General features: G+C 34.5%; 2 protein-coding genes, 1 long non-coding RNA gene and 1 pseudogene across 3 annotated transcripts; 2 read left to right on the forward strand and 2 right to left on the reverse strand.

The window, feature by feature from the left end:
* Positions 1–485: 485 nt before the first annotated feature.
* On the reverse strand, positions 486–3,839 carry LOC134243545 (putative nuclease HARBI1; the record flags this gene model as incomplete). The annotated part of the gene is made up of 4 exons (XM_062725800.1): positions 3,565–3,839; positions 2,118–2,268; positions 1,270–1,450; positions 486–575 (listed from the first exon to the last, which is right to left on the reverse strand). Coding segments are annotated over exons 1-4 (653 nt in total), but the record flags the coding sequence as incomplete, so codon positions are not given.
* A 10,846-nt stretch (positions 3,840–14,685) lies between these two features.
* Positions 14,686–20,616, forward strand: LOC134243542 (uncharacterized; the record flags this gene model as incomplete). Its single annotated transcript, XM_062725799.1, has 2 exons — positions 14,686–16,061; positions 19,399–20,616. A coding segment is annotated over one exon (1,356 nt), but the record flags the coding sequence as incomplete, so codon positions are not given.
* A 607-nt stretch (positions 20,617–21,223) lies between these two features.
* Positions 21,224–23,388, reverse strand: LOC134243543 (uncharacterized; annotated as a pseudogene).
* An 8,768-nt stretch (positions 23,389–32,156) lies between these two features.
* Positions 32,157–34,964, forward strand: LOC134243544 (uncharacterized). Its single transcript, XR_009987057.1, has 3 exons — positions 32,157–32,284; positions 33,220–33,350; positions 34,228–34,964. It is a non-coding gene; the product is annotated as an uncharacterized LOC134243544 (long non-coding RNA).
* Positions 34,965–65,863: the final 30,899 nt, after the last annotated feature.

A 65,863-nucleotide genomic window follows, 5' to 3' on the forward strand; every position in this document is an offset into this window, starting at 1 on the left:
CCGGGACAACGCTTAGCGGTGAAGAAGAAACGAGAGTATTCCTATCAAGCGTGAATGAGGCCCTGAAAATCATGCAGAGCGCTTGGAGTGATATTACCAACTTAAGCAGTGGTGGGGCATTTCCTTATTTCAATAATTGCAGCTTTTCATTTTATTAGAAACTTTTGTACAAGTATACAATTGTCCAAGATGGGTGTAATTTGAATATTTTTTTATTTGAAAGGAACTTTCAAATTGATATTTTTTTCTTTTTCATACCTATAATAATTAAAAAAAAAACTGTTTTGTACATTTTCAAAAATGTTACTAGAATAACGTATGATGCAATGTTTGTTTTTCACTGGAACGTGAAAGAAGTACAATAAATTATTTACACAGCACAGTTTTGCTGTATAATGAGCTCCACCCCCTGCTGGTGTATCTCCAGTTATTGTACGGGGAATTTCAAAGGAAAAGTGCCGCAACCATGATACAATTTCTGTTACCGTGTTTCCATGTGGTCTTTTAGTTCAGAATTGGCAAAGATGAAGGCATCATGTACCGAACCCGGCCACTTACATACAATGTTCGTGAACCTAAAAATTATAAGAAATTGGTATCGTAATCATGTACCAACGATTTATGTATATAATACAAATATTCGACTTAATGAAATAAATCGTAAAATGTATACAATGAAGCGCTTTGAATGGGTAAAATTTTCTGCTTGGATGGAACGGGTTGATCTTCCGACACACCCATTTCTTTAGAAAAGAAAAATCGGTCAAATGATTTAATCGAATACCTGTAAAATAGGTATTTTATAAATATAATAGCCAATGAAATTGACGGTCTGCAAAAACACCGAGTAAGCACGTGTTCGACTGATACATGTCCTATGCTAACTCCAATAAACATGATAAAATCATAAAAATGTACAAAATCGTTGCAATGCGTGTTTTACATAAGCAGAAACTCTATACATCGTTCTTTCTTATTCAAATATCTTCATTTCAGTGTAAATCATGTTGCTTATTGCGAAAAGTGTAGTCTCCTAAAACCTTCGAAGAATATTCCTTTCTTATTTATAAAGAAAGGGCGTGTCGTTATGTTATAATTGACGTTCAAAACATGACTCAGAACGTTTCGTCCAAATGGAAAATTTTACCAATTCAATTCGCTTCATTGTATGATCTGTTTCACTCGAATGACTCGATTTATGCAAGAGAAGTGCTATTTAGATGGATCTTATACATTTAAGTACAATTGTAGTATTCTTCTTGTGCGAACCTTAGAGAGGCATCCGCCACCACCTGAACATTCATAGCATGAAAACCCTTTCTGCAAACATATTCTGGCTCATTTTCTTTGGGGGCCATTATAGGTATGAGGGTGCCATCGATGGCCCCAATAACATTGGGAAACCCCGCTATTTGGTAGAAATGGTGCTTGGTAACTAAAGCATCATTCTCTGAAATGTAAGTTTGAAATTCTATGAATAGAAATGTATTGAAAGTATGTATAAGAAATTTCTTTTTCATGCATGAAAATCGGACCTATATAATTAAAAAAAAACATCTTATATCAGTTTCTTATCATTGTTTCATTTAATGTATTAAAATTTGCGGGATACTTTTAATTTTATATACTGCCAGTAGCACAAGTACATCAAAGAGGGAGGGGGGGGGGGTCTTTGAGAAAATTGCCTTGAACATTATTAAAGTACGGGAATTTCCTTAAGAGGCTGTCTACACTTATTATTTTAGATTGATGAATTAAAAATAAGTTTAAAGGCTTTGACGCTCAATTTCAATACGTTTTTCTATTTCATTACATATTTTTATCGATTTGAATGTCGAAGTAAATGTGGTATCTCATGAAGTACTTTTTCCTACCCCCCCCCCCCCCCCTGAAAAATTTATAGAAACTATGGCCTTCTCATCATTACATATGTTGAATAAAAAAAAATCCAGAGAGGTCAATGTGTCGGGCTTTATTATGTACATTATATAGCCTAATTGTTTTCATGCCCCTTGGGCGGAACGTTAAATACATGTACTTGTTTGTACAATGAATCTATTTCATACATTGTAAAAATTAAGGATTTTAAGAATTATATAGAAGTTTTTTTTACAAACCTGATGGGAAATGAATGTTATCTAGCTCATTACAAATTGATCTGGTGACACGATCAATAGCCCTAGACACGCTTGATCGTGAGATGCCATGCAGGTCACCACACTCAGAAAAAAAGGAGGCCTTGGCAAGGTATCTTATGGTCACCAGCACCTAAAAGTTTCGTAACAGTGTTTTCAAACTTTTCACACGAAAATCTTCCATGGATAACATTTATAATATGTCGGGAACTGAGAGAGAGAGAGAGAGAGAGAGAGAGAGAGAGAGAGAGAGAGAGAGAGAGAGAGAAAGAGTTATCTGAGATGCTCATTTATCTGTTTTTATTGTCCATCGAGTGGTCATGTAACTAGAAACGTATACAGAACATGTATAATTATTTAACTCACGGCTCGTAGGAAGCAATTTCAGTTGTGTGTGTGTGTGGGGGGGTTATATCAACTAATAAAATATCGGCAAAATTATGGGACACATTCGGTTACTGCGACTATGCAACCAAAACATAGTAGTATAACTTCTAAATGTATTTCTTTATTTCTTTTTTAAGTTGTGGCAAAGTCATATTTATTTAGAATATTTTTTTTATCTTTTTGAATAACTTACTGAGCTATAAGTTACTTTATGTCATATCTGGTAGTAGTCTCCATCCATGAATTCTACTCACAAAATCTCATTGGCCTGTAAATGTGTACCCCCTTGTTTAACCGTTTTTTTTTTTTGCTATATATACTGAGGCATGGGTCCATCCCTGTTAGTGTGGGAAATTTAACTTACCTATTACCAGCTGCCCGTTGTCACCACTTGAAAGGTAATTTTCTTAGTCTATTTAATTTTTGTATTTCAATTATTAAGTCAAAGTTACAATTTCAAGTATTTTTCATATTTTTGAGAGAAAGGTTTTTTTAAACTAGGAAATTGACCTTTTGGGCTTAGTAAACATAAATTTTCTTATTTTTGAAGTGAATAGGAGATAAAAGTATTTTGTCTCAGTGTCCATGTGTATTATGATATTGTATATATGTTTTTGTAATAGTAGATCTGCCATTGTTTTTTTATTTCCAAAATAAATTCATTTAAACTGAACCTGCATTTTCCATCTCCGCTTGGTTACAAAGTGATCAACCTCTACATAGGATTTAACATTTTTATGAATTGAAAATAAAAAGAATATACACAATGCTACAGAAAAAGTTGATCATGTTTTATACTTTATAATCTATAACAGACACATTATCTGACGCTACTTATTTTTCTTTTAATGAAAAAAATACATCATCTATTATAGGTACGGGTATGTTATTTTTATTAAAAGAAAAATAGGTAACGCTGTGTGCCTGTGATCATAAAATAGCCTCTCTCTCTTTATCTCTCTCTCGCAAAGAGAGATAACTCTAAGTTGTGTGCTGGGACTGCAAAGGGTAAATAACTCAAGGGTATAAACAAACATATGACCTGTGTGTATGCAGGCAGAGAGTGGCTTCTGTTTGTTGGCCTCTCAACGTCCCCTCTTACCAACTCTACCAAACGATAGAGGAAATGACGAGGAAGACGATATCTTTCAATAACTTCCTCATCATTCAGAAAATCAAGCGGATTTGTCCTGTCCCGAAAAACACGAGGTCTAGGCAGTTTTCTCCCATTTGAAGGTAAGTGTTCGTCTGCTATTAATAATAGTGACGCCATATTGTTTGTAGTTACGAGTACGCGAGGTTATCTACGAGAGCATAGGACCACTCGTAGAGTTACGATTAAGTTTAGTCGTAACTCGCAAGTCGTAACTCTTAGTGAAACGCACTTACGTGCTACGTTCACGTTTACGTCTACGTTTACGAGCTACGACCTGTTAGTGAAACGGTCGCCAGATCTAACGGAGAAATTTCCACTGGACAGGGAAATGTCTTAGTGTGTGGGGACGAATGTAAACCTATAGGGTTTAGCAGAGACATATTGTGTGAACATTTTAAACTTAGACAATATTAATAACATAATCATTTTTAGTTTTTAGCAGTTAAAATAAAATGAGATAAAGGTTTATTAAATCAGAATGGATATATTATTAGTGACGCATATTTGGTGACTTTATAATTGGAAAGAGAACTTTATTTTGTAAACAATTATTATCTTGTCAAAACAAATTGGATTTTGGTGTTGTTCAAATACACTATAATTTGTAAGATCATTTTGTAATGAAATTGATCTGAATAGACCAATCAAGCCCATCGATAGTAAGTAATAAATGTGAACAGAAATTCAATGGTATAATTAAGAGTTTTGACTAAGAGCAATAAAATTGGGAACTTTGAAGTAAATAAGTAAAAGAGCTTAAGGCTATAACTCCTGTGGTGCAGAGATGGGGACTGAGCCCATAAATATTAGTAACATGTATTTACCTACATTTTAGGGTGGTGCCATGTTGGGGTTCATAGGTCAACGGACAGACCTACGGACAAAGCGTAGGTGGTTGGTGATGGTAAATTATCCAATGAAATGCATTTTTATATCCGGGACCATGGATACCCACTGAGCACAAAATACCCTGTTTTAGTCAGAAAAGAATATTCCCGGTTTTATTCTCAAATCATTACATCTCTTTGGTATTTATTATTTTGGGAATCATTCTTTTGGACTTTTGTTTATCTATTTATTTGGAGTTCGGTCTTAAACTCTTTATATTTTGGACGGACCCTTTGGACGGTTATATAATCAAAGTACTGAGAGTACTGATAGGCGGAAGCATGTTTGCAGGTTCTAGTGTGCAAAACTTTAATGACACATATTTGAAGCATAATCTTTTTCAAAGGAGGGGGTGATAAATATTTTGATGGATTGCAGTATTAAAACAGTATTTAAACAGTATTAAAACCAAGGAACAAAAATAAACATGTCTCGGTTTGATGAGGATACATGAGAATAAGTCATATCAATAGCAATATGAACATTTTAACATTTATTATACCCCCGCTTGAAAAGAGGGAGGGTATACTGTAATTGGTATGTCCGTCCGTACGTACGTCTAGCTGTCTGCATTTCCTCTTATTTTAATAAAACCTTCACAGAATCTTTACATATTGCCATTTTGCATCTCCTCTTTTACTTTTTGATCTGACACATATTTTAGGTTTCCCGACCACAGCAAAACATGGACCTTTCCATCATAATCATATGGGAGGCGGGGGTATCATTTAGTCAGTTCATTGCTCACAGTACCTCTTGTTTTTGTCAAGTATATCAAGTTAAAATTGAAATCCAAGTTGCAATACATAAAATATGTAAGATATGGTTTTGGGGAACAAGAAATGGTAAATTCTAAAATTTCACACAAAAATGAGAACTAATGAGTAATAAAAAACAATATATATCACAACTGCTTTTGGGTTTTGTATTTGTACATGTATTAAGTTTTAGCACCAATGAAACAAAGTCTTGTTACAAAACAGCAAATTATAAAAGGAATACAACATACACAGAAGACCTTACATAGATTTACAATGTGCTTGTGGTTCTATGAATTGTTTTCATTCAAAACATGTATGGCCCAGGTAGAACAAATCACAAGTCTCTAATGCTGATGACAGGGGAACACTGTGTCATGATGTCCACAATAAATGGAATATTTTTTCAGGAGAGCTTCAACCATGGCAGGCCCTTGAATGCCAGACAGTTTTATTTTTATTCCTGTGGTAAATTTGTCTTTGATGATTGTATTAAAATATTGGTACATACATCTCGATATCAGTGTTGATTTCTTTTCCGGAGATTATCTACACTATACCCTTCACAACTGTCTCTTGGCAGAATTTTCTACAAAATGTATCATAAAAAAAAATTAAGAATATCTCACAATGTTTATTTAACAAAAATTATTTCATATTATGTATCTGACTTTCAATAAATGAAATCAAGGATTTCAAATAACCTTTTATGATATACGGGTTATTTTAATATATTTTCTTGGGAAGTCAACTTTACCGAGCACTGGATCCAAGGTCCAAGGATTGAATACTAAAAAAATTACTCGTTTACTCCAATGTATATTATTTCTTTTTATAAGGTACACATTTTTATCAGAAACTTATTAATTAAAACTAAAACATGCAAATGGTAATTAGCAGGTCTTCATCTACATCTAGCTGTAAAACACCCGTTATCGCCTTGATCTACATTCATTCATTCAGTGAAATCTGACATGCAAAGAAATTAATGCCACTATACCCACTTCAAGAGTGAAGTGGTTATATAGAAATAACAAAAGATTCAAAACTGCGGAAAGTGAACTTGTGTAGTAAGATTGGTGTAAATATACTGGAAACAACCAAAAAATGAAGTAATATAAGACTAGCGATCCTGACCAACAACATCTGTCCCCTCTCTTTCGCTCGTTATATAACATACATGTGTACACAGCAGTTTTTCAAATAGATCCAATTAAAACAACCTTTTGTAATTTTGGGTGTATTGTGCATTTGTGTTTTATTTGACAACTAATTTTAGTACCAAAAATTATTTCCAATGGAATTCATAATTATCTGTACATGTAATGAAAAAATCAGATATCGAGTAAGCGATTTTAAACATGATAAATATTGTCTGATTTGACTTCTCTAATATTTTTTTTATTTGTTTTCTCTTTCAAAGCCTACTATTATAAGTAATCATGTATTTGCATGTATTTAAAAAAAAATAAAAAAAAAATAAGTCAACAAAATTAGAAAAGTCAAAATATACTTTCAAAAATAGTATTCGGTTCATGATCAGTTTTGCCATCATAACAAGATGATTCGTTATGCTATAAAAATATGTATCATAAGTTATGAAATTTTTTTCCACTTATCTAGAAATACAATAAATTGATGTACTCACCTTCAGAAAAGTGTTTCTGGTTGTGCTGAGTTGGGTTTTCTTCTGCCATTTAGAGGTGGCACAGGGCAAATCCACAATGCCATCGTAATTATCTCCCCTTTCTGTTAGCTGCCTCCGTAGCAGGGACACATCTTTACAAAACACAATGTAGTTCTTATGCTTGCGTTTTAATTTAATTTCTGTCCAGATTTTACAGTTTTGGCCCATCCTTCAACATACATGTATTAACATAAATTGAGAAAGGATATATAAATGTATACACACACTCGGCATGATAATTCCTCAAATTTCTCCCAAGCATGTAATCATGGTAATTAGAGTACCAGTTCGTTCGATAAGACACGATCATGCATAACAGGTATCATATTACGATATCTAACATGTCTAAAGCATGCCTGCATAGGGAGGCGACATTTTCAGGATAAAACAATTAAAGATAAGGGTGACAATAAAAGATAAATAAGTCACCTTATTTATTTTGAAGAGAAGGCCTGTCACTTCCAGTCAATCATTGTATCATTCTAAATCATTTGTGCTCCACGTGTGTTTGTGGACAAAAATTTCACGCTGAATGGTCTATATGTTAGAATATAACGCGAATGTAGTAAACAATTGATAAAAGGAGTAACATACCTCTTTTTTTCTATTTCATACAAGATTATTGAAAAGATAAGCTCCTCAGTAGCTATGTACCTGTCATTAGTTCTTAAACATAATTACCTACTTGAACTATTTTGTCCCTTGTAGTATTTCTAAAGATCGGTTCAGTACCCCGTGCTAATCAAATGTTGAACCCGATTTGTTTATGTTTTAGACATACAGAGTTGCCGTTCGTTCTTCTCTCAAACGTGAAACGTATCAGCAGTAACAAAGTTACTATTCGTTCTATAATTAGGCCATTATTTTTATTGGACTTTTTTACATTAATCAAAATAAATTGTTATAATAAATTCGCAATAACACACGCTTTTTGATTTGATAATAACGATAAAGATTGAGAAGGTGTCAAATATGATTAAGCGGGTTGTATGCCCTTAGTTTAAGATACATCCGTTTGGAGTACCATGAAGCGGGGCAAACATCTTGAAAGGTCGAAAGGTCAACAAAGCATGCAAAAGTAAAAGGCGGCTTCCGCCTAAAAAGTGTATTGGTCTTTTCTGATCATATTTCAGGAACGAATATTTCTAAAACTATACGATCACGGAAAATTGTAAATTGCATTTTTTTAATAAACTTTGGAAATCGACACAAGAGTTGTCATTGGCTTACAAGGGATAGAACCTCCCGATGATTTGATGAACAAGGGAGAAGCATTTACTTGCCATCTATATGCCCCTAAAGCATCATCCAGAAAGGTAAATGACCTATAAGATCCCACCTATTTTGTGCTATAAACGGGGGAGATACCGGCTTCCTCCTTCCTTAGACTGTTTGAAGAAGCGCTGCCTGAGATCCAATTACCAGAACGCAATATGAGAAAGGCGTCTGGCAGAATCCTGAATTACATAATTCAGTTGGAATAGGTTAAAAAAAAGAAAGGAAAAGGATGTGCAGCATTTAATAGTGCATGAACTTACAGACCGCTCCTGAGGCAGAATTTGATTTGCTAGCCTGTAACTGCATAAAACATGTACAGTGCCGAAATGTGCATGATAAATGGACTTAACTACATTAATATCGCAGTACAGTTAAGGCAACATTTTCTATAAAAAGTCACCAAAAACGATACAATTAATATTTAACTATTTTATTTTTCAGCAAGACACTCTAGTTAAAAAAGCTTTATGTTATCTTGAAGAGTATGCCCATCGCTATTCAATTAGGAATTTTTGTGATCATGTGACCCTCTAAAGTCACGTGGGCTCCGATTTTAGGTCAACAAATGAAATGTTAAATTTAACCAAAAAGTTCAAGGGCAAGGCAAACAAACAAATAACTGCACAGTGTTTTAAATTGTTCCTATGTATCTATACTTTCGCAAAAGTGATGCTCATTCAGTTGGTTTTCCGATACATTTGAGTTATTCACATGAAACAGTCAGTAGTATATGAAAAATGGGGTATTTTCCTAATATCATCGGAAATTATAAATAACCTTAAGATTTACAAAGAAATGAGCATCACTTTTTGAAAAATATACAGTAAAATGAATAATTTAAAATAAAAACCTACTTATTAGATTTTCGCCTTGCCCTTGAACTTTTTGAGTAAAAATTTACATCTTGGTACAGTCAGTCTAAATATAGTTTTCAAACGCATCGTTGACTCAGCATGGGAGATAACTCTTCCGTACTTGATAAAGTTTGTTTACCTCGTAGATTTTAAATAATCAGGCCTAAACTTGCATAATGCGCCGGGAGCTTTTTACTTAATCGAACAGTATGCATAAAACACTGGATATTACTTTCTATTTTGTGACTTCGTTCTCTTTACAATGTGTGAATTATGTATGATATAAGACGTCTTTCAGACCTTCCGCATTTCCTCGAATCATTGTAAACACACATGCAGCTAAATGTAGGTGTAAAGTTTGCCGCAGCATGTAATCTAAAACGCCGATTGTTAATAAAATGGGAATATTCAATTATAAGTGTCAAATGATAGCCTCCATCAATAATTAATTCCATCAATAATCATACCCCTCTGTCACTAATGTACATACACTTGTGTACAATTTTTTTTTTCGCATACAAGATTATATCATGGCTTTCTTTAAAACCTTCAACTCCTATGGGATTTAAGTCATACGTTTTAAGAACTAAGACTAAGTGGAAAACATACAAATTCCTGTATTTGTTAAAGGGACTAACCATTTTATTCCAAAAGAGGGGGGGGGGGGGGGTAGATCTGAAATGATGAAAATAAATATGTCCCAAATAGGATAAAAAAAAATTAATCCGCCCCAGACCAGTGTTCCCTCTCCTATAATTTTGTTTAGCTTGTCAGACATTTTTCAGCAGGGAGGAAAATAAATAATCTGTCCTTCATCATACTGGAAGTAAATATTATTAGACCTGTCCTTCATTGACATGAAAAGAAATAAAAAACATAATGACTTGGGAAAACTTGCCAACCCCCCTCCCACTTCCCTTAAGAAAAAAATGGTGGTCCCCTTTCTTGTTTCGAATCAATTAGGGGGGCCTTTAATCTCCTTTTTAATTAGTATTATTAAGAAAAACAAATTAACACAATGTACATGCTGGAAAAAAATCTTGATGGACATTGACAGCCTGGCACCATACAAATATATGCAAGTCAAGATTATCAAATCTTAATAGCCTTTTCAACACCTGTACAGTAAGTACATGAATATGAAAAAGTCAAATAATTTTTTATGAAGAAATTTTATTTCATAAACAGCTTTTCAAATTAAGATAGACTGTACAAGGAATACTGGGGGGCTGCAATTTTTTCCATAACTTCATGATCTTGTGGATGAAATCAATTCTGAAAATACATGTATGAGAAAATCAGGACATTCATGTAGTAACATACGATTACTAAGAGTAAATTGGTGATTAAAATTTAATTAAACTCAGATCAATGCATGGAAACATGCATTGGATGCATATATAATTAAATGTTTGCAATTCTACTGTTATATATTGTTTGCCAGAATATTGCATGGTAATTTGGTTTATAGCTAATATGGAGCATACCATTTTCCTTACATCATGGATTAACTTGCTGCCTGATCATGAATGATTCCATTGGTATAATTCTTTAGGAATATCTGCAACACATTATATATGCTATTGCTATGAGATTACTAAATGAAATACATTGTAAAGTAAAATCACTTTACATTTGACAAAACAATTCATGATATATTGTAAACTGCAGTGAATTAAAATTCATATAAAGTTAAATGGAAACAAAGCTGTATTTATTTACAAAACTCTTTTGGGAAATTAAAACCTCTGACATTAACAAGAACAAATGATTAGAATATGAAAAAAAATATACTTCCATCTTTACAAAAATGAAAAATAAATATAGGCCTAATCATGCACACAAGCATGGTTTAAAAAATGTGAAATGCTTATAAGTGTACATACCCTGTAGAGAAATGGATACATTTTGTATTTATTTATACTTCAAGCCTGGATCCCTTGACTGCTACAATAATAAAAGTATAATATGTCATATGATTTTAAAAATTATGTAAATTACAGAAATTAATTGACTTAAAAAATTGAAATCATGCTAAAAAAATACATAATTTATTCACCATTAATTTAAAAATTCTAAAAATTTAAACCCATAGATCTAAAGTGGAGGTTCTTTGTTTTCATCATAATGATACAAATAATATTTGTTACATTTCGCATGAATGTATGCCAAAAAGACAACAACATTACATGTTCACAAAATCACTGTCAACACATTGACTGCAGCAATGAAATTTCAAATTTAATTTACTCTAAGTTTGTATTACTTATTAACACCCTTATTACACATGTCGTCTCAAAGAAAATAAGCTTATATACTGTAAAATCACATATTTTCGTGGGGTCAGATTTTCGTGGTTTGAGGACAAAATGTTGGTTTGTGGGGATTTGATTTCGTGGATGAAGAATATTTTAGTGGTTGTGCATATGAAAATATACATATCGTGGTGGACATAAATTCGTGGGTCTCTTCATACCACGAAAACAACGAAAATTAACCCCCCACGAAAATTAGTGATTTCACAGTACTCTATAATATACTCTATATTTAGTACAATTACATTTTTAAATTTTTAGTAAAACAAAGTGATCAACTTTATATATGTGGGCTGTTGGGAGGGGGGGGGGCGACACACACTGCACTGCATTAGTTTTTCACTGACCGTGGTAATACATCTAAATATACACGTACACACTCGCAATCGTTTTTTCTTCGATGTTAACAGAAGCATATCTACATACCTGGGCTGATCGCTGAATGCACTGCAGTGATGGATCTAGGGAGCTGGTGCTGATCGCCTCACTCTTCAATTATTTTCTGTAATAATGTCCTCATATTCTCGTAATAGGGATAAACAATGCCTTGTCTCTTATCTATCCCCAATTCTTTGAAGAATGTCTGATTATTGCATATAAATCCACTGCATATCTCAGCTGATGTCGCCACGTTTTTAGATGTAAACAACATTCCGTGTCATCGAGTGCAAGAGCTTGGCTGAAGCCGAATGCAGCCAAACGGCACATAAGACATCGGATTATTTTAAAAACATGCCATTCTATATAGGAGAAAATCACTAATAATTATTTATTTAGACATGGAAATATTGCTGTTTTTTACAAATTCTTGCAAATATCGGTAAATAGTTATTTTGAGCTCTATTTCCTTATAAGGATCAATCAGGGCGGAGCAACTGTCATGACGTCAAACCTCATTATGACCTCATTACCATATTTTTTCCATGGGTTGCCTTAACCGTACTGCGATGTTTAAACTCAGACAAGGATGTAAAGACAGAGGACATTGATAATGAACATGATTAGTAATGATGAAAATGATACATTGTGAATATGACAGGTCTCAAGTAGGGCCTCTATGTAAAATGTTTTATTTAAGGTAGTCTAGTTCAAAAGCACCAAAATAGAAGGAGAATCGATATTTTTACTGGGGGTGTGAAACACTCATGTATCTTCTTGTAGAAAAAAAATCAAAATCATTACTGTTAAAAAGACGGTCTACATTTTATGCCATATCACATGGCAAATTAATTCTTTTGAACAAAAGTCAAGAGGATAAGGGTAATAATGAATTTCGGGCTACCGTACACATTACTTGTTAAAGCTAAGAAAATATTGAAGAATTAATCTCATTATACCTATGAAGTAACAGGGCTCAAAACTCAAATAAAGCTCTCTATTAGAAAAATCAATTTGTTTACCCTGATCTTTTTGTATTTAATTATAGAAACCAATGCTTGAAGTATCTCGTGAGATATGGGTAAAACATACAGGTACCCCCATCTTAGTTCAATATAGTTCAAGCCTTTTATGTTGACAAAGATATTTATAAATCAGCTAAAAAGTGAAATATTCTAGTGAAGAACAATTTTTATTTAATGACATAAAGGCAAATAACTTGCCACGTTTTCTGTATATAGGTATCAGACATATTTGAGTTGTATGCAATTATAAACGTATACGTTACTATCAATATAACCCCCCTAGGTAAAAATATACTGCATCTGAAAAGTTCGGCATTTGTCCTCGTGCTTGTGTTTTAAATCGATTGAATTTTCTGCTACATACTGTATAAATCTCAACCCTTGCACAAAAATACCCTCAATCATCTCAATACACCCCTCCAAAACTTCTGCAGATGTCGTTTACATTTTTGCTTATGTTATATGTTCCATAATTTTAAAACGGAGAACGGCTAATTCCGGCTTCCGGTTTACCACGAGTAGGCCCCTTCTTTAATCTCAACCATTGTATTAATGGAGATTTCTATTTTCTCTGTAAAACTAGTAAAATGTATTACGTTTTTGCTATTATAAATAATATAAGCAACGCATGTGCACAATAATGTGTCTCTATAAATATGTGCTTCTGTACTTATCTTGTTCGTTATACAGATTTATTAGGTAATGTTTGACTAAAAGGGGAATGAAATGTTTGCAATTTTTGTATTTTTTTGTTAGAATTACGTCCAGGGACTCAGATAATGCTCCTCTAATATGGTTATCCTTACATTTCTAACTAATTGCACTAATTGGTAGAACTTTGTATCACACTTGACTGCTGTGTGACAAATACTTTGGAAGTGGCAATCATATTTAGCTCAAGATACCTCTGTACAACAGGTTTTGTACGTTTTTTTAACCAAACATCATGTTTCTCAATGTAAATTCTTTCACAAGCTTTTCCACTAAGAGGACCTTTTGGTGAGGTACATTTTTCATACCCGGAAGCAAATCTATAAAATGAATGACTCTCCAAATCATGTGGTCTTTCGTGATAATAATCCAGTAAATTTGTTTAGAATACATGTATAGCTGTACAATAATCATTCATTTCCTCTATAAATTTTATTGGTTTCAACATTTTGAATCTCTTTTTTGGAATACATGTATTTATATAAACAACTTTCCTTGTACTATGAATTAAATGTACTTGTCCTTGTACTATTAATTAAATGTAAATTTCCAATAACAATAAAAAAGGATGCATACTTTCTATGGTCAGTATCGGGTAATTCATTATCAGAATCATCAAATTTTAAAGCATCATCATGGCCATCTGTCTTTCGCAGCATTTCTCTGAAAAAGTATCAATACATTACAAAATAATTTAAGTGACATAAATGTAAGTAAAATTGCACTGTCTTTAGGCATTTGAATTCAATGAAATTGTTTAGTCTTATTACTTAGTTTTTGCTGATGCGTCTGGTAATATGCAAACTCCCAGATCATCTATTAATACTTCCATACTTTGGGAGGCTTGACTGGATTCTGTTACGTCATCATACCAAGGGAATCACGTGAGATAGCATTACGTCTGCGTAATAGGGTCAGTGCGTTGCTTCTGCTTGAAGTAGTAGGGCGAATTTTTGTTAGAAGAGCTCATTACCGTTGTGAACGGTGTATCATACGAGAGTTCAATTTTTTCACCTAATTTGTCGTAGACAAATATACATATTTTTGGATGAAGTATCTTTATCTGTCGTAGACAGATTTCATTTGTATATATAACGTGTTATATATATTTTTTCATACACGTGGTGTTATCAACTTATCATGGCATCCGCCATGTTGAAAAAATCAGATCGGGGGAAAAGCACAGATCGTGAGACAGTATCAGTGCCAGTTAAAATTCCCCTGAATAACGTTTCAAGTGAAAATATTTTTGAACGAATACGTTCGGCAACTGTTACAAAAAATTCTGCCAGTGCACAAGAAAAACAGGATACGCCACGTGCTAGTAGTAGTACTGTTACGAATATCACGTCTCCACGAAATGAGGTTAGTGATTTGAATGAGAACATTCTTGTCGAAAAGAGAAATTCTACACAAAACATGGATAACCTGGCTAAGTGTTTTGATATGTTAACAAACACAATAACAGCAGGTTTTCGAGGGCTACGATCAGACATAGTCGAACTGATTTCCGATCAGAACAATCCATGTAACGATTATGAATCGGAAGGATACTCGGATTATGATTCCGAGATTGACAGTAATGTAAATTCACAAGTAACAGATACGAATAAAAGTGTGAACGACTTACTATCGAAAACAAAAATATCGGGTTCAATATCCGGAAAAGCACAAGATTCAGGGAAAAATGAAAACGAATGTGGGTCACAATCGCAATTTTTGAAAGTTGCTGCTGAACAAATAACTTCACAAGATGTTACAACAGACCCAATACACAAAGACTTGGCGAAGCTTGTTGATGATCTTATGTTCAAAATTAAAGTTGACAAAAAGTTAGCAGACCAAGTTAAAGAGTCGGCAGAAAAAATCAAAAGACCAGAAAATTGTGAGAGTTTGGTATGTACAAAAGTTGACGAGTTAATCTGGAATAGATTACTAATTGCAACCAAGTCGTTGGATAGCAGATTTCAACATGGCCAATTATTTTTGGTGAAAAGTGTCACGGTGTTGGTGAACATTTTGGAAAAGATTGTGTCAAACAAAGAACTAGAAAAAGAAGATTTGGTCAAAGAATTGATAAAATCAATCGAAATGCTTAGTTTTTCGAACTATGAACTGAATATGAGGAGAAGAGAATGCTTAAAAGGTGATATAGACAGTGTTAACTACTTATCTCTTTTCTCTTCGGGAGTACCGATAAACCAATATTTGTTTGGCAGAGAACTGGGCAAGAGACTTGTTGAAATCGAAAAGACCAACAAAGCAGTCAACAAAGTCATGACTAGCAAAACTGCAAAGCAAAGAGGAGGTTACCAGGGAAACAGAGGTCGTCGTTATCAACCATATTCCCGACAAGGGTTTCAAGGCAATTGCAGAGGTAGAAATGCGCCTTTTTTAGGCCAGGCTCACAAAAGAGGAGATTACAGCAGGAAGTTCTCAAAAGGAAAAAAGAACTTCAAACAAGAGTAAATACTGATAAGTCTAATGAGGTAAGAACGACTAAAGTCGAATATCAAACAGAGTCAATTGATGTGTTATTACCAGAAAATTTTAGAGCTGGTAGACTGAAACAATTTTCAAAAGAATGGAAAGAAATTACTTCAGATAAATTCATATTGGAATCTGTAGAAGGATGTCGTATTGAAATGATAGATGAAGCTAATTTAAATCAACTTAGGCCATCATATCCCTTGAAGTTCAATGACAAAGAAGTTAAAATTGTTTCTACTGAAGTAGAGAAATTATTGAACAAAAATGTTATTGAGAAATGCAATCATTGTTCAGGTGAAATCATATCAAATATATTCATTAGACAGAAAAAGGACAATTCTTACAGAGTCATATTAAATTTGAAAAAATTTAATAACTTTGTAGAATACAATCATTTTAAAATGGAAAGTTTGCAGTCAGCTGTAAATTTAATGAAACAGGAATGTTTTATGGCTTCTGTTGATTTAAAAGATGCATATTATTCAGTTCCTTTGGCAAAAGAACAAAGAAAGTACATGAGATTTATTTGGAAAGGAGAATTGTTTCAGTACACTTGCCTCGTAATGGGACTAGCATGTAGTCCAAGAAAATTTACTAAGCTTATGAAACCTGTATACTCAGACCTTCGTAAACTAGGTTTTTCTAATGTTCCTTACATAGATGATGTATATTTACAAGGAAGTAGTCAGTATGATTGTTGGAAAAATGTCGAGGCTACAGTAAATAAATTGCAAAACTTGGGATTTATACTGAACATTGATAAATCAGTTTTTATTCCCAAACAAGAAATCGTGTTTTTAGGTTTCATTCTGAATTCAGTGAATATGAATGTGAGATTAACAGAAAATAAAATTAACAACATATACCAGTGTTGTAAGAAAATTTTGAACATGTATGAGGTTGAAATTTTACAGGTTTCACAATTACTTGGGTTTATGGTAGCTAGTTTTCCAGGGGTTGAATATGGTCCTCTGTTTTATCGCACGTTAGAGAATGACAAAATTGATGCATTGAAAAATTCTCGTGGAGATTACAGGGGAAAAATGAAAATTACATGTGAATCAACAAGAGGCCCATGGGCCACATCGCTCACCTGAGAAGCTTTGACCATTCTGTTCTTTACGAGATTTCCCCCTTGTTATACATAATGCATCCCCACCCTACCCCACTGATCATAATTTAGACATTTTGAAATCTACACTACCCCATGATCCTTCCATGGGCACATATGTTTCAGCTTTTTTGGCCCAGTGGTTCCTGAGAAGAAGATTTTCAAAGATTTTTCCTATATATTTCTATGTAAAACTTTCATTCCCTATAATGTCCCCACCCTTCCCCCGGGGGTCATTATTTGAACAATTTAGAATCTACATTATACAAGGATGCTTCCACATAAGTTTCAGCTTTTCTGGCCCAATGGTTCTTGAGAAGAAGATTTTCAAAGACTTTTCCTATATATTTCTATATAAAACTTTGATTCCCCATTGTGGTCCTTCCCCAGGGGTCATTATTTGAACAATTTAGAATCTACATTATACAAGGATGCTTCCACATAAGTTTCAGCTTTTCTGGCCCAATGGTTCTTGAGAAGAAGATTTTCAAAGATTTTTCCTACACATTTCTATGTAAAACTTTGATTCCCCATTGTGGCCCCGCCCTTCCCCCGGGGGTCATGATGTGAACAATTTAGAATCTACACTATACCAGGATGCTTCCACATAAGTTTCAGCTTTTCTGGCCCAGTGGTTCTTGAGAAGAAGATTTTCAAAGATTTTTCTTATATATTTCTATGTAAAACTTTCATTCAATATAATGGCCCCGCCCTTCCCCCGGGGGTCATGATTCATACACTTTAGAATTTACAATACCCAAGAATGCTTCCACATAAGCTTCACTTTTTCTGGCCCAGTGGTTCTTGAGAAGAAGATTTTCAAAGATTTTTCCTATATATTTCTATAAAAAAACTTTGATTCCCTATAATGTCCCCACCCTTCCCCCGGGGGTCATTATTTGAACAATTTAGAATCTACATTATACCAGAATGCTTCCACATAAATTTCAGCTTTTCTGGCCCTGTGGTTCTTGAGAAGAAGATTTTCAAAGATTTTTCCTATATATATTTCTATATAAAACTTTGATTTCCCATTGTGGCCCCGCCCTTCCCCCGGGGGTCATTATTTGAACAATTTAGAATCTACATTATACCAGAATGCTTCCACATAAGTTTCAGCTTTTGTGGCCCTGTGGTTCATGAGAAGAAGATTTTCAAAGATTTTTCCCATATATTTCTATGTGAAACTTTGATTCCCCATTGTGGCCCCACCCTTCCCCCGGGGGTCATAATTTGAACAATTTAGAATCTACACTACCCCAGGATGCTTCCACATAAGTTTCAGCTTTACTGGCCCAGTGGTGCTTGAGAAGAAGATTTTTTAATGTACCAACCCTATTTTTGTCTTTTGTTGATTATCCCCCCTTGCGAGGGGATATGTCCCTTCAGTTTAACAATTTAAATTCCCCTTTACCCAAGGATGCTTTGTACCAAGTTTGGTCAAAATTGGCCCAGTGGTTCTTGAGAAGAAGTCGAAAATGTGAAAAGTTTACAGACGGACGGACAGACAGACAGACAGACGGACGGACGACAGACAAAATGTGATCAGAAAAGCTCACTTGAGCCTTCGGCTCAGGTGAGCTAAAAAAGGATATTGAATGGTGGATAAAAAATGTACATGATTCGGACCGAAAAATCTCGCACGGTGAACCTAGTTTTGTTTTGAGAACTGATGCTTCCAGCATGGGCTGGGGACCTGAATTTAATGGTACAGCCACTGGTGGTAGGTGGAATGAGCATGAATTGCTTTTACATATTGATGAACAAGAATTATTAGCAGTGTTATTTGCACTTAAATCACTCTGTAAAGAAATAATTCAAGCTCATATCCAAATACTATCTGACAATAAAACAACAGTTTGCTATATTAATGCCATGGGAGGTAGCAAATCAAGATCATGCAATAAGATAGCAAGAGAAATTTGGTTGTGGTGCATAGATAGAGAAATTTGGTTGTCAGCAACTCATATCCCTGGTTCAAAAAATACAGTAGCTGACAGATGTTCAAGAATTTTTAATGATCATACAGAATGGATGCTTAATCAAAAAATATTTAATAAAATAAGTGCATTATGGGGACCGTTTGATATAGACATGTTTGCATCTAGACTAAATAAACAATTGCCAAGATATATTGCATGGAAACCTGACCCCCAGGCAGAGTTCATTGATGCTTTTTCAATAAACTTTAAAGAATTTTATTTCTATGCTTTTCCTCCTTTTAGTATCATAAGTCGAGTACTTCAGAAGATTCAAGAGGAAAAAGCGGAGGGGGTAATAGTGGTCCCAGTATGGCCTACGCAAACGTGGTACACAAGTCTCATGGAACTTTTAGTGGATGTTCCCCAGATAATTCGGAAAGCTCCCAATTGGTTGAAGTTGCCTCATTCGGAAAAGACACATTCGTTGAAGATGACACTGATGGCATGTCGAGTGTGTGGATCAAGTTGCAGGAACAAGGAATTTCTCGAGAAGTATTACAGATTATCAAAGAATCATGGAGAGGATCCACTAGAAGTCAGTATGCAGGATTTATTAAGAAATGGACAAGCTTCTGTAGTGAAAGGTGTATTCATTTCTTTCAACCAACTGTGAATGATGTGTTATAATTTTTATTATTATTACATAACAAAAATTTGAGTTACAGTTGTATCAATACTGCCAGATCAGCATTATCTTGTTTTGTGAAAATAGATGAAAATATTCTGTTTAGATGTTGGTAAACATCCTTTGGTATCACGATTTATGAAAGGTATTTTTCAGATTAATCCAACAAAATCTCGTTATACCGAGATTTGGGATGTGAATGTTGTTTTTGAATATATTAGGAGTATGGAGAGTAATGAGTCATTATCACTGAAACAATTGTCACTGAAAACTGTAACTTTAATGGCAATGATTTCCTCTCAAAGAGTGCAGTCTATTCATAATACATGTTTGTCAAACATGATTGTTGATGATTCTAAATATGTTTTTTATTTAGGGAAGATAAAGCAATCTAGACCTAATTGTAAATCATTTTATATGGATTTGAAAAAGTTTCCAAGTGAAGAAAAATTATGTATTTTTCAATGTCTGACAGAGTATTTAAAGCGCACAGAAACTATTAGGAATGAGTGTGACAAAGTGTTTATTAGTTATTTGAAACCACATAAACAAGTGAGCAAAAGCACTATTGCAAGATGGATCAAGACATTTCTGGGATTAGCTGGAATTGACATCAAGAAATTTTCAGCACATAGTACCAGGGCTGCTTCCTCTTCTGCGGCAAGGTTTAGTGGGGTTCCAATCGGGGAGATTCTGAAACAAGCTGGCTGGAGTTCTGAAAAAACTTTTCTTAGGTTTTATAATTTAGATATTGTGAAAAATAACCAGTAAATTTCTTTAATTACCAAAGATGTGTTTCATACAATTGCTTTCACATTGTGAAAAAGGTTTTTATTGCTGAAGTTTTATGTAATAAATGAATTACATTTGGCACTGGTTTTCATATTTAAAGGAAATGTGAATGCTATGAGAGGAAGTTTGATAGGTTCTTGTTTATTTGACTTTAAGTTAACTTGACACATCAAGGCTTTAAAATCTCAAGTGATTCCCTTGGTATGATGACGTAACAGAATTATAAAATTAAACGAGGCTTACCGGTAAGTTGAAGTTTGATTGAGATTCTGTTACGTCATCAGGATACCAAGGGGATTACGTGCCCACCCATTTAGTCCCACCCAGTTTTGGGGCTGTGGGTGTGGTTCTTGATGAGTCAAGTTGTGTATTTAAAGACTGACCCTATTACGCAGACGTAATGCTATCTCACGTAATCCCCTTGGTATCCTGATGACGTAACAGAATCTCAATCAAACTTCAACTTACCGGTAAGTCTCGTTTAATTTTATAATTCTGCATTTAAAAAAAAACTTATATTAATAGCAACAGAAAATTACCTAGTTGTAAACAAACCATCAATTCAAATAATCAAATCAAATAATGACTCTGTATCATATATAACATATATGATACGTACATTTTCATGCTTAATAATATTGCATATTAAACTTACGCCATTTCCATGTGATAAGCATCATTGGCTGCTTTTTTGTGGTCAACATGGATACACTCTCTACATTTTCTCCGGCACGCCTCTGCATAGACATTAAAGTTTTGTTGTTGATTGTTGGGATGTTTAAAGTAGAGAGCAGGTTGTTCACGCGGTCTGGTCCTCCAAGACTGTCAATCATCGCTAGAAACAATGTAATTCTGTACAATGGGTTTGCACAAATGATTTGAACTTTAAAAAATGGTATTTAACGTTAAAGAGAGACGGTTTATTTAAAACATGAATGTTACTCAGTGTGTAAATCTGTGGTATTTCTCAATTTTTGAAACTTTTTGAAATTTACAAACCTGTGCCTAATTTAGTATTTACGACAGAACTTGGCATCCCTGTTGCTTTTTCTTTTCTATGCGTCTTTTCATAGGGCACCATGTTAACTTCTCCACAATCGGGATTCATACATACGACATATAGATAACCACCAAGGCCCCGTCGTCTCTCTCCTATTACATTTTCGGTATAAAGCGGTATAGGTTCCATACGACAGGAGGAACATGCAGATAGGGACTCCAACAAAACACCTAGCTCCATAATGCGCCGTCCTTCCTTCCAGTCACGGGTCACAGGAATGGGAAGATCTCAGAGTTTTATAGTATGTTCCTTTGTGAACTTTCAAGTTTGAATTGATGGTTATTTCTAGTTCCAGATTCAAGTTTATTACATTAAATTGCAATCGATTCTTATTTCAGGTTCAGTTCTAATTTTGAATTACTTTGTGTGTGTGTGTGTGGTTTTTTTTCTGTTACTTTAGTTAAGAAATTGTGTTCTAGAAAATCTTTGAAAGTATATTTAGAGCTTGTAAATATTGTAAAAAATAAAATTATTTACTTAGGCTGAAATATATAATAACTTAAATAATTCAAAATAATTGCAGACTTTGGGGATAAGGAGTTGCAAATTCTACTTGAGCACTTTGATCCTGTTCTCACAGAGGCTGGGGTGAATGTTTCTGAAGCTGAAATTGAATGGACAATGATTAAAAAGGAAGAACACAAGAGGTAAATATATCAACAACAATAAAGTGTTGAGTGCAGCTAATTACTAACCAATAAAATCTTTGAGAAACTTGTTAATTTTTTTTTAAATTGTAGCGATCTTCTTTGAAGTGACTGGGTCCTTATACAGAGAAAATATGAGAACAAGTTTACCAATATCCTTTCAGTTATTGATCTCATTTTCACTCTTTCACCAAGTTCTGCAGAAGCAGAAAGAGGGTTTTCCCAATTGAAATGCCTCAAAACAAATTTAAGATCTAGACTCAACCAAAACACACTTAATCATGCTCTCATCTTGGACTATGACCCAATGCCAGCAATAAATCATTGGAACAGCAGTTCAATGAGGCAAATGCGCCCTCAATTTGAAAGGAAGAACACAGAGACTGAGAACTGTGATGGTAAAGGCGCCCTCAATTTGAAAGGAAGAACACTGTGATGGTGTCACAGCTGTAAATCATGTTGAGGAGGATAATGCCATGCACGTAGTAGAAGGAGAAGACCAGCATGAAGCAGATAAAGAAGAATACAGAGATGCAGATGAAGAAAATGATTCAGAAGATGATCTAAGTGATGACATTTTTTGAAAATTTGAGAGAAATTGAAATGGAATATGAATATTTAAATTAAATTTGAATGATTAAAACCTTCTAAAGACAAAAATAAACTGTGTTTTGTACTTTTATTTTTTTTAAAAAGTGTGGGCGACCAAATTTGGATGTGGGCCCCTGGAGTGGCAAAGTCCAGTAGCCCACATGGCTAGCAAGAGTTTAAAGTTAGTTTAAAACCCTGGCTTACATTTAGAAAATTTCCGAATAACACTAACAAATCTAGGGCGAAGAACTCATTCACATTTCATCAAACTAAAATCCGAATTCAGTGTAAAATACATATATTAATGTGTTAAGATCCACAAATAAAATTGTTTATATTTGGATTAATAAATCAATTCAAGACTTTTGGAAATGTTCAACAAAATTCTAGTAAAAACCTTTACAGGTCCAAACAAATTTTGAAAAAAATAAAGGTTAAATATTTGATATTTTCCCTATTTAACAAGGAGCGGCGATAGCGTAATGGATAGGGCGTTCGCCTTCCAAACCTTGGGTCATGGGTTTGCGCCCCCGCTGTGTCGGTTTTTGTTTTTTATGCCCCCGTAAACGAAGTTTCGGGGGTATATAGTTTTTGTCGTGTCTGTCTGTCTGTCTGTCTCTCTGTTTGTCTGTTTGTCCGCAAAAACTTTAACCTTGCCTATAACTTTTGATTGAGTGGAGCTATGACTTTCATCTTTCATATGTGTATTCCTTGTGACAAGACCTTTCTTTGGGTACCACCAAATTTGACCTTTTGACCTTGACCTTGGAGTTTGACTTACTTTTACATGAAAATTTCAAAATTTTACTTTGGACATATCTTTTGAATAGTAGACACCAGGACATTTATATTTCACATATGTAATGTTTGTTAAAAGACCTTTCACTGGACACCAACCACCTTGACCCTTTGACCTTGACCTTGTAGATTTCCGTATTTGTGAAAAAACTTTAACCTTGGCCATAACTTTTGAACAGTAAAGGATAGGGCTTTCATACTTCATATATGTAATCCTTGTAGAAAAACCTTTTATTGGATATGAAGATCCTTGACCTTTTGACCTTGACCTTTGAGATTGACCTACTTAAAAAAAAACAAACCTTGACCATAACTTTTAAAGACTAAAGGCTAATGCTTTCATACTTAACATATTTGATCCTTATGACAAGAACTTTCATTTGATAACAATAAGTTTGACCCTTTGACCTTGACCTTGGAGTTTGACGTACTTTTTATGAAAAATTTTAAAATTTTACTTTGGCAATATCTTTTGAACAGTTGTCAACAGGACATATATACTTCACATATGTAATGTTTGTTAAAAGACCATTCACTGGACACCAACAACCTTGACCCTTTGACCTTGTAGATTTCCGTATTTGTGAAAAAACTTTAACCTTGGCCATAACTTTTGAACGGTTAGGGATAGGGCTTTCATACTTCATATATGTAATCCTTGTGGGAAGACCTTTCATTGGATATGAAGATCCTTGACCCTTTGACCTTGACTTTTGAGATTGACCTACTTAAAAAAAACAAACCTTGACTATAACTTTTAAAGACTCAGGGCTAGTACTTTCATACTTTACATATTTGATCCTTATGACAAGACCATTCATTTGATAACAATAACTTTGACCTTTGAGTTTGACCTACTTTTCAAGAAATTGAACGTTGACCATAACTTCTGAACGGTTACGGCTAGGACTTTCATGCTCTACATATGTATTTTATGTGGCAAGATCTTTCATTTGATACTAATTACATTGACCTTGACCTTGGAGATTTTTGTACTCATTAAAAAACTTCAACATTAGCTTACTTTCAAATTTCACAATTGTTTTCCAGTGAGAATTCCCTACTTTTTGTACGAATTAGTTAAGTTTGCATTTCAGAAAAGCTTAATCTTTGCTATGTTGCCATACGGGGGCATCAGTGTTTTACAAACACATCTTGTTTGGATTTTGAATTTCGTTCTTTTTCATTATCTTTACCAAATCAAGATACAAGCGAACTCTACATTTATAATAATGATTACAAATCTTTAAAAAAATAATTTTTCACCCATATAAACAATATAATCGACTGCATAATGTGACTTAATGGTGGCTTAGTGGTAGCTTAATGGAGTTTGGACATTAAGCACCAGTAAGTCTAGCTTAATGGTAGCTTAATGGTGACTTAATGGTGGTCTAAAATTTACCATTAAGGACCTGTAAGCCACCATTAAGCTACATTTATGCACCCATTAAGGACTTTAAGTTGGCTTAATGGTAACGTAATGGCGGTGCAAACGTTTCTTAAAGGTGCTTAATGGTGACTTAAAGACAACCATTAAACCACCATTAAGGACCTTTAAGCCACCATTAATATGAATATTTAAATTAAATTTGAATGATTAAAACCTTCTAAAGACAAAAATAAACTGTGTTTTGTACTTTTATTTTTTTTTAAAAAGTGTGGGCGACCAAATTTGAATGTGGGCCCCTGAAGTGGCAAAGTCCAGTAGCCCACATGGCTAGCAAGAGTTTAAAGTTAGTTTAAAACCCTGGCTTACATTTAGAAAATTTCCGAATAACACTAACAGATCTAGAGCGAAGAACTCATTCACATTTCATCAAACTAAAATCCGAATTCAGTGTAAAATACATATATTAATGTGTTAAGATCCACAAATAAAATTGTTTATATTTAGATTAATAAATCAATTCAAGACTTTTGGAAATGTTCAACAAAATTCTAGTAAAAACCTTTACAGGTCCAAACAAATTTTGAAAAAAATAAAGGTTAAATATTTAATATTTACCTATTTAACAAGGAGCGGCGATAGCGTAATGGATAGGGCGTTCGCCTTCCAAACCTTGGGTAATGGGTTTGCGCCCCCGCTGTGTCGGTTTTTGTTTTTTTTTTTTGGATTTTGAATTTTGTTCTTTTTCATTATCTTTACCAAATCAAGATACAAGCGAACTCTACATTTATAATAATGATAACAAATCACTATAAAAATAAAATTTCACCCATATAAACAATATAATCGACTGCATAATGTGACTTAATGGTGGCTTAGTGGTAGCTTAATGGAGTTTGGACATTAAGCACCAGTAAGTCTAGCTTAATGGTAGCTTAATGGTGACTTAATGGTGGTCTAAAATTTACCATTAAGGACCTGTAAGCCACCATTAAGCTACATTTATGCACCCATTAAGGACTTTAAGTTGGCTTAATGGTAACGTAATGGCGGTGCAAATGTTTCTTAAAGGTGCTTAATGGTGACTTAAAGACAACCATTAAACCACCATTAAGGACCTTTAAGCCACCATTCAGCCGGACTTAAAGGGTGTGTTTCATCTTGTGGTGGCAGAAGCTCAGGATTTTTCTCAACACAGCGTGGGACTATAAATCTCTAACCCACAAGGTTCAGATGGAAAACATGCAGATCTTGCAGATCATTCCAGCAAATCGTTGCAAAATTAGACAGTTCGGAGAACATATCTAAAGTACACGTAACAGAGGAAGAGCCTTTAACAGAGCATGTAGTATTGTTTACAGGGTACCATAAAAATGAAGTCAGCCAACTTGGGAGAGGCACGAAACTGTGCAGTAAATGATAGTGCATGCTGCAGCACCGTTTGTGGAAAAACATGGCTACAAAGTTACCTTAGCTCGCTGAAGGAAAGTGATCGCAGGAATGTCTTGAGACGTGAGGGGCATAAAGTCTTCAAATTTGGTGATGGAACATGATTGAAATCTGGAAGGGAATGTGAAATATGAATAAACCAGTCAGTATATAGTTGGTAAACATGTTACAGTCAAAACAGATGTGGTTGATTCCGACATCCATTTACTGCTTTCCAGAACTGCAATGAAAAAAGCTTGGGTAAAACTGGATTTGGAAAAGGACACTGCTGTCATGATGGAACAAGATCTGGCAATTAATTTCACTACGTCTGGCCATTATTGTATACCAATTGACAAATCAGAGACTGTACCTTTAGAAGCGGTGAACTCGGTTAAGCTAGAAGAATTGTACCCTGATAAACTCAAGTCTGCATTTTTGAAACTTCATCGGCAATTTGCACACTCCCCAAAAAAGACTTGTGGCTTTGTTAAAGAATTACAGACTTGCATTTTACACCAAGAAAACAGATCAAGGAAATATAAATTACTATTCTTATGTATCCTAAAGTTGTTTGGCAAAAACAAATCATGTAATTCTAAGCTGTTTGGAAAAAAATCTACATATGTCGCCTGAAGGCATTATAATACAAAATTTGCACAGAATACCCAGGAAACCACAGAACACATACAAACCGGACGCACCAGAGGCACTCGTAGTTAAATTTGCCAAGATTGGGACGGAAATAAAGTACTAAACCATGCAAGAGGAGTAACCTTACCACAAGATGTGGCAATCAGGACGGATTTACCGAATCAGCTGAAGAAGAAAAGGGGCGAGCTTGCGCACAAAGCATACATTATGACCTACAGTTCCGTGCTAAAGATGAAAATGCTTGGAAGCAGTGCGAGTAAGCTTTCCTTTCAGAAAGGGTGTGTCAGTAACATATCTGTCGTTCTGCTACATTCACCCTTCAATGAACCATTATTTGTGTAATAATATCAGGTTCCAAGTTAAGGAATCGTGTACTACATACTAGAGGTATGTATAAGTGCTATCTCATTGATATACCTATACAAATGAATATTACCTTATCATGCTGTTCTTACAATAATCAACACTTTTAAGTATCAAATTTATTTGGAAACTGGTATTTGATAGCATGCTGGTAGGTTTTATTGTTTTTAGTCTGAATGATAGTGATGAATGATGAATAATGTAGCCATCCCCGTTTTTTTGGGGGGATCTCTTAGGATCTAGGGATTACTTATGATCTCCGTAATGGTGTAAATGCGGCAGTGAATCACTCCTGCACGGATTTCGGCTCAAATCATCAGTAAACGGCTATTTTATTATCATTTCGTACATGGACTCCAGAAAAGTAATTATGCAGGACATAATTCGATCCAAAAATAATCACAACGACCCATATATCGGTTATTTTCGTGTCTCAATTTCACAACTTGAGTTTATCCGCCATGTTTACTGACCTTGATAAATTTTATTTTAGGACAACCAATGAGAATTTAGAATCTATTGGAGCGGATCTTTTAGGAATTCCCTTATTTAAGCGTACATTTTGGACAAGCTATCCAAGACTTTTACAAACGAGCTTATCCGGAAAGCAGGGAATATGTACAGGAAACTAGTCTCAATACTTTCCTTGACAACTGTAGTGATTGATTGATATATTCTGTATAACGTCCCTCTCCAGAATATTTCACTGATATGGAGACGTCACCATTGCCGGTGAAGGGCTGAAAATTTGGACCTATACTCGGCACTCAGGGCCATTGAGCAGGGAGGGATCTTTATCGTGCCACACCTGCTGTGAAACGGGGCCTCGGTTTATACGGTCTCATTCAAAGGACCGCCCCATTTAGTCGCTTTTTAGGACAAGCAAGGGGGTACTGAAGACCTATTCTAACCCGGATCCTCGCGGGATAACAACTGTAGTGAGTCAGAGGAGTTTCGTTTAGCTGTTAATGAAGGGCCTTTAGTTGAAAAAATACCTGTCATTCAATTTTTTTTCATATTTTGTATATAAATTATTTAGTATGTCCTACATACTATAAAGCAGACATATCGATAGGTTTCTGAGGAGAAGAAATCGACCACAATCTAACTAATTCATAGAAGAATTAAAAACCGTGATGGACTTTCGGAAATAGTAAATAAATAAACTTTTCTTATTCCGAAGAAATAAAAGAGGTGCCAGTGATAGACTTGATAAACAATTTCATGGACGATTTCACGGACAATTCAAATGAGAGGAAGGAATGAACTGTGACAGTGTATAAACTTGTAAATAGATGACATTTTAATGCTGTTTCTTTTAATTCATCATTTATTAGCATTCTAGTTTAAAACTGCTATCATTGCATATATGATGATGTACATCATTGATTTTGTTTTATCATTTGCTTTTATTATTTACATTGTCTTTTTTTTGTTTGAAAGGCTTTCATTTTTTTATCATTATTTTGTACGGGGTACAAAGCTAAGCAGGGGGAAACGTAACATAATTATTTTTTTTATTTTTATTATTTTCTTACATTTGCTTACATTTGCTTTTCTTAATTAGTAGATTAGTATGTTTTTATTATTTTACTTTCATTCGTAGACTAGATTGTTTATCAATGTCTTAACCCAGACTGCGAACAGGTCATGGGGAGCTGTTAATTAGGCTAGGAGGAGGCTTTATACAATATTAGTGATTTATAGCATTTAGATCTGATAGCTTGTCCCTAATTAGTTTAGTTCAGGGGTGATTAAGAGGAGCAATGAGAGGAGTCATAAACTATATAAGGGGGTAATTTTTTAGGATGATGAGAGAGATTTTTATTAGAGATTTTATTGAGAGTAATTTGGAAGAGGATTTCAATGGGAATTTAACTTGAGTTATTTTGGAAAAATTATTCTAAGTGCCTTTCATTCAATTTTTTTGGATTAATACTTTAGAACATTGATTGGATTATATTTTACTTTCATTTGGATTTAATATACGTTTTACTACTATTTTGTGTTTTATTACAAAGAGGAAATATTAGGTGGCAGAGTATAATTTCGAATAAAGTACCGGTCAAAAAAATACGCAGTTATGATAAGGCTGTCCGAAGGCTTAAAATGTCTAAAAAAAAATATACAATTTATTTTGAGCTAGATTTTAATTTCAATATGTTATCCTTGTTGGAAATTGTAGTCAACGTGAGATAACAGTTTAATCAGGTATTATAATAAAGCATTTCTGTGATGTCAGATGACTGTGTTGATCACGTGACGGACATTTTTGATATTCTTAAATGTTGCACAAAAATCGCATCGGCACAAGTGCATAACACATTTTTTGTGCAAAATTTGTTACATAGATCTATTCACCGTGATCCATGGTACCTAAAAAGTGCTGGGGGCAGGTTTAATTTTTTTCTTCTTAAGAAAATATTTTACGATAAATTAAAATTACCAACGTAAGAAGGGGTATTTTCCACTCTTTATCGCGATTTATACAAAAACATTTAAACTATATACAATCCCCCAGCAAAATTCAGTTAGAAGACATACTTCTCTTTCAGATTCACGCAGAATATCTTCAATTTATCCTTGTCTTTCACTTGTGCTAGTCCAATATAAACACGATTCATAAATTCTAACTCTGTCTACGGAAGTGTTAGGGGAGCGTTTCAAACACAATTTTTTGCTATTGCTTGAATATATGCATATCAAACAAACAAACGGAATAGAGATATTTAAATATCAAATGTTAAACATTATAACTACACACACAAGCTTAAAAAACAAACCCTACACTTGAATTAAACACAAATCACCATAATAAATCTACATGCCGTGTAATAATTATGACACTTTCCCCGTCATGTCAGCTCAAGTATAAAGTGACTTGACGTCATATTCTATTATGACGTCATATCTAGGTAGTTCAGAGAAGTAACTACAGTTTGAACAGTTTGATATTTTACGGGCAGCCTTATCCTAGCTGCGTAGAAAAAAAAAACAGAGAAACCTGAGGTTTGAATGCATATTATAGGTAATTTTATAGCTAGGATTTTTTATGGGTGCATTTGGAGGGAATAAGTGGCCTTCGCAGGTACGATAAGGCTTCCCAGAGAATATTGTAGTGTACTCTGTGCATGAATTTCTCTGAACTACAAATGTATGACGTCATAATTGAAAATGACGTCAAGTCACTGCATACTTGAGCTGTTATGATAGGGAGAATGTCATAAACGTTACACCTTTATTTCATTCTGCATATAAAGTTGCAGAATTCTAGTTTAAAATAAACGTGTTTTTATCACTTTTTTAACTGTAATATATCCGAATAATATAGATAACCTTGCTTTGTTACTCTTTTTTAAGAGTCAGCGTGTTCAAACTCCGTACGAAAATATACGTTTGATATTTACCCTTTTTTATACCCGTGGACAAAGGCACAATTCAAAATATGTGTGTAAAAGAGCCTGGCGCAGGTTGTTTATGAGGATTTATTTAACATATTTTATAGAAATATGTAAAAGAGTTTCCCCTCTAACTGATTCTTGCTTGGGAAATATGTATTATGGCTTTATTTTAAAACAGTTGACGATATTCGGTGGAAAATACCCTCAGATTTGTCGGTAAGTTGAAGTTAACCCCTTCTCTACCGCATCGGTCAATATGACCGATAGCGCGTAAAAACACGACATCGCGATAACAGGATCTCCGTATCTTTTCAATAATAGAATAAAGGTATATAATCTATATATCATCGTTTAGGAAATTTTCTCTACTTTCAGACCCTGTAAAAATTTCGAACCTTAAAAATTGGTAATGAATAGATTTTACGTTTTAAAGACATTCGTGACTTTTTAAAAATGACGCTATTTTCCAAAGCAAGGACGATTTTCCCGACGATAGATATATTTTTTCTATATTAAATCATTATAAAAAAATTAATATGTTTGAAAGGGATATTTTCTCTGCTTTTAAAATATGTAAAAATTATTGCTTTTACTTTTAGGTTTTTTTTTATAAAAACAAGAATTTTCTTCCACGCATGTGATTTTTCTGGGTTTTATTCGTAATATTTAAGTTAACCTCAGTTTTACCTTTATTTCTATATTGAAATAGGGAAAACAAAATACAGCTGGTAAAAGTAGAAAAAATTTCCGTTTCAACAAGCCTTTACTTGTCTCTTTATGTTCGGTATTTTCTGAATTATCATAGTTTGAGTTTTGAACCTCTGTGTATTTTTTTGTAGAAAATTCGAGTGTTATTTAACGTCAAGGTCGTTTTCGTTGCGCCTCATTCGGAACAACGTGTTTAGTACTATTAAATTTAATAAAATATTTTTATTTAAATGAATGATTATAAAAAAAATAATTGTTTAAAAATAATAGTAATCATCTTTACACCTTTAGAGAAATGTAGTCTTTTTGTTATTTATGAAACGTGTTATTAGTTCATTGTTGATAAAAAGAAAAACGCTGATTCCCAAAGGTCTAACATTACGTCAAAAAAAAGTTTTTATTGCTGTTTGCTTTAAAATATATTCCTAATATGATATACTATTAAACATATACTGACATGAAATTTACAATAAATAAAAAACAACAACTTTGAAACACTATGTTTTAATACAAATTCTCGCATTCACACGACTCATTACGGTATGAGTTGATATTAATCGAGACTAACACGTGTTTCCGCTGTTGCAGTAAACAACAACAACTATGGATTTACGATGTAAAACACGTCAATTCATCAGATGTGACTGGTCTTTTCTTTGGCATTAGATGTGAGTAAGTATTGATTGAAAAGTTTAAAAGTGTTTTACAGTACATTGATAGAAATGAAAAGACATTATAGTCTTCATAGGACCTCTATTTACGTGTATAATATATATACTGTACATAGTTGTGTAATCCGAGATTCCTCTGACTCTAACCCCTGCTTTTATATTGTGACTTGTGCACAACTCACAATATAAAAGCAGGGGTTAGAGTCAGAGGAATCTCGGATTAATAGTTGTGTAGATTGATCTCTAGCTACACACGTGCATGTGATCAATATGAAGCCGTTCGGTGATTTGACATAGTCGGTAACCCACATATGATACTTTTCAGTTCTTTCAACGATCAGAAAAATTGTTTTTTTTTTCGATGACAAAATTGTTTACAATACAATGTCACTGTTTTCTCAATATGGAATACTGTGTTGACTGATCAATGAAATATTTTTGTTTGATGTACTCCGACCCACATTTTTCAAGATGGGTAGGTAATTTGTTAATTTTGGGGTGGTTTACACTGCTGAAAATTGATAACTGTCATAAAAATAAGAGATTTCTTAACAGTACACATTTGATAGCTACACAAGTGTATTGCTATGAAAACATGAAGAACAATCAGTCACGAAGCAGCCTATAGAAATTTTAAAATCTTTCCTTTAAAATGAAACAATTTTAGTAAATTTAAGAAGGAAAATAAATTCAAAGTTTAAAGTGCTGAAAAAATTATTTGGTAGGGGCAATTTTGACAGGTCGTCATTCGTCAGTGTACATCAAACAAATCAATTTTTATATTGTTGGCCTGAGCATCTAAACCCTGTTTTGCGATGATGTTCGAACAAATTCGACTTATTTTTGGGTTGTTTTTGAAGTAGGGAAGTTTTTATTACCACTTCAAAGAAAAATGAAACTTGACTTAATTAACACGAACACATAATTTTTTTTTAGCATGTGTGTTGTGTGCTGGTACCAAATCCTCAGAACTTTCATCTGTGAAGTCCTTCTTGCTAATCCCACCACTGGCCATCATGCACAGAAAAGATCATGATGTGGAGGACATAGGTGCTTAGTTATCAGCTGTAAGTCAATTTTATTGCAGTCAAAATTCCTTATTGCCACTGGATGGCTATTAGTCAACACTTCTAGGTACATGAGTCACTAGACTAGTTCAGTGGTTCAATAGTCATGAAGTAAGGAGTTAATACTTGCATCGCAGGTTCAAATCTTACTATGAGACTTGGAGACCTGTCCTTCTGATAAGACACTATAAACATATCTTACATTATACTTATAAAAACCTATTAGGGTGCCTTGTTGCAGTAAGTGCTGGCATGAAAAAGATCCCTCACACCTCAATAGTCATAAGTGTCAAATATAGAACAGTCCACCTACAAGTGGTGGCAACTTCACGTGAGAGAGAAATTCTTGAGCATATTCTGAAAAATCGTGGAGCAGATAGATCTAGAATAAAAAATTGAGGGAATGAATTAGTAGTCAGAAGGATTGAATTGCGTAATTTGAGATCTCGAATTATAAACCAAAGGAATGAATTGATAATTCTTGGAAACGGATTGTATAATTTGAGATCTCAAATTAATTTTTACTTATTTTGAAAATATTTTGAAGTGTCCCATCATTACTTTCATAGCATCTAATTAAAATTAGATCTATCTGCTTCACAATTTTTCTTTATATAATGCAGGTCTGCCTTTAGTCAGATTACCAAATATGCTATTTGTTTTGGTTCAGTAATTCAACCATGATGGTTTACTACAAGGTTGTTGAATTTTTAGTCCTGATACATTGACTTAATAATATAATTTAACTACTTGAATCGCATTTATAAATTTTTATTTCAAATGGAAAATAATATCAATGTATTAATTGTATCATTCTTAATTTTATTTATAAACGTAAATTCACATATCTGTTTAAAAATATTTAAATCTTTTACAGTATAGAAGCTGATCCCTTGTACAGACAAGTCAAAGAAGAATCTCCTCCAGTCTTTCAGGGAAGTGGCAGTTGATGAAAGAATGGAGGCACGAAGTAAAAGTGCTCTGGTCTTCAACATTTTGTGGAAGATTTAATCATTCTGATCTGGAATTCATTTTGCAATATTTCGTGATTTGTATATTTGGACATAAGCGTAACATTTTTCAACCAATTGTCAAAACAGTTTTGCATTAATTGCCATTGCAATGTATTATTATTTCCTTTCAAGATGGCATGTCAATTCTTTATTGTACCCCTTAAGCTCTGTTATACCAGTAAAATCTTGCAATGAAATCATTCAAGTTTATTTTTACCTCTTAGATTAATTTTTGCTTGCAAATTTTGTCGTTCGCTGTTTTTTTAAGTCAACTATTAGATGATTTTTCCATGACTGTAACATTTCAAAACTGATATATACTTACAATTTTAAGTAGAAATTGAATTCTGTACTGATTTGACCTTGACCCCCTAAGAACAAGAGTGTCAAGGTCAATACTTAATACAAAAATGTTCTTTCATTTTTTTGGGCCCATATCTTACAAACAACATCACGGAATATACAAAAAGTGTCTAGAATGTGTCCAGAATGAGAAATAACAAACATGTACATGTGTTTAGTTTAAAAAATTGAAAATGCTGTTGCTTAGCAACCACTTAAAGGTCATTAAGCAAAAATTTGAACTAAAATGATGTATGGATATTGCAGTTCTGATCCCTTCTTGAGAGTATATTCAGAATTTTTCGTTTCTGCATCTACTGTGTAAAATGTAAGCAAAAATATTGAGAAGCGTTGAAAAAAAAATAATGAAATTTTTGCACTTATTTGACCTTTGACCTCCTAAAAATAGTTCTATTGAGGTCAAACTTTTGAAAAGTTTATCTGCTGTTATGTCGCTTGTAATTTTATGGCATTATATCTAACTTTAATATGTGCTGGGATGCATAAATGTGTCTAGGACGAGTGAAAAACAAAAATTCTGCCTGAAAATTGAAAAATTCTGCGTTGCTTAGCAACCGCTTTTAAGAAAATGTAAGCAGAATTAAAAAAAAAAGTTTATGTGTTTCATGAAGTACAGTATAATGCCCTTTTGTGGGTATATCCCAAATTTCCTATTTCAACATACATCTTTGTAAATATTTAGCTTGAAGATTAAAAAGTATAAAAAAAATTCCATAAAATTTTGCACTTAATTTACCTTTGACCTCTATTTTTACTAATAAGGTCAGTCGTTGAGTATCTGAATTGTCAAAAAATATCATCTCTAAGAAATTCCCTACAAAATGGTATGCATTATACCTAGTATTCTCCATGGATAGAAAAGTTAGAAATAATATAATAATGCCATGTCAGAAGGTCTCTAAAATCACGTAAAATGTGCCGGTAGAGAAAGGGTTAATCTGAAATAAATTGTTCCAAATAAATAGTAAAACTTTTCCCAAGCACATTTCGGTTTCACAAGGATGCAAAGAGTTTATGTATGTACAAATGTAAATAATAATTGTGTTAACAACCTGCGCCGAAGCGATTTATGTGAAACATTTCAAAAAAGAAATGACCGTCACGTGATCAACAAGGTCACGTGATATCGTATCAAATATGTTTATATATACCCTTGGGGATCCTCTGTATGAATTTGGCGCACTGAAGTACATAACTTAAAATTAAAACTAAAAATCACTTTTGCAAAAGAGTGTTACGTTTTAAATGCATAATAAGCTCCCGGTAGCCTTAACAGTACTGCGTTGCATATTTTTTTTGAAATATGACATTTAAGTGTCACTACTACTGTATATGGGATATGGACTAGAAATACGAAACTAAGCTCAAAACTCACTCTACCGGTATTTCAACAGAAAAGCGGGGTGGGTTCACAGGATGAATTGTAGCTTGAAAACGAGGTGGTTGACCCATTACCTCTTGCTGTTCATTGGTATGTACAAATGTTATTCTGCAATTTATATGGAAGCTTAGGTCAGGCGCACGGGCCTGGAAGCAGATGCGGCAACCTATCACTTGTATTTGAAGCCTCTTACCCTAAGTATCCTATAAAAGACCCAAGTTGCATCACCTGACAAAGTTTTATGATTCTTAGCCAATTAGAACTCCTTTTTGGTCTACATTTTTGAAAATCACAAAATGCATCAAGTGACAAATTTTGATAATTCTAAGCCAATAAATACCTGAGATATTTAAAAGTAGGTCACTGTGACTTACTCTTTGGTCAACATTCTCAGAAAACCCAAGATGCATCAACTGACAAAGTTTGATGATTCTTAACTAATAAGTACCAGAGATACTTAAATATAGCCATAAAATGTCGAAAGAAGGTCATTGTGACCTATATTTTGGTTGATATTTTAAGAGTCCCAAGATGCATCTGCTGACCAAGTTTGATAATTCTAAGCCAATAAATACCTGAGATATTCAAAAGTAGGTCACCATGACCTACTTTTACGTCGAAATTCTCCGAAAATCCATGATGCATCAACTGACAAAGTATGATGATTCTAAATGGAAAAGTACTAGAGATACATAAATATAGCCATAAAATGTCACAAAAGTAGGTCACTATAACATACTTTTTGGTTAACATTCTCCAAATACCCAAGATGCATCAATGTGCCAAGTTATACTGAAATCAAACCAAAACTGTAGGAGGAGTATAATTTTAAAAGAATTTCACAAAAATTTCTATTTTTAGTAAAAACGCCAACACTTTTCATCGAAATCCGATATACAGAATTATGTATCTTAATGTAATCTACTTGTGTGCCAAGTTATATTAAAATTAGATCAAAACTGTAGGAGGAGTAGCATTTTGAAAAGTTGTTTACAGACAGACAGACGAACGGACGCCGGACGCATTACAATCGCATAAGCTCTTCTGGACTCTGACCAGTAGAGCTAAAAAGTAGGTCAGATGCAGCATCCGAAGCAAGTCTGGTAGTGTCCATCCCTATATGCATAATTCAACCAAGTTTCGTTCTGACGTTTTCCTGGCATGTAAAATATCAAAACTGTAAAAAAGCCAGAAAAACGTCAGATTTTTCGGACTAATCTCGAGTACGCAATCTATATCTAAAATACGCGGTCTAAATCTCATTAAAGTTCGCAAGGAATGATATCTAACTGTCTGTGTAGCGGGAAAGTGGTGCATGTTAAACCATGACGGCTGTTCTCAGAGCATTGGAACAAAAGGGTCTCCATTCTATGTCATAGGTCTTAGTAATCCGGGACCGTTGGGAAAACTAGATTTACCGCTTGCCAACGAAATTGGTGACTTCACTATTAGTATATGTTGAACATGTTTTATTCTTAAAAGCTTCAAATTCATCAAGGTGCTAAACAGTATCATTGTTACATGTACAGATATTTCAAAATTTTCCATTGAACATCCAACTAAATAACAAGGTAATGTCATCTACATAAAACTAGCCTCTGCCATCTTCATGAATACTTTCAGCACGACTTGATTATTACCATGTTTACTCACATTCATCAACCCGTTCGTAGACTGGCTCGTTTTGTTGTCCCCATTTGTTTAAAAGAATACGGGGTATTGAAATGACTTTCGAAGAATAAAGGGGGTGTAGATTATCTACAGTGTTGAAGTATTCACCCAAAAGCCTGATAGGAATGATGGATTCACATTATGACCTTTAGACAAAATGACATCGATCCTTTCGAAATACTGTAAAGTTTAGAGTTTCTGGCACGTTTTGGTTCTATGATCTCTAAGAGTTACGAGACGCAATCAGACTTCTCCTTGGAAACATGGGGAAAACTACAGATTGATGGCTTCCATGTCGGGTATCTATATGGAAACCACTGAGGCATGTTTCCATTGTTTCCTATCTTGGAAAACTTACGGGAAACCACAGGTTCATTGTTTCCATGTCGACCCCACTTTGTGGTTTCCATAAAATGGAAACTAAAGGGAAACTACTGATGTCAAGATTCCCATGTTATCATCGGGTTTCCAAATTACGGAAACCTTCATTTCATCCTGTGTTGACTAATAATATTTTATATTTAACGTCCACTTCAAGAATTTTTCGCTCTTATTGAGACCCGGACTGACCCCATCCCTTGCAGGTTGAGACGTTGAAAATTTTGCCCTCTATTCGACAGTCAGTGCCATAAAGCAGGGGGGGGGGGGTTGTGCCAGCAAATGTTGCAACACATGACCTTGGTATATACGATTTCATCCAAAGGACCTCTCCACGTCCCACTGGGGGATTCGAAACTTCCACGTAAGGATCAACTTCTTTCTTCGCGTCTCTGGAGCATACGCTGTAACCACTGGATGAATAAACTCTTAGAAATTGAGACGTCTGTAATACACAGCTGGAGTTTGCTCATAACCTGAATGAATAATTATTTTCGCAAGGTTATTTGAACAAGTTCGATTGATTTATTGATTGTTTAATGTTTAACGTCCCTCTCCAGAATATTTCACTTATATAGAGACGTCGACATTACAAGTGAAGGGCAATTTTGATAAATGACCTTACACCGAGGGAAAAGTAAATACACATTCATGTTAAAGTGAAGGAATGCCTTCTGTAAATTAAAAAAAAAACATGATTTTTGCACGTCGATTTTTAATCCAAAATGAAATTTACACAGCGGGCTTAAAATTTAATGCTTTTGACTTTCATAAACTTGAAACATAACAAAGCCCACGCAATGACATGTACAGGAAATTAAGTTAATATTCCGAGCCGTATTGTTTTATAAATTCAAACACAAATTGACAGATCCAGTAATTTGAGGATCGCCGTACACCTCGGTCAAAATGTCTATTTTCACGTGCAGTATGTCCATTTAGTAACCGTATACTAACACGCAAAATAAATGCAGTTCACCCTACTTTAGGTTTAAACGAGGGCACCGCCAAGCGGAGCACCCCCTTGTGACAGGAACTTCAGTGGTTATGGTAGTACGTCACAAGAGATGAATAAATTCTCTCAATGGACGTTAAACATGTTAAATATTGATAGTACAATGTATTTTGTTTAATGTTCCTCTCAAGAATTTGTTGCTCATATAAAGACTTGCCCGCGAAAGGCTGCACATTCTTTCCTTTAACTCTTTACAACTTACAGAATTGCTATGCAACATACATTAAATCCTCGCGTCATAAAAATATTACTTTACTATTTCGCCGCAAGCACTTTATAGCGGGGTACAAATTTCTCTAAAGTTTAGTGGAAATAATATTCTGAAATGATATTTTAATTAGAAAATAACTTTTCTAATTCAATGAGATTCAAGCAAGTATAAAATGGTTTGAATTTCGCAATAAATTGAAGAGTTCATGAACTTTTTAAGGTGCCTGAAAATGCGTGATTGCGGGAAAACGGTAAATGCGTGATTTGGCGTTAGAAATAGGAAATGGCATATTCGTTAAAATGCGTAACTGCGGGGAAGGGTGTTAATAGCAACTGACGACATTGATCATTGAAGGATATTTTGGGACATGGGCCCTTGGTTTACATGGTCTTCACATCCCACAAAAGGATGCAAACCCGCAACATTAGAATCAACTCCCTCACTTTTGACAAAATATTAGTGGGACGTTGTTGATGATCCATTTTTTTCTTCCAAAATGCAAAGAGCAAAGGTTCTTGGCTAAAGGTGGGGATGGGGGCATAACATAGATACCCAATTCGGGGTAGTAGAGTTTATTATATACAAAGTATTAAAATGTTTTTGAGCACTATTTATTCTTTAACAAAACTAGAGATACTGTGAGCATTTAGCTATTATACCCCGGCCTCCCATATGAAAATAATAGCAGTGTCCATGTTTCGATCTAGAAAATCCAAAATATATGTCGGATGAAGAAGTTAAATTGGAGGCGCACAATGGCAATATGTTATTTTGAATCTGTGAAAGTTTCATCAAATTTCCTTCAGCTGTATGAGGGGAGTTGCGGATAAGAGATGGCGTAAAAGCGTAACAGACGGACGGACGGAAATGCCGATTGCTATGTACCCTCCCACTTTTCAAGCGGGGGGTATAATTATCGGGGGTGGAGGATGTCTTTTTAACGAAATCAATAAAAGGATGAGGTAAGTATCACTTGTGTACCACAAAATTATATTGAAATCAGACCAAAACTACTCATGGAATTCAAAAACTGAGATACAGAATTATTTTAGTGTAGTTTACTTGTGTGTCAAGATATAATGAAACCATTGCAAAACTATAAGAAGAGTAGTATTTTAAGAAGTTGTTTACAGGCAAACATACAAATAAACACCTAGACATACAGACGACTGAATCTTACTTTTGCATAAGATCTTCTGGTCTCTGACCAGTAGAGCTAAAAATCAATGAAAATATTTTGTTTACCACAAAACGAGCTATGATGATGTTTATGAACACGCATGTTTGTGTATATAAAAACAGGTGAAAAATAAAAAGATTAAATAAGGTAACTTTAACTCTATTAAAACTTATAAGTCGTGATCCTAAGGCCTCTAGAGTAGGGTCATGAATTCTGTCAGAAATATCTTCTTGCACAATGAAGAATTCTTTCTCGTCAAGTCCATAAACCCCCTTTGAAGCTTTTCAAAAAAAAAAAAAAACGAACCCAATAACCCATTGGGTTTGCAGACAGACAAACAATCTGAAAGAAAAATTATTCCTAGCATAGTAAAAACAAAACACATTGTTAAATGTATTTAGGAAGTATTTTAACACGCTGTCCGCATTTATAACTTAATGTGTGAGGTGACTTCTTCTTTCGTCAGGGTGTCTGTAGTGGGTTGCTGCTGCTAGGCATCAATTTGTTTCTTAAAATGTACCTTGAAAGAGTTTCACTGCCCATTGGTATTTCGTTTTGTTGAGACAGATTGTCTGGATTCCTCAAATTCTTTCATATTTTCCTCAGACATGGACTTGAATCTCCAAGTAGGGGGGGGGGGCGCAGGCATACCAGGGCTAGGAAGTCCTTCCATATAAGACATTTTCAGCTCCTTCTCGACCTCTTCAGTCTCTTCAACGCCTGCTGGAGCCATAAAAGGGAGATCCAGAGCGGCCATGATATCATTGTCAGACAGAAGATACAGCAATGGGTCGTTATCACAGCGGTCAACATAGCCAAACTCATCCAGGGGGGGTTGAAAGCAGACGTGTAATATGATAAATGAATAAAAAAGTTTTATGTAATGTAAAAAATGATTTTGAACAGATTTTATTTAATGTATTAGAATTATTTTTTTATTTGCGACATTGTGTTTAATGTATTAAAATTATTTTTTTATTTGCGACATTGTGTTTCAACGTCTTTTATTTGATTTCAGCCGGGGTTTGTTTACGTTCGTAGTAAAAGTAGTGACCCAGTTCTGAGGAGGTCAATGTATTCATGCGCAGTATTTATTATATGACCTCTTGACCCCAAACCTGTTTTATTGGGATGTAAAAACGACCCACTCAAATAATGTTTACATAGGACAAAACATTTGCAAGTGTAAATATTCTCATTCAAAAAAAAAAAAACATTGAATCTGTAGTCAAAGGGGGATTGAGAACATTATTTTCATTTTTTCACAAATAACCTTTCTTTTCAATGTTCAATGCAGAATTACCAGAAACCATGACATAAGTGTTTACTTAGTGTAATAAGAGTTTCAAAGTTTCACAGCATCACCATCAATCTCTCTCTTCGCTCCTTACAAATCGGGGACAGTCTTCAGGTGCAGGTCTCTTGGAAGTAATTTCCAATACGACGCGCTTCTACATCTGCCTCTTGTGTTGCGATGTTTATCTTTTCATCCTAGCTTCCTCTAGCATGTCCTTAAAGGCACGGAACGAATCCCTCTACAAGGGGAGACGCCTCACGATAAAGTGTTTCACTTCCCCATCCTCATTCAACTCCGATTCCTCAGATGAGAGGTAGTCTGGGGTCATAACTTTGAGGAGCTTCTCTTTATCCATGCCCTGCAAGGCCTCATCCTTCAGGGACTTGACTGATTGTTTCTTTAATAAGAGCCTCACTACATCCGTTTTCCCATGGTGCATCAGATGATTTGCGAATTGCCCATTGCATGCCAGAATGAACAGCAATGGATTTTACTCTCTGCCAATCCCAATTTTCATTCATCTCACTGGTTTCCTTTGAGGCAGTAGTAAGCTGGGAACCCACATCCGACCTCATCTTACGTGGATATCAATGGATAGATACAAGTCTATAAAGGACTATCAGAAAGCTGTCCATATTATAACTATCTTCCAAGTCCAAATAAACACCTCTTGATGTCAGACATGGCCCCATAAACATCCTCAAGAATTTCATTAACAAGCACAGGAAGAAACGAGACCTCTCAGTTAAAATTGAAAGGCGGCTTTCAGTGACTTTTCAGTTGCCATTCAGCTACTGAATGGCAGGTACAATTCAGTGACCTTTCAAATTTCACGTACCTTTCAGTCACCATTAAGCGGACACATTTCAGTTATCTTTCAGTGATCTTTCCGTCGTCTTTCAGTAACCTTTCTGTTCTCCTTTAGCACACGTTTGAGTATCAATTCAGCGATTTTTTTTTTCACTGGCTTATTAATTTATAATCAGTAGTTTTTCCTTAGAAATATTTTGCATAAATTTATCATCTGATCTTAACTGTGTGTTTGATTTCTTATCGTTTAGCTACCTAAAACTGATAATCATAGGTAGATGTTCAATTGTATTTCAAGTGTTTACCGAATGTTAAAAGACATACATGTACATGTATATGGCATATTTTTGATACATTCATACTTACTAAAATTAGAAGGATCTTTCCATTTCTTTTGAAATTTTAATTAACGAAAAGACTTTCCTGTATATTATACAATTTTTAAAAACCAATCGCGTTTTATAGATATCCAAGATTTAAAATAATAACCCGGCGAAAAATTGAACGTATAAATATGTAATATCATGTAATGGAGTTTACAGAGCGCATTTCGTATCCTGTTCTGACAGAGCTAGTGGCACGCGGATCGAATGCTGGATGGAAAACGGTTTTTAGTCAAGGTTTCGATAAAAAAGAAAGCATTTCGTAAATAACAATTGTTTATATAGAACTTCTTAGATTTTCTAATAAATATAAAGGGATAGCTGAAACAAACGAGCTACAGTCTAATTGAAGACATGTAGGTACCTGTATTTACACGTCTTTTCGGTCAAGATCTATTGTTTTATTAAAATTAAGGACATCGAGTTTCTACTCTGATATCTCGACACCTCGGATATTTCGACAATTTCCAACTGTCCCGTCGATGTCGAGATAACGAAGTTTGCCTGTATATTAAAATTAATAATATTCTTGAATTAACATAAAGTGAAAAAAGTAAATCAACAAATCTTCTATAATCTATTTCTTATTATTAGAATTCAGTGAAACCATAACTATTAAACAAAAATAAATTAAAAAAAACTTATATTTAAATCCACATTTCAGAGCATTCATAGCATTCCCAATTGACTTTTAACTTCAAAACATACTTCATTTGCAGACAGAGGTGGTAATTAATCTCAATGTGACAGATAAAGATAATGCTCTGGATTTTCTTCAGGAGGAAAGCTAATTAATCCCATGGGACTCCTAGTAGCATTCAGTTTACAATGGAAACATCTTCAGCAGCTATCTCTGTTTGCCAATGCATTCTTATATAAAGGTAAGGAATCTACCCCACCACCCCAGCTCCAATCCAGGGTACATAGAGAATCAAACTTAGCATTAAAATATTTATTTCTGCCTACTGAACTACCATACCAAATTTGTACTTGATTGGGCAACCATAAAAAAGTTGTCCATTCATTCTTATGCATAGTTAAGGAATCTACCCCTCCACCCCAGCTCCAAACCAGAAGACATAGAGAACCAAACTAGCAACCATAAAAAAAATATTATAAAAAAACCCAGAAAATTTGTGGACGGAAGAGGGACCAACAGATGGACGGACAGAGCGATTACTATCCTTGCGGGGCCCTAATTATGGAATTTTATTTTTAGCGAGAAGTCATATGGAAAATTTATTTACTGTGCATCAAAATCAGTATTAAGAATTACTCAACCGTAAAATTTATGACTTCACGTAAGGAAAACGCTAAAAAGCCGAAAACACGTGCAATCTGATAATGACGTGTTTGTTCATAAATCTTGTTGCGTTATTTGATGCAGATGAGGAATGCACATCGTTTTTCAATATTAAAAGACATTATGAATTTATTGCAATCTTGGCACAGTTTACGGAAGTTCAATGGGATCTTGTTTTCGAATTGCCTAATTAATGAACAAGGCAACAACGGTTTACTTAGCAGTCTCTTGTAAATTTCCCCCATAAAACTTTTTAGCCGTTGTCAGAGAGGGTCTGGAGTGGATTTCAATCAACCGTGACGCTGACGTTAACGCGAAACAGAACTATGTTTCGAGCGGGTTATTCATCCTGCCATCTCTTCAATCGCCACCTTACTACCACAAAAACAGCCATATATAGTGTACACGATTATAATCATTACATTCATACGAAAATTGAAAGTAAACAATTCCGCAATTTGGTTTTTTGACTGTTGTATTCCTCTCACTGGCGCATGCGAGCGTCGTTTGACTTATTTTTTTGCGTGGTTTCGAATGCTAAATATACCCAGGGTTTAAAAGATTAACACTGAAGGAATTCCATGCAAAGGAGAAAAATGACTGACAGATGCACGAGATGGACATTGAAGATAATGAGAGTTTTCAATTTTCCCTTTTGGGGGGTATCGTCATTTGAGCTTCAATAACTCATGAATAATTACACAAAATCATACGAGAATTTGGTTTTTATCTTTTTGAAAGATGATTTTAAAAGTTAGATAGGAAAACTAAAAAGTATTTTAAGAAAAACAAATTTAATTCACCTCAAAAGTTTACCCTGCGTTTCTTTTTCCCTTCAGTATAGATATTATATCGCTGCATATTTTTCCCTTTAATAAAATTTTTGCTCGGCCGCGTTGCACGTTACATTTGAAATATAGATCGAAGTATACAATAATTGTTGTTTGGTATACAAAAATTCAACAAAAAGGAAAAGATATAATAATATATATGCACAATTTTATTGGTTTAAACATAGATCTTTTTAGTGTAAACAGTAAACTATTGTGTACAATGTTAACATTATAAACAGGAACAACCCACAGGATATGTATTGTATATTAAAAGATACAGTCAATGTAAAATTACTCATAACTGCATGTTAAAACACCATTCATGTTGCAGAATCTCTCTCTCTCTCTTTCTTTGAAAAGATATATAATATTAATTTAAATTAAAAAAGAAAAACAAAACTATAGTTTAATTTTTGAAATTTGTTTTCGTTTAAATTAACTTTTAAAATATGCAATATTTGAAGCCTTTTTCCAAAGGGAAATATCGAAAATATGTTCCATTGTCTACATTGAAATTAAATTATAAGGAATGAAGCTTATTTCATCTATGTTATACAATATAACATAACTTGGGGTAGTTTACGCTTTTTTAGGAACTGCTTCACGGTTTATTAAGCTCAAACTAACCTAAGTTATGTTTTATTGTATAACAAAAGTTGAAATAAGTTTCATTCCTTAATTGTTTCTTAAAAACTTACCACTTTATACCTTTCCAAGAGAAGTAATAAAATGAAAGTGGTTTCTTTTTCGCTTCTTCCTTTGTCCTGCTTCTTCCTCTGAAATTCTCTCACCAACAATTTCCAAAAGAAAGGATCCCTTTGGAAAAGCTTTGGTGGCAAACAAACCAGTTCCTTCAGTGAACATGGTGGAGAAAAGGTTTTAAGGAAGTTTTTATTTAAGAAAAATACATTATGAAGAAGGATATGGAAATAACGAACAGTATTCAATCTCAACGTCCATTAAACAAATATACAAAATAAGAGCAGAGCAAACACGGACCTCCAAAACATCAGAGGTGGGATCAGGTGCCATGGAGCAGTGAGCATTCCCTGCCGACCGGTCACACCCGCCGTGTGTTCGTTGTCATAATCATGAAATAACGAAAAAATCCGTGGTCAATTCAGTGTATAAATAATGGACTAACAATTGGTATGAAAACGTCAGTCAGCATATCATTCAATGATAAATTGTATTTGCTGACAAGGTCAATGTATCGACCATAAAATTTACGAAATGATGACTTTAAACTAGACTGTTGATATTCTTGTTTCATCAACTTGCTTGTCAATAATTTACCTCGTTTAAGAAATTGTTCATACGTAGAGCATGCTCTTGCGTATCGAATCAACTGAGATATAAATACTCCATATGCAGGTGATGAAGGTATATTGCTGCATAAGTAAGGGAAGTTGACGATAGAAAAGTTAAAGTCATCACGTTTATCATATAGCTTGGTTGTAAGATTACCATTTGTGTCTTTTTCAAGTAAAATATCCAACTATAAAGCAGAAGTGTCGGACTCTGTGGTATCTTTTATCTCAAGCTCACCAGGTTATATCGTGTCGACGTAGGAATGGGAATTATCGTTATTAACTCATTCTGCCTTTCTTCAATAAAGAATTGTGTCACATATATCTTTTTTTAAAATCCTTAGGAATTGAAAGTTAATAGCTTTTAAAAAAGGGGGGGGGGCTTTAATACACTGAAAATCACTTTTCATTCGCAAGAACTTTATTTAAGCGTATTTATGTGATGATCGTGAAAATTTCACGCTCGCGTATAATAGAATTCTGTAAGATTATATATAGAGCAATGACCACAAACCGTGAACATTTTGTCTTTCTAATGAAGAGTCAATTACTTTCTAGTGAAAATACTGTGTCGTGAAAATTAAGTGCTCTACAGTTAGATCATTTTACTCTAATGTGACAATCATGATTATAGCCACTGCTGACTAAAAACATTTAAATGGATGATACGTATTCTGCTTTTTAGGTCACCTGAGTAAAAATATCTTTTCAATCAGAGGAACCTCGGATTAAGTAGTCTACACTAAGATACATAATTGTGTATCGGTTTTTGATTTCGATGAACGGTATTGCCGTGGATACTAAAGGTATAAATTTCTGTGGAATTTTTTCAAAATGCTACTACTCCTACAGTTTTGGTCCGATTTCAGTATAACTTGGCATACAAGTTGACTACACAAAGATACATGATTGATTGATTGCATATTGTTTAACGTCTCACTTGAGAATTTTTCACTCATATGGAGACGTCACCGATTCAGGTGAAGGGCTTGAAATCTAGACTTATACTCGGCACTGAGGGCGATTGAGCAGTGAGGGTTTTTTATCGTGCCAACGCCTACCGTGAAACGGGACCTACGTTTTCAACGTCATATCCGAAAAACCCGTGACTTTCACTTCTAGTGCCGAGCGCTTGGCGAAGGAACAGTCACTACCTTTGTTTACGTCTTAGGTATGGCACGGCGCCGCGATCGAGAATCGAACCCGGGCCTCCCGATCACGAAGCGAACGCTCTACCACTAGGCTACCGTGACCGTTCACTAAGATGCATAATTCTGTGTATCGGTTTTTGATTTCGATAAACAGTGTTGCCCGTGGTTACTAAAATAGAAATTTCTTTGAAATTCTTTCAAAATAATACTTCTCGTACAGTTTTGGTCTGATTTCAGTGTAACTTGGCACACAAGTAGAATACACTAAGGTACATAATTCTGTTATTAGTTTTTTTGAACTTGATGAACGGTGTTGTTGTTACAACAAATAGAAATATCTGTGAAATCGTAGCACAGTTAAGGTTACAAATGGAAATATCAGGGATTTTTTCAGATAAAAAATAAAATCCAGCAGCTAAAGTCAAGGAAACCGATATGATTGATTGTTTGTTGTTAAAGTCCCTCTATGAAATGAGTACCTAATATAAATTTATGGGTATGAACATGTGCAAGTAGAAAGGAATGCCTTACTGAAAAGTTGAAAATTTATTCATCAAATAATAAATATGGCTATATACATGCATGCATACAATATCAATTCAACAATGTAATAAAGCATGAGTCCAGTCTTTTTCATCAAATAATAAATAAGATATGTCTTGATATGAATACAATATCAATTCACCAACATATTATAAAGTATGTAGTCAAGTCTTATTTTGAGTTCTACTCGTTCTACAATATACACAATAAAACAAGCCCCTTGATTGCACCTGGGACTATAATATTAAAGTCCTCAAAATTTCACACACTCCCAAGTTTTACTTGTGAAGTAAACGACTAAGTGAACGAATGCCATTGTTGATGCTGCTCACAGCTTTGGTAAATTCCTTGTAGCTTGTTCCACAGCATTCAATGTAGGCGTGCTTTAGGCATTTGCTGCGCCTACATGTAGGTGTTATCGCAGGTCGTCCTATGCGTCCAAAGAAATTCTTCCCTCGCAATTCATGGTCATGAAACAGCTTCCTGGTCAAAAACTTAAGGCTTGTCATATGTTGGGATACAGTTTCTATCAAATCGAATATCAACTTCCTGTTTGGCTGTGGGTCTGTCCGTTTCATACATAAAAAATTCACATTTTTCTCATCATCTACTTATTATAGATGCTTGAAATTTTAACACAATCTTCTCTGAGGCATGCCATATGGTGGGATTTAATTTCGCTTAAATCTGAAGTCAACTTCCTGATTGTCTGTGGGCCTGTCCGTTTCATACATAATAGATTTTGTCGCAGTGAACTCAGCAACTACTCATCGTAGATCCTTGAAATTTTAACACAATCATCTCTGGGGCATGCCATATGGTTGGATACATTTTCGCTCAAAACCGATATCAACTTCCTGTTTGTCTGTTGGTCTGTCCGTTTTATACACAACAAATTTTTGTCACAGTTTCCTCTGCAGCTACTCGTTGTTGATGCTTGAAATTAAAAAAAAAATCTTCTCTGAGGTATGCCAAATCTTGGGATACATTTTTTTTTTCAAATTGGATATTAACTTCCTGTTTGTCTGTGCGGGGACTTCATTAAGTGATCATTAAGTATGGCGGCCTAATTTATGTTTCGCCCGCTTGGCAGAAAGAGAAGAATCAGCGCCTTTTGTGAGCCTTTTTCACAGCACATTATAGACGAGAAAATTTGGAAATGATACCGTTTAAAAAAGAAAATAATGGACAGTCTGTCTAACCTTTAACAATATAGACAATAAGACATTTGGAAACACATATGCATCACCTAACTTGTCAACAAAATTATAGGAATATAGATGCTTCTTTAAATCAAATCACAATAGAAATCCCAACTGTTATCCCAGTGAATCCAAAATATGTTCGTGTTTATTTGTAAACTAAGTGACGTCATTTCTTTCGTCATCATCTATGAGGTTGTTAGGTGAACGGTAAAAAATAAATACAGCTCCTTTGTTCAGGTTTTCGGTTATCATTTAAATCATGCATATGAATAATATATCAGAGGTTTTATTCTCTTTATTCCACCAATAAGAGGAGCTTTACTGTGAACTTTGACCAAGAAAGATATGATTTTTTTTCATATTTGCAACAGGAATTATTATGTGAGAAAACTACTAAGGGAGATGGCCATATTTTTAAGACTAGTTGTAGATCTGTTACAGCTACAATTTACAGAAGTACCTCGGTACTCCATATTAAGGGAAGTACAGCATCACCATGGTGCGAGAAATTCATTGTGGAAATAAGTGTTTACACATGTGACATAAATGAAACAAATATTATTATTTCCCAACCGCCGCCACAAATGACATCTACGCCAAGGAGGAACCTATCGGATTATGCTCCGTGTAATGAAACTAAAGAATGCAGCAGGTGCTGTAATTCTGACTTACGCGTGCAGGAACTTTCATCAATTGTTGAACGCTTAACGCGGGAAATCGAGTCGTTAAAAAAAAAACTTAGTGAAAATCTTCTAACAACGTCACTTCTAGACATGTACAGTGTAATAAAGTTATACCAGAAGTATCTAGGAAAGAAAGCTCTACAAACACAGAACCACAACAACCTGTGCACCGGAAACTAGGAAACAATTCCGTCTAAAAACAACGTAATTCCACATCTAGCATCCAGCAGAGAACTATACTCTTGATCGGAAGTTCATTTCTGCAACGTATTAAAACCCATGGATTATGTTCAAATGTTAGTGTGAGTACCAACAGAGGAGCCAGCATTTCTTATATTCGTAAGAAGTTGCAGCAATACGATGCGTCTTCTCTGCCTCAAATAAACGGAATATTGAAGAAGTAGAAACTGACTTTTCCGAGATGATAATGGATCTGAAGAAGAGGAATTCAAATATTAATGTTTTCATTTGTGAAGTCATGCCTCGAAAAGATGCATTGATCATTGATTTAAATGAAACTATCGTTTTGTGTAAGAAGAGTATGGCACGACAGTGATTATATCAAGTCAAAATTTTCAAAGCCTGGAATTCCCCTTTATACTGGAAGGACGGTATACATTTATCTGACCAAGGAACCGTCTCTCTGTTGAAGCTATACAATAAGCATGTCCCAGTTCTGAAGCAACATCAAGTACCGGCTCCCTCCGCATCGATGAAAAATATACGTGCTGCTACTTCTGTGGAGAATAAGGCCATTCATCCCGGAATTGTAGACATGGGAGCAAAGTAGACTGTTGGTAGTGTGGGGAACCTGGCCACAAACAAAAGTTCTGTCCGTACTAGAATAGGGGCAACGAATGTCTGGCCGAATATACAGCTCAATTATGTAGGCCTTTCAACTGCCGCTTGGGGTCAGTGTTATGAACGGTAACTCACTACTGAAACTTGTTTAAAGCATGCTCGGGGTATCTAACTGTTTATACGCAGGGCAGTTTTTAGCATTTCTCAGGTGTTTCTTTGCTTTCAGTAGAATCTAGCGGTTTTAAAATTTAGAACCAATGTTAAAACTTATTTACTGTATAGTTGCCGACACCGGTTTACTGCAAAAATTAAATTTTTTAATTCAAATAAAAAGTGAAATCTACCCTCCTTTTTAGTTCTAACCTATTTAAATTTTTATACTGAGTCGTTCCCCTTCGTGCTTAGTAATACAAATAAGATGATCGATTGTTGCATTTACTTGTACATATATATATATATATATATTTACATAGGAAGCGATAAAGCGCGAACACAAAAAAAACATGACATTAATTTTTCTTCTTCATAATAATCGCCAAAGAGAGTTAAACTATTGAATATAGTCTGTTCTCCATTCATTTGACCCTGTTATTTTAGATAGAGAGAAGGTATTCTCTTTCTCTTTTTTGTAAACAAAACAATGTAAGGAACCCTTTTATGTATATAACAATACCAATGCTGAAGCAGCCTATATGTCATTCTTATAAACGATAACTCATAAATCGGCACGAAGTTGGTCATTTTTCACAACTGAGTTACCTGTCCTTAAACAAAACATCGGAAAAGTCAAGTATAAATGATTAAACTTTTTAATGAGGTTATTATTATCTTTTTTAATAACTTTATGTACCTATAAATCTATCTATACAATGATTTTTACCATATGTTCAACTTGAAAAATTAGTTGAAAGGCCTAAACTATGATTTGTATCATTTTCAACAACAAAATTTTAAAGATGTTCATTTAATCTTAGAAATAGCAACATTATAGCTAGTTAAAAGTAGCCTCCTGACTAGAAAACAATTGTTCCAATTAAAATTATTTAAATCATCTCCTAATGGCAATGTACTAACAAATCTCTCTTTTTTGAAGCCATTCTTAAAGTAAAACCTACTCTATTGTTCAAATAAATTCCTCAAACCTAGACTTTAATAGCTCATTTAAAAATGGTTATAATTTAAAAATTGTTTCCATGGTTTCCTGAGAGGGAAAAGTCAAACATGTGGTAATATTTCCATTTTTTTTTTATTTTTGTCTCTGTGATAACTCTTTGAAACTTAGCGGAGTTAATTTCTGAATAAATCTGACGGAATGTAAAATAAGGCAGGTCAAAAGGTCAGGAGGGAGGCCCAATATGCATGCAAATCTCCTGCAGCTGCATTTATATTTGATGTCAGTACAAGAGGACTGTAATGAAATTGGCAAAGAAGTCCTTGTGTATTTTAAATCTATGTTTAAATTTCAAATCTACAATCTCTGTCTACTTCGCCCGTTATGCAAATTATCCCATGTTTCCTCAATCGTTGATGCCCTGGCATACTATACAAATAAGACAGTGATTCCTTCATTAAATCACTAATATAATACAATATACATACAACTAAACATGTCAAGTCAATACATATCAACATAAGTTTAAATGAAACATTGGAATCAAATGATAAGTGCCAATGTTACACTGTCAAACAAATATACAATATTTTTGAGGTGCTTGGTATGCTTATTAAAGGCTTAAAAATGTATATTGGGGTGCCACTCTTGAACTAAATTTGGGGCAGTCATGATGAAGCTGGGCACTGATAGAAATGTTAGGGTTACCGGTATTCATGCATCATGTGCAAAGGGCATTCTTGTTTTGGGAGCAGAAATTCCTAGAAAAATATTCAAATGTTTTCTGTCAATTTTAATATGTAAAAAAAAAAAAGGAAGATTGAAGTCTGCAGGTTTAACATATTCTATCAATTAAAAATTCCACTGGCAAAATAGTAAAAGAAAAAGTAGATGCTGCCTTTTCTTTCCAAAAAGTCTTGTGTTTGTAACGCTATTATATTATATTTATAGCATTTATAAATTAATCTATTAAAAAACAAACAAACAAACTGACGTCGGTAATTACACTTTCTGTAATTTAGAGTTAGGTCAGGCAATCTGGAAACATTAATTATACGATTACTTACCAGGAATTAAAAACTGATTAACTGTAAGTAAATAGTTTATATTTAGATCTATATTAGTCGAAGAAATAATTAAAAAAAGAAATAATGCTAAATACTTGTAAGTAAACTATATTATATTAATAAGAATGGAAATTATTGGTTTCGTCATAAAACGTTTTGTATTTTATAACAATCCTATCGTGTTTTGCGTGTATCCTATCGTGAAAACCGTTTATCAGGTCTATCGTGTTTTGCGATTTTCGTGTTTTGCTTTTATCGTGTTTTCCGTTTATCCTATCGTGCGTGTATCCTGTCCTATCGTGCGTGTATCCTATCGTATCGTGCGTGTATCCTATCGTATCGTGCGTGTATCCTATCGTATCGTGTATCCTGTAAAGAATAACGATGCGGGTACTGTAACCCTTGCTTAAGTATAAATGGTACCCCTTGGGCCAGGAATACCCTGTGACAAATTTAACAATGATTGGCCAAGGGGTTATTCAATTATGGCTCATTTTCTAAAAAGTTTACACACACTGCACACTGCAGAAATGGCCATAGCATTGGCGCTTTGAGCCTTTGGCTCAGAAGAACTAAAAAGTCTAAATCATGTACCTGAATTATTGGGTCACATACATTAAACCACATTATAGGGCCTGCAGTTATCAAATATACCAATACTTTTTCAACATGTCAAGAACATGGACCCTTTAATATGGGTCACACTATAAACAACCAATTGCTCCTCCTCTACATGTGGACATTTTGTTTTTGAAAATAATAGCCTCATGGACTAAAAGATAAACAATACAGTGAATCATATCAATGTATCAAATACATTACCATTGCTAGAGTCCTCACAAAATTGTTTATTAGTTGTCTGTGAAACAACACTGTTTTTCTCTGTGGACAACTCGGGATTGACACTACTGCATTTTAATATGCATCTTAGCGCTCCTTCATTCATAACAGACTGCTCACCCCCTGTTTCACCATATTCACCAGTTATCATTTCTACAATAAGTAATCATTTCTTTAATACAGTTACACTGCAATTACTTTAAGTCTCTCTACTTTCCTACACATCCTGACCATGCATATAGAATCAGGTTCATGAGACATTCTTTTAAAAGCCTCCTTTGGAGTGAATTTCTCCTATACAAAATAGTCTAAATCATGTACGTGAACTATTGGGTTACATACATTCAACCACATTGTAGGGTCTGCAATTATCAAATATATCAGCACTTTTTTAACATGTTAAGAACATGGACCCTATAATATGGGTCACACTATAAACAACCTATTGCTACACGTCTACATGTGGACATTTTTTTTAAATAATAGCCCCATGGACTAAAGTTTTAACAATACAGTGAATCATATCAATGTATCAAGTTCTTTTGAATGACATCAAGATCTGTGATCTTGTGCCCTTGACTATGGCCCATATGATAAAAGTGTTGTTTTTTTAAATTGTGTTGAAGATGGGTGAATAGTGTTTTCCAAACACATCTTGTTCAAGATTGCACTAATTTGAGTGGTTTTGGTTCAATCCTGCAGGCGACAGGGATTATGAAATTAGCAATTTTTGTTTTACATGCATGCTTTATGCCAAATTTGGTTGAAATTGGTTTACTGGCTTCTGAAAAGAAGCTCAAAATGTTCAAACATTACTGTACGCTAACGGATGAAAATGGATAGGAATAGGTCAACTGAGTTTACTCAGGTGATGTAACTTTACTCAGGTGACCTAAAAATGTAAATGTTAAGAGAACAAGAATTTCAGTTCATACCTTTATGGAAGTAAGCAGGGTTGAATTTAGTGAAATTATATCTTTAAAAGTTGCAACTTCTACGTTGCAGACAGTCACGACTTCATCATTCTGCGGCAGACACTTGTCGGCATGGTCTCCCCACAATTCACAAACTACTCGGGAAGTACCTTCCATCGACTCTATTGTTATCTCCTTCTTCCGATTCTATGATCTGTGATGACTTGAAACCACTCCAAGACCTGTTCTAGCTCTTATACTGAAATTCTGTTTGGTGAGTGGTACGCGTGTTCACATTATGTGCCTGAGTGAATGACATGCCAGTCTGCATTGGGGGCAGGTGCGTTACTGTTCACCGGCATCGGAAAGTTACTCATCGGAGTTACCGAGTGCATAGAAGTGTTTTGGGCCGAATGTCCACTTTGCGTGGCTGTTAGTACATTGGTTGTGCGTTCATAAAAAGGTGCTGATTGTACAGTTTTGTTAGAGACCAACTGTCCACTATGTGCCGCTGTTGGCCCATTGGTCATATATTCATACATAGATGCTGAGTGTACACATGTGGTCTAACACATGGTGAGCCACAACAAGGTCAATAACTCGATGTCGATACTTTCGTCCACAGCGGGAATGAAATGTGAAATGTCTTTCAGGTGAGGAAAACCGTGTGCTACTTCGGGTGACGGTATTTCCTCTCTGATATTAGGAATATCGTTGCACTCTATCAAATCAGGCACCTGCAAAGTACATGTACCATCAATAGATTTCACCATGTACCCCAATGCTCTGCGTCCTACAGTGTTGAATTTACCTGCACAACAGAATAGAACGTATTCCATTTCACCTCCACTTTCCTCGAAAGCGTTGAAAAACAGAGACCGCAAGAGATCGATTACTTTGTTCGTCTATCATACAATTGATTTCTTCTCTTGACAAGTCCTTTTTTCCTTTTGGGTACACTCTCACTAACATTTTCTTGGCACACGATTTCAATGTGTTTCCTTCAGTGTTGCGTATTTCGTACACTTCTTTGTTACATTCACTTCTTGATTAGATTTCTCCCCATCGTAAACTTTCAAGACGGATTTTGGAATGTCTGGATGAAGTGCGGAAGGGTGATTCGAAGAATTACAAACATCACACAAGCATTGTGTTTATGGTTTGTGCCATGTACTGGATACCTTTCTGTGGTCACATCTGAGGACATTTGGATCTTGATATAACTTGTTCTTCTGATAGGTTTACCTCCATCACTAGTACTCCAAGGTTCAAGTTTTTCCATAGCATATCCATTTACATCAACAACACCATTTTGGGTTCTTGAATGTGGGTGAAAAATAGAAAACTTATGCATGCCAAGTGCATAAAATTGCTATGCTTGAGCCAAACATTCGGAGAATGGTTTGGACTGTTAACGAAACCAGCAGTTACCAGAGTGTCGATATATGAAGAATATCCAAATGAACCTTCTTCAAGAATTCGAATACATGTACTTTCTTTTATGCCAATTTGACACTGAATTGTATCTGGTATTTTATCAAAATCCAGCCTTGATTCATATCTGAGGAATGGCCAGCCTTTCTTCTGAAGAATATCTAAATGAAGTTCGTCGATGAAATCCGAGTTCCAGTCCTTTACAGCTTTTAAGGCTGCTGCTACAATAGCTTTAATGCAGATGCTAGTGCATTAAGTGTCAGCAGCTGCATATCTTAAATGTTGTAGTGTGCACGGTAAAAATGTCCCATTGCAGCAACCATTCTTCTACTTTCATCTTCCTGTTTACTCTTTCAAATGTATAAAATATGATTATATAATTATGAATACAATCTTGAATTGTTTTTACTACTTAAAATTCAATTGATAAATTCTTCATAACTATGCATTACAGAATAGACATGTAAACTTTACATAAATACCCCTTTCGTGGCTACTGGAAGCTTTAAGATGCAGATCTGTAGCTCTCCGAAAAATATTTCCCCCAACATTGCCTTGAAAACATGTGGGTGGAATATGCATATTTGAATTGTAGACTCTGGCATAGTTGATTTAATGCTAGCAATCTCTTTCAGATCTTTATCGAGAACTTCTACTTCAACCTCCTCGAGATTAATAATTGTCTTCACCTCAATAGTAATGTCTGAATTGTTGTTTTCTTCTCATTTGCTACAAAGCTGTATGCTACAGACTGACCTTAGCCATTGCCATCTTCTACCACAAATGTGTACAATGGCAAGCGATGTTTGTGCAGTAAGTATCATCTGTAAACAGCACCTCTGAAAATTTTGAAAATGTTGTTTTGATTTACCCCGTCCCAAGGATCAAAGCCTGCAGGGATCCATTTTCCCCTGAAATCACTGAAACGGATCATTCAATGAAAAAAAAATAAAGTGAAGATAACAGTGATCAAAAATTGTGACAGATGGATGTGAGACAAGATGTGATCTAAAAAAAGGCCATTTGAGCTAAAATACAAAACATAAATTAATTCATTGGAGTCACAAGCATGATCATTCTTTCCAAGATAATAATTTATAAATGAATTGACACCCTTTGAAATAGTTAACTTACATATTACCTCCAAGTCTTCCAATAGGATGTCTTCTTCAGTTTTCCAGACTTTGACTGCTTTGTACGTTGCCTGATGTTATGTAGATCTCTGACAATAAGGAAGTGATTGTGCCGTGTCTTTAAGAACTGTTGTAGAGTCCAAATATTAAAGATAAATATTCATTTTAAAAATGCTTTGGATGTCATAAGCATTAGAAATGGATTCTCTTTCTTTTTTAGGTCACCTGAGTAAACTCAGGTGACCTATTGCTATCTGTTTTTGTCCGTCGTCGTCCGTCGTCTGTCGTCCGTCGTGCGCCGTGCGTTAACATTTAAACATTTTCAGCTTCTTGTCTGAAACCACTGAACCAATTTCAACCAAATTTGGCATATAGCATCAATGGGTGAAGGGGAACAAAAATTGTGAATTTCATGGTCCCCGCCCCCCTGGGACCTGGGGGGGTGGGGCAAAAACCACTAAAAATAGTGCAATCTTTAAAAATATTCTTCTTTACTCCCGGACATCAAGCAGTCAAACTGTTAGTATGATTGTAATCAGCATTGAGTCCTCTACCAAAATTGTGAAATTCATGGCCCCAGGGTCAGGGGTTCCGGTGTTAGGGCGGGGCTCTATTGATTATATAGTGAAAATGCAGTAAGTCTTTAAAAATCTTTTTCTCTGCTCCTGGGTATTAAATAAACAAATTAAGTTCATAGTTATGATGAGCAAGAGTGCCTCTTCAAAATTTGTGAATTTTATGGCCCCAGGGTCAGGGGTTCTGGTGTTAGGGCGGGGCTCTATTAATCATAGAGTGAAAATGCATTATTTCTTTGAAAATCTTCTTCTCTGTTCTTGAGTATTAAATAAACAAATTAAGCACATAGTTATGATTAGCAAGAGTGTCTCTTCATAAATTGTGAATGTTATGGCCCCAGGGTCAGGGGTTCTGGTGTTAGGGCGGGGCTCTATATTGATTATGTAATGAAAATGCATTAAATCTTTGAAAATCTTCTTCTCTGATTAAATAAACAAATTCAGTAAATAATTATGATGAGCAAGAGTGCTTCTACCAAAATTGTGAAATTCATGGCCCTTAGGGTCAGGGGTTCTGGTGTTAGGGCGGGGCTCTATTGTTTATATACTGAAAATGTATTAAATCTCTGAAAATCATCTTCTGTGCTCCTAGGTTTTAAATAAACTAACTAAGTAAATAGTTATGATGAGCAAGAGTGCCTCTACCAAAATTGTGAAACTCATGGCCCCAGGGTCAGGGGTTCGGGTGTTAGGGCGGGGCTCTATTGATTAAATAGTGAAAATGCATTAAATCTTCGAAAATCTTCTTCTCTGCTCCTAGGTTTTAAATAAACTAACTAAGTACATAGTTATGATGAGCAATAATGCCTCTAATAAAATTGTGAATTTTATGGCCCCAGGGTCAGGGGTTCTGGTGTTAGGGTGGGGCTCTATTGATTATAATTGTGAAAATGCATTAAATCTTTGAAAATCCTCTTCTCTGCTCCTAGGTTTTAAATAAACTTACTAAGTACATAGTTATGTAGAGCAAGAGTGCCTCTACCAAAATTGTGAATGGCTTAGCATCTAGTTCAAAACATGAAACAAATTCAATCATTTGAAAGTTGTTGCATGATGCTCAGGTGACCTATAAGGCCCGTGGGCCTCTTGTTTTTCTTCCTCAACCTCAGGCACATCTTTTTAATGAAAGAGTTAGAACTTTCATCTTACACACGTAATACCTACTTTTCAAAAAATTATGAATTACTTTAAATTGGCCTATAACCTGTTACTTTTCCTTTCTACACACCTCATAACCATTGCCTACTTTACAGAAATAAATCAAACCATTACCATATACGTCTTCTTGAAGGCGTATTTGTGAATCACCGTGAAAAGGTCATAACCCCGATCGTTCAAGGAACAGTAGGAAGACCAGCCGTCACTGAAGACGGTGCTCTCTACCTCAACATGTCGTTCAATGATAGGAATTAGAGTTTCCTCGCTTCTGTCTCCTACTGGGTACATGATAAGGGTGTTGTTCTCCCTTTCCACCATTCCAAGTATCCAAATCTGAGGAAAGAATTTCTTATTCTGTGAAATCAATATCGTAATTTGTTTCTAGTTTATAAAAATGTAATTACAATTGTACAAAGTGATAATAGTTAAACTTTTAATAATGTGATTTTTGTATCGTACATAGTGTGAATACTTTCAACTGTAAATATTATCAATTTCTTTAACAGTTAAATAATTTTGTCATGTTAATTTAAATAAAATGTACAAAGTGTATAAAATGTACATAGTGTTTGATATGTTACCTTAAGTCCTTTGTTTGGATCTCCTCTGTGGTGTTTCACGCGTCTACCAAACAACGACTCATTAATCTCGATTGTATCATAAAGTTCCTTACGTTTGATGGTAACCGCGAAATACTCTTTAAATAGCTCCCGGATGAAGGTCCCAGTGGACTGCTGTAGACCTATTCTACCCCTGCAAATCTGGTGCACTGGTATTTAACAATAACACTATACATACAATATACAAACATACATAATTCACTCTTTTTCTGTACATGTACTTGATACATTATTGCTTCGTCTCAGAATTTTCTTGTTCATTGGTCAGTATAAATTGTATAAGATTAAAATACAGTTTTAAAATTAAACAATATGTACAAAAATGATTTTCCTGATACTTATCAACTGCTTACAATTATCTTCATCACGAGTTATGTCCTATGTGATTCTTCCGACGGAAGTCAAAATCTCCCGATTTTTAACTTTTCAAATCTTCCGTGTTTAAAATAATTCTTCAAAATTAATTATATTTTGCATTAATTTTGATTAAGTTTCTTAAAATTGCTTAGAATGACAATACATCGAGTTAACAACGGCAGTGCTATAAATTTTCACAAGCAGTAGGCTTTGTAGTAATCAACATGAGGTCGTATTATTCAGTTGTAAAATTAGTGATATATAAACTAGATAAAATGACCATCGATGTTTTATTGCTGAATTGCTGAATGCAGAATATGGTAATTAGCTGCTAAAATCTTTTAATTCTGCGGTTGATACAGTTATAATATCGGTCCAGCTTTAGTTAAAAATAGATCGAACTACAGGGTGTTGCTAAAATTCATTTTCTATTTAAAGAAAAAATTACTGACATAAAATATGTTATGTTTAAGACCTATGTTTTACTTCACTTACTGCTAAAAAATATACCTCGCTGTACTTTGTATTTTTCAGAGATGTTAATATTATCTCTTCATATTCTATTTAAAAACAAATAACTGACACAAAATATTTAACATAAGACCGACCTACACTTCACTTTTTGCTTGATGCATCAATACCAAATCAAAAATAAAATTTTATTCAATATTTTAATGATGATTTCAACTCCTAATTAATTTCAATTAATTAATTTTATTTTAATTCAATTTCTCTTCTGATCATTTGAATAAAATTTTTAACATCTTGTGTCCGCTGAAAAAAGTAAGGGTAGATAACTGTTTTAATACCCCAACCCTCTCCTATCATTGAATTATTGTAAAACAGCGATACACACAATAAAATTACAAGTGTCACACAGGGCTTACCTTTACACGTTTTTCCGTTTCTGTCTTTGATGGGTACCCCTTCTGGTACGTTATAAACTAGACCTACTATCGAACACGTGTATACGGTTATATCACGGAGATTACTTAAATCGCCCATCAAGCACTGGGTATAGACATCGGGCGATCTGTCCTTGCGTCCCCTCTGGCCAGCAAAATTTGCATGGAGTTGCTGCGAATGTTGTCATGCACACAAACAAAACTACTAGGCCTATAGTACTATACATTCTCTTTTCGTCCATCATATCAGCATCAACCCGATCTAGACTCGCGTGCTGTGAAGTTTTGGCGGGTCACACCGGTTATATGTCGAAATGATACCCGCAGTCTCTTGTGTCAGATGGCGCAAGAAGTGGAGAATTTTTTAGCTCTTGCTTATCAAATCTGTCAACACAATTTCTTTTTTTTCCGTGAGAACTTGTTAAAATGTCATACTGTCCTAACAATTAAAAGATAATAATTCCTTTGACGTTGACCGAATGAATTTATTTTATCCTTAAAGTCAGTTTTGTGTACACTATTTGACAATATCTTTCGGAGTATGTAATTAGAATTTAAACAGCTAGGAAACAATGAAACAATTTGTGACCTTCACATGTTAACAAGGGGAACAGTTTTGCTTTTGATTTAATTTTTTAAGATAAGAGAGGCTCCATGAAACAGAAACATCCTAGCTTAGTGCATTGTTAGCATTTACTTTTTTTTCCAAAAAAGAGAAACAACTAAAAATGAGATTCAGTCCAAAAACTGACCTTCATATGTCAGAAACAATAGGGGTACATACAACCTGAGTTTTTTTGTTTAAATGCTGAGTGCAAGGGATACATTTAACATTTGAAAAGATTTATGTCCTGCGCTGCTATCCCACGTATAGTTACTTTTGAAGTCTTGACAGATTTAATTAATTCTATCTAGGAGAATTAAAGCTAAAATAAGCAACATTTGTTAAATTGACACAGGAGACTTCACACCTTACACTTTGTGTCACTCCAATTTGGAGCGAACATCCTTGGTGTATGATTGGTGTTTTTTTTTTTTTTTTTTTTTGGGGGGGGGGTATCCGTGACCATACAGTTATTTACATACATAGTATTTGCCATTACAATGTAATTCAGACATAACAATATACAACTATGTGTTTTGTAACTGATTATTAAATTTATATTTTTAATAATTATAATAAATATATTTTATAATTACATGTATTTTGTATTGTACAAATTTGATCTAATTTTATAATCTCTCTCTCTCTCTCTCCACCTCTCTCTCTTTCTTCCTCTTTCTGCGCGTGATAGAGGTATGGTATTTTGTAAAGTGATTAATTAACCGTACATTGAACTGTATGAGCTAAAATAAATACATTCAAATGATATTCCCATACCTGTGTACAGGTGCGTAACGACCGAGAAATCACAAATGGCGCAATTTTTAAACGGGATGAGTGTACATTATATTTTGCCATAAATAACAAAATGCTTTGACGTCTGACGGAATATGTTAACATATCCGTGCGCAGGTGTGAAACACGGAAAGCGGAATTTTTGAAATTGGGATGAAAGATTAAGACCCTCCTTACATAAATCACAATTTATATATAGTTGTAATTAATTATTATTGAATAAGGCCATTGAGTGTCACCTAATGATGTAAGTCCCATGTATTGCTTAACACGCCCTTAATAGACACAACCCACAATTAAAGGGTTTAAATAGGGAGACTGAAGGAAAGGACAAAATATTACAGTAGTTATTATACTATACTTTGACAATGGCAGAGGAATTCCACCAGTTTCAGTGAGTATATAAGTTCATACATATTTTTAATTACAAATTAATCAATTTGGTCACTTACAAATTTTAACTAATACTTTTAATAGTAGATAAATCCGTGAGAAATATAGTTAACTGTACTTACATTTGTTTTGCTGATAAGGAAAATGTGTATTAAGAAAATTTATTCGTCCTAAATTTTTGTTGTAACATACCACACAGAGAGGGTTTATACACTTTATCATCAAATTTTTATTACACATTCAAAAATAACACATTTTTTTTTTTGCATTCTTTTTACGATAACTGTGGTTATCTTTCTTGGACAACACTGAATAAGATGTAAATTTGTTTCTCTAGAGATAACAACAAGTGTACTCACGCATCTTTTAAAGATTGCGAGAAAGAATGGATTGAGCTTGGTGAAGAGTTTTTTGTAGGACTTTTTGATTCCGGGTATTTAACTCTTTTTTCCTCCTAAAATAAATTTGCTGATGAATAATTAAAGAAAGTCCGAAATATCGTGTATAATTGTACTAATTGAGTAAGAATTAACAGAGTTTCATTTTCTTTTTTTATTTATTAAAGTTTTTTTTAAATTTAATTAGACATTCTCATAAAGACCCTAACAAGGAAAATAAGTCACCTAAGGTATCCAAGAAAAGAAAAAATGGAGAGGAAGAAGGTGTTACTCCTAAACAACAGTACACAAATTTAGTCAATAAGTTATTATTTGTAATTGTAATATCGGATTATCTCTCTCTCGTTTACGTAATTCCTTTCATCCTTAAAATTGTTAACTTAATTTTCTTTAATCTGTATTTTTATAGGAAAATCAGTCAAAGGGGGTTTACCCAGCAGTTAAGCGAAGAGGACCCCCAGCTGAAAACTTTCAGGTATAGTTTTTTAAAATAAGTTTATAACCGTCTTATAAATGTAGACCTTTGATGTCAGATTTTAATCATTATCTTGAAGCATATTCACTTTAGTTTAAAGTATTAAAATACTTTTTTAAAGTACTTTCGTTAAACATAAAATTGAAAGCCGTTTTTTCCCTTATCATTTCCTGAAAGATCAAATTTCTGTATATCCCTTTTAAATATTTCATGGTTCGTTCTTTTGTTGCAGACAGGAAAACCACCAAAGGTATGAGGCACTAGAGAGGCGCATTAGGAGAAGCCCCGCAACTTCCCAGGTGTGCAGTGCAGAAGCACGTACTTCTGCCCTGGTATCTACACCTACCCGGATGTGCAGTCCAGAAGCACGTACTTCTGCCCTGGTATCTACACCTACCCGGATGTGCAATCCAGAAGCACGTACTTCAACACTGGTGTCACCTGGGCCTTCATCAGGATATACTGACAGACCTTATCCTCTAAAAGAGGAGATGAGGGCCATGTCAGAGTTAGTGGATTCGGTCAGAGTTGACCTCCTGCAAACGTCCATGATACTGGACTATATGCAGAATTATTTAAAAAAATGTATTAACAGTTTTAAAAAGTGTCTAAAGACTCATCTCTTTAAGATGGCTTTTTATCATTAACTTATAAATATTATTGTAATTTTTTATGTTCCTGTCTAACACATTTTATGGACTCTCTTTATTTTGTAATACTTTTTCATTATTTGTGTCTATTTATCTTCATTTAATACGTGTACATAATTGTGCATACTTTCATGATTTTTAGGGGCTAATTTTTAGATAATTTTTATAATTGTTTCATTACTTTTATAACTATACGTCTATTGTTAGATTTTTAATCATGTTCTTAATATTGTAAATGTTTATCTTTATTTTTAACATGTTTAATGTTTAAGCGCTTTAGAGTAATTTTAATTATATTTAGCGCTATACAAAAAAAGTGTATAAATAATAATTCATATTTTGAATAACTTTTTCTCTTCTAAAAGTGTTGAAATCTTTACAGAAACAAGAGGCCCAGGGGCCACAGCGCTCACCTGAGCACATTGGCTAGGAAAAAGCACATATCAGATCAGAACTAAAAGTTTACTGAAGGGGGGGGCTTTAAATTTAACCCCCCCCCCCGGGGGTTCATGATTGGAACAAACTAGAATCTACACTACCTGAAGATGATTCCATATTAATATCACTAATCATAGCTTTGAAGTACTTGAAAAGATGATTTTAAAAGGTTTCCCTATAAATCCCTATGTAAAACTTGGGTCGGCAATTTTGGCCCCACCCTAGCCCCGGGGGTCATGATTTGTACAAACTTGAATCTACACTACCTGAGGATGATTCCACATGAGTTTCATCTTTCCTGGCCCAGTGGTTCTGGAGAAGAAGATTTTTAAAGATTTTTCCTATATATTCCTATGTAAAACTTGGGTCGGCCATTTTGGCCCCACCCTAGCCCCGGGGGTCATGATTTGAACAAACTTGAATCTACACTACCTGAGGATGATTCCACATGAGTTTCATCTTTCCTGGCCCAGTGGTTCTGGAGAAGAAGATTTTTTAAGATTTTTCCTATATATTCCTATGTAAAACTTGGGTCGGCCATTTTGGTCCCACCCTAGCCCCGGGGGTCATGATTTGAATAAATTTGAATATACACTACCTGAGGATGATTCCACATGAGTTTCATCTGTCCTGGCCCAGTGGTTCTTGAGAAGAAGATTTTTAAAGATTTTTCCTATATACAGTACCCGCAACGTTATTCTTGACAATTCTATCGTGTCCTATCGTGCGTGTATCCTATCGTATCGTGCGTGTATCCTATCGTATCGTGCGTGTATCCTATCAGGTTTTCCGTTTATTCTATCGTGTTTTGCGTTTATCAATAATCCTATCGTGTTCTGCGTTTATCAGGTTTTGCGTTTATCAGGTTTTGCGTTTATCAGGTTTTGCGTTTATCGTGTTTTGCGTTTATCAGGTTTTCCGTGTATCGTTTTCTCCGTTTATCAGGTTTTCTTTTCGTTTTGTTAAAAAAATCAAATTGCGGAATCATTCTGAACAATGGCGCCGAAGACGAAGGAAGGGAGAATTTCAACTGCAGTGAAATTAGCGATCATCCGATACCGTGCAACTAATCTGCCCATCCAGACCATTAGAGAAAGACTACGTTTACACCACAA

Source organism: Saccostrea cucullata, unplaced genomic scaffold (assembly GCF_032062105.1).
Source record: "Saccostrea cucullata isolate Sc308-1 unplaced genomic scaffold, CSIRO_AGI_Scuc_v1 ctg2583, whole genome shotgun sequence".
Taxonomy (NCBI): Eukaryota; Metazoa; Mollusca; class Bivalvia; order Ostreida; family Ostreidae; genus Saccostrea; species Saccostrea cuccullata.